General features: G+C 39.1%; 1 protein-coding gene, 1 long non-coding RNA gene and 1 other non-coding gene across 4 annotated transcripts in view; 2 read left to right on the forward strand and 1 right to left on the reverse strand.

Annotated features, from left to right (window-relative positions):
- Window positions 1-30,202: 30,202 nt before the first annotated feature.
- LOC103766514 lies at window positions 30,203-36,472 on the forward strand. The gene is made up of 3 exons (XR_001921020.1): window positions 30,203-30,282; window positions 30,799-30,905; window positions 36,443-36,472. It is a non-coding gene; the product is annotated as an uncharacterized LOC103766514 (transcript).
- A 16,515-nt stretch (window positions 36,473-52,987) lies between these two features.
- On the forward strand, window positions 52,988-58,713 carry LOC108640234. Its single transcript, XR_001921021.2, has 2 exons — window positions 52,988-53,607; window positions 53,885-58,713. It is a non-coding gene; the product is annotated as an uncharacterized LOC108640234 (long non-coding RNA).
- Window positions 58,714-66,418: 7,705 nt separating this feature from the next.
- Window positions 66,419-72,089, reverse strand: part of NOD1 (nucleotide binding oligomerization domain containing 1) — a 19,377-nt gene continuing 13,706 nt past the window's right edge. For both annotated transcript variants that reach the window (XM_008933520.3, XM_029961964.1), the window contains exons 9-12: window positions 71,068-71,151; window positions 70,364-70,447; window positions 68,225-68,308; window positions 66,419-66,778 (exon numbers count right to left, since the gene is read on the reverse strand). In XM_008933520.3, coding sequence (XP_008931768.1) covers window positions 66,706-66,778; window positions 68,225-68,308; window positions 70,364-70,447; window positions 71,068-71,151 — 325 coding nt within the window. In that variant the 3' untranslated portion in view covers window positions 66,419-66,705. The remainder of the gene's footprint in view (window positions 66,779-68,224; window positions 68,309-70,363; window positions 70,448-71,067; window positions 71,152-72,089) is intronic.

Raw genomic sequence — 72,089 nt, forward strand, 5'->3', positions numbered from 1 at the left:
GGGGGAGGAAGCGGAGCGTCTCCAGCCGGCGACTTTAGTCTGTAATAGCTGTAATCAGTGCCTGTGTAAATACTCTTGCCTACTACTTACATAATTAGAATTTAATTGGATCATGTGTCTCCGCCGTTTATTCTAAAATCGGACCAAACTCCTCTTTAGGTACTGATTAACGTGTGGCTGATGCTTGTTCCTCTTTACGAGTTCTCTGTTCAGAAAGTCAATGAAGAAAAACAGAAGTTAAAATAAGTTTCCTTGTTCCTTGTTCCTTCCCCCCGCAAGAGATGAGTAGAGCCGGATAGCTGCTCGTGCCACTGGAGTACAGGCTTGTAGCACCGCTACCCTGTAGCCTTGAGGATGGGCACACGTGCTCTCGAGGCATGAGAAACATTCGGCTAAACTGAAATAACCGAGAAGCTGAGGCCCTTTCAGAAGCATATTAAACGTGGAGCAAGTAGTAGGTTTTTGTCTCTCCTGCGATACCGAGATGAATTGGGCTGTATAGGACGAGCATTTTGCTGCCCGTGTTCTTTAACTTAAAAATCTTCTTGGTTAGTTGCCAGCTGCTTTCAAAGTTGCTGACTGCTTTCAGTACTGCTTATTCTAAAGGTCGTTGCTTATATAGGTCAAACGTTAATGTGCAAGTTGATTTTTTAATGGATGCATTGAATTGATAATTCACATATATACACATCTATTTTAACCTTTCTAAATACTAACTAACTTCCCCAAATGCTTTTTTTTTTTTTTGGGGGGGGAAGAAGAAGCTAATGTAAAACTCCAATGTTTCTGTGTTCTTGTTGATCCATTTGTAAATACTATTTGTTGCAGGTTGGTTTTCTTGTCTTCTGTAATTCAACCAGTGTTTAGCCAAAGCAGAGTTGTCTGGGGTCTGACCCTCGCAGGGTATGTGAGGTTTTAGCCGTATGACCTGCCGCCTCTTGTTGGTGTGTTGATTTCGAGACACATAGCTGTTATTTCCTACTTCTAAAACTGCCTCATCCCAGTGGTCAAACCTTAACAGAAACCTGTCAAACCCCATTATAGTAATATTTTCTCTTTAGAAATTAAACGTAACTATTACCATAGTACTAAGCTACTCAGTAGGAGTGCTTTGTTGGAAGGATGCTCATTACACCATCAAGGTAGCTTGAGGAGGAATAAGGTTCTCTTGGTGATGAAAGGATGTCCCTGTCATGGAACATTGTGCAGCTCGGGCTAAGCAAAAGGGAATTATTAGAATGTGTAGCCAATTGTTGCTCAAAGGTGAAATTTTTTTTGTCTCCTGGCTTAAACATTGTATTACAACCTGACTTGCTGCCAGGAGTGAGTTGTTTAAATGTAAATGTGATGAGGATCGATAACCTTGAAAGTTTTATTCAGATGCAGGAAGGTCTCTTCAGAGTAACTCTGAATTCGATCTTTTCTATGGCACATAGTATTTTTTTAATTGCTCTACTACAGTGTGTTTTGTCCTTTGCAAATATTTGACACTGTTATATTAAAGACTATAGAGGCTGAAATTATGCAAAGCTTGTTGCTTTTACCAGTGCAGGAAGAATGCCAGGAGGGGTGTCCACTCTCTTAATCTACTCACTAATAAATAAGGAGTGCTATATGTGAAGAGCGTGAGTAGCAATTTTCAAGATACACTGCCCTTACGCGGTCACAAGATGGTCATGAATCTACTTCTTTGTTAAAAATTTCAGTATATCTTATTGGGATGAACAACTCTTTAATCATATAACACTGCAACACCTATGAAAGGACTCACTTGAAACGTTATTCATTTTTTCAATTTAAATATTTTGTGATGTCAGTGATACATCACCCCATATCACACTCAGTGTTGCCATCCTTATTTAGTTGCGTACTTTGTGCTTTCTTGATTCCTTGTAAGAACTGGATGCTTGGAGCAAGTAGCCCCACTGGAGATCATACATTAGTAACATCAGCATGGTGAAAAATAACTTGAAGCATTGTTTTTGTCCTAATGGTAACTAGCTCAAGCTTGTCTAGGTGTGGTGTCTGGCATTTGTCTTGTGTATCGTAAGCATGCTTGAAGTCCCCTCCCTTGTTTTGTAACTTGCAAATTAGCTGAATTGTTTCTTCTTATTTCTTTTTATCTTGAAAACTGCCAAAATTAATTTTGAGGATTTGTATAGCAATTCTATGAGAATTAAAATAAAAAAGAACAAGAATAACTTCTGTAAGTTGAACTGAATCTCCAGCTATGTGTGTTTCTAGGCATACTGCTTGGCTTCATCAGTCAGTGACACGTGGGTGTTGCATTTGTTAAATTACAGTCATTAATTTGCCATTAGTAAATTACACTCTATTGTCACTTTTACTGAGTTGTTTTGCATGCTGAAGTAATGTATAAATACTAACCCTCTGATGTAACATACTTAAATTCATACTATGCTTGTTAATATGCCATTTGAATGAAAATATAAAAATTATGTCAGTGTATTGGAAAGTACGTTCAGTTATTGTCTATGTTCCTTTAATAGGAACTGTAGTAATAAAAGCCTTTCCTGACTGTGAAGGTCTCATGTTCCTGTCTGACCTCAGGCTGGTGCAGTTTTATGAACAACATACAGTGGAGTAAATACTGCTCTGTGATTTTATGCCTCATCTCTAGGAGAGTTCAATTCACTCAGGAATTAGGGGCCTTGGTCTCACAAAACAAATATATGTGTGTTTAGCTTTGTGCTGTGAGCATGCCTGAAGTAGGCTTAGAGCATTAAGTACAGTGAGACCCAAATTCCTTAAGATCTTATGGCACTCCCAGATGCAGGGGCCAAACCTGTGCGTGACATTCAAGAGCTTTCTTGCAGCACAGTAACAAGTTCCAGCTTCCTTTAAGGTGATAACACTTATCAGGAATTTTGACCAGTAGTTTCCCTTCTCTGTTCCTCAGTGAATGGGACTTCCCCAAAGTAAATATTCTTACCTTCTGTTATGAACAGTGTGTAGAAGAGTTGACCCTGAGATCCACAGTTAGTTTTTCCACTGTGTTTTTAGGCATTACATAGTGGTGTGTACACTGTCAGCACTGCAGCAAAGCTACTGCTGTACTTACAGTATGCCTTGTTTTTGTCAGTGATGCTTGCAGCAATTGGTTCAGCTAAAAATGGATGGTCTTTTAAATTTTTTTTTTGTTTTGGGTAACTGCTGATGTATTACTTCCATCACTTAAAATGTTGACAGCTCCTCAGAACCTGCTTTGTGTTTGTGTTCCTGTTTCTGGGTGGTCATAACTGGGAGAATTCTTGGTGGAAACGCCTAGGTGTTCAAATTTAAAGCTGCTCTTGGGAAGGTTGTTATAATACAACAAAGGCTTTAAACTTTTTTTGTCTGAAGAGTATCTTAGGGAATAACATATAAAAATTCAACTGAAGATAGCAGAAACTCACACTGAGTTTTTTAATTTCCACATCAGTTCTTTATTCAAGTTGATTGAGCAGAGACTGTACAAATATTATCAAAATCTCAGATCGTGTTGTATACAGTCATATACAATTTTTTATCATGTATTTATAGACAGGTTTTTAAATATATAGTGTTGTTAGATACAACTGTTAACAGCTTTCAGGCATATGCCAAGATTTGTAGTAATAATTTGGAGATTAAGTTGCATGTGCATAAGAGTTGCATCTCTTATTAGGAGAAGGAAGTTTGTTATGTACTTCTTAAGCCAAATAATGATCAGACGTTTTTTTATGAAGTACTTTACAGTGCAGGATTTATCACTAGCTACTGAATGTACGTTGCACAGTATGGGTAGAAACTTATAGATATGTTATAGTAGCATCTATTTGTAATAATAGCTGGTAGAACTAATGAATCGATTTTTCATTCTATAAAAAAAAGTTTATGAAAGCCTCAGGTTATAACCTGAATTCCTAACTGGATTGTAGGAAGCAGGTATCAGTAGAAGAATGATGTGAATTCTCAGAAAAGAAATTTTTTAGACATCTCTCAAACTGACTAGAAAGTCACATCTTGTTTGGTTTCCCATCAGATCTGTTTAGTTATATGATGCATTTGGATATGTTCTTGAGGTTCTCATCTTTCCCACACCTTTTTTTGGAGAGTATGACTATCTTTTGCTCACTTTCTTGCCCTTCTCTTCCAGTATGACACAAGTACTGTTGCTTTGAGAAATCACGAAACTTTTAAACAATTCAAACTTCAATACTGCTCCCATGTTACCAGCCAAAGGAGTTGGAATAGCTCTGAGGTTTTCACCCCCTGAACTGGGAGAAGTGCTGTGAAGCCAGCCTTGCAGTGAGACTGTTGGGATATCCTGTCCATGTGAATCACGTTAGAAGCAGTGAAACTTGCTATTGTAGTTTCAGCCTGTATGTCTTGGTACCACTAGATGTATCTTCCTGGCAGTTGGAGTTTTTTTTATGTTTGAGGAAGGCCAGTGAATCTTTGATGTATTTCTCTAAATTGGTTCCTAGTCATTCAGAATGAGGAAAGAGTGTAAAGATTTAGTCTAATGAAAGCTACAACAAATTCTGCCCTTTTTTAAAGGTATGATAACATTTCTATTTGCTGTTGTGAACACAAAAAATAATCCCATGTGCATTTTGAGATAGTTTTGCTGTTGTACTTCATAGGTCTTACAAGGTGTAAAACAGTAAAAGTGAAGGAGCTGTCTCTGCTTTGGTGTTTTGACTTGTTTCTATTCACTTGGCTGTGCCAGTGAAACACAATCATATCCATGTTTGTCCACTTTGGAAGAATTAGAGGCTGGCTGAAGTGTGCTGATTGCAGAAGGTTAAAATGGAGACCAGTCTGAAAGTTGAGAGAAATACAAACATGTCTGTATGCATACACATAACTTTCCAACCACATAGCTGGAGAGGGAAGAGATAGATGTGTGCCTCATTTTCTATTAGTTATACCAATGAGTTGACTCCAGAGGAGAGACAGGAGTCAGTTTTGCAGTCTCTGAAGATATGGGAGATTTTGGAAATGCATTAACATCCCCTTAACCAAAATACAGATTGAAAAATCCAATGTGCTAGGAAGGCAGTCCAAGGATAAGTCTATTGATAAGGGGCTTCAGAAGAGCTGTTGGGACAAAAGGGTTTGAGGAATCCAATTCCTTTTCAGGGTCTCACTGTTCCTGTGTTTAGTGGGCTCTTCTGTTCTGCATGCATTCAGTGTGTAGCATACAGTTCCTGGTTGGCAGCAAAGGTGTAAACCCTCCTAAAAAGAGGACAAGAAAAAGTAGCAAATGTTCCAAAACCACCAACTGCCTCCTTCAACTCAATCTAGAGAGTGCTTTTAGTCTCAAATGTTTAGAGTTTGGACAAAGTGAGCTGAAAGAACTGTTTGGAGCTTCTAGTAGTGCTCCTGAAGCCCCTGGGAGCCATCTTTCATTTCTTTCGCTTGGAGACAGGTCTCTGTGATAAGGAGCCTGGGGCAGTGAAGTAAAGACCGAGGTGTATGATAGAGGCTCTTTGAAGGGCTTCTTTTTTTTCTCTTCCTTCATGGTAAACGGAAGGGGTTAGAAGAAGCCAAATAATAAAAAATAGCAACACTGCATTTGCGGGAGAAATGTAAATAGTTAACCATCTGAAGAAAAGGAAACTACCTAATTGTAATGGCGTATATAAATATTTCTTTTGGCTATCAAGGCAGTGATAATACCTGATTGAGCCTTTGCAGTGCCAGTTCAAACAAAGGCCTTCCTCTTTAATGTCTTCTGAATACCTATCTTGCCCAGATATTCTGTCAGGGTGTCTCTCTTCATGTTTTGTCACATAATTGCAGACTAGTCTCCAACAACCTCCCAAGTAATTTCTTTGTCTTATAAAGAAAACCGTTTGTCACTGCTAGAAATTCAAAACTATTTTTAGAACACATTGCCTACACATCTGTTTGGGTAAGTTCTCCTCTCCTGTTCTTGCCAGCTGTTCATGGAAAACTTGATCATGTAAATGTTCTTGATTTGCTGTCTTATTCTTGCAGGAAACTTTTAAGTTTTGAATAACGTTATGGAGATTTTTGGGTAGGTTTTCCCTGCTACTTGCATACAACCTATCTTATATTTTTTTAAAATATTTTCTACTGTGTGTGTGCTGCCCGTTAATAGCTTAATTGGTTTCAGGAGAGACGTGTGGTAATTTCTACAGATTGTGTTCATTTACTTTGGTAGCAGAGCGTGCTTTTCTTGTAGATGTTTAACCCATGAAAAGAAAGTGAGAAGCCTTTGAAAGCTCTTAGTTTTTATTGTGAAATATCTTTAAAGACATGCATCTTACCAATCAAAAGAAAACAATATGTATAAAATCACAATTACCTGAGTAAAACCAGAACAGCACTTCTTAAGCATCTAGGAAAGTGTTTTTGCTGTCTGTTATCTGGGGTTATATAATCCCTAAACAAGTGCCTGTGTTCCCAAAGCCACCTTTCCTTTGTAAATGATCATTATGACTTTCATAAGGATGTCTCAGTGTGTATCCAGATCTCTTTGATGTCTGTTGTTTGGTAGGCTTCAAATTCCTGATGCTTGCAAAAATGGGAGTGTAAGCCATAGAAGGAATGAGGCTGGTTCTCACTTTCACTCAGGACGTGCTTCTATTTTCTGCGTGGAAATTGAATAGTATTGACCTAGAGAGATCAGGAAGCACGTAGGAAAATCTCATAGGGCTTAGGGTGTCTGACTGCCTGCCAAACAGAATACCAAGTGTTGTGTGGGATTTGACTCTTACTCTTAGTTGTCTTTAGGAACTGACCTACCTGGGTGTTTTCTTTTTGCTTGTCTGCTCTGTCTAAAAATCAGACCACCACAGCCTGTGAAGTGTCCCTAAAGGGTGGGTGTGCTGCATACCATTGGGGATATTTTTAGTAGACTGTGTTTGCTGACTGACTTAGTGTGCTATAAATACAGAGTTCTCATCTGGCATGCACTATGCATGTCTTCTAGTAACTTATAATAAATTCACCTAAGAATAATGGCAAGAAAAAACAAGCTGTTACAATTTATTTGGCTTTCCATATGAAGTGTCATTTGTATAAAGCAATTATTTGGTAACAATTTAACTGTAAATGGCTTTTAAAACTAGTGGTATTCCAAAACACTTCCTCGTTGGGCTCCCATAATTAATCCTTTTGTCAGATTGATTTATACTGCATTTTCATTATGGTTTTAAAAGTTGAAGGTGGAGTTTTTAGATAGGGAAGTTAGTTTAGCATCTGGAATGCTATCAATACTAGCAAATGACAACCTTTGTTATGTCAATACTAGCACATTGCTTGAACATGCATAAAGGCTATTCTCTGGGGAAAAAAATGAAGCCTAGTTATGATTCTCCTGGTTTTTTTTTTTCCTAAAGTATTGGTGTATATACAATTTTTTGAGTTGAAATGTAGTTAAGGCATTTACCACGTTTTTCAAATTGTCAGGACTCAGTGCAAAAAGGGGAAGACCCCATGTCTTATTAAAATACAGATGCATCTGTCTTTTAGTATTGAAGATGACACAGAATTGAAGGATGGGTTTTTGCTGAATTGTGCTGAGTGTAACCTAAATGCAGTTTTTCTGTACTGCTAAAATAAAAACTGCCAGAGCATACAGTAATAGATGTGAAGTTTTCCGTGTGCAGCAAAAGAAAAGTCTACTTAGAGGTGCTTTCTGCAGATTGCTTGAACACACAAGCAGTCTTTTGAGAATCTTAAATTTCTGTTATAATGAAATCCAGACCGATCCGGTGATAGTTTTTAGATAACTTACAAAATAGATTGTCTCCCTGTCAAGAATCAAAGATAGTTCCCTAAAAATCATGTTACTTTTTAATCCTGACTTCCTGCAGCTATTAGAAGCTTTACTTATTGTGGAATGAAGAACATCACTCCTCATATTCTTCCGTGTGGATTGAGTGTGAATATGGATTGAAGTTCCAGTTTGGGGAAAAAAATCTTGCTTATCTTGAGAAAACGCTATGATGCTATCAAATAGATCAGAGCATCATCAGTCAAGCAAATTTCAGAGAGATAATGATGGATGATCTCCAGAATATAAAGAACAGTGACAATAGTAAAATGCAGTTAATTGTCTGTGGTCATTTAACTGCTTGCACTGTGAGCAGTCCTCTTCTCATTGTTTTTGCTGTATCAGCAAGGATGACCAGACTACTCTAAAGCAAGGATGACTGAATTAGCCTAAGATGCCAGACTTGAGAATTTGCTGTCCATTTACTTGTGTGTAGTGTTGTCCTTTGGGAAGAAGGAGTTTAAAGTCACACACCTCCATTCTGAATTCTGGAAGGTGTACTATGCTTGTGCAGGGGGGGCTCAGGGCTTCTACAGTTTTTTAAAGCAGGTAATCATGATTCGTCTTCAGAGCTGTTTGTGATGAAGTTTCCTGAAAGGTAGTATGACTGAGTTCAGCTGTAAAATGCCTAAATACAGGGTCAGCTATGCAACTGTCTTCATTTTAATTTTTGAATGTTGTGATTTTTCAACCTTAATGGTAAATTAGGGCTGGCTTGAATGTTTTGGTTTGGGGATTTTTTTTCACTCCCTTATCCATGTGAGTATAGTTGTTAGAAGTAGTCAGATCAGTGTGGATAGATACTTGGTTTTGTTTTATTATAGGAGTAGTGCTACCTGAATGACAATTAGCTTGACTGGCCAAGTACAGGGCAGAGCAAAGAAGACCTGGCTTTTTGTTAAAGCTCTAGTAATCTGTTAATGAATTACAGTTCCAAAATAATAAAACATAATTGTAATACTCGTTCTTTATTTTTAAAGTACTGTGTAAAGAAAGAAAATACCTTTTCCACCCATGCAATACTACCATAAGGCTGTTGCTGGCTTAAGAGAAATGATCTACTAGAACAGCACATGAACGAAGCCAGCATGAAAATCACATATGTAAAAGGGCTGCATGCTATCAAAGAAACACCCTTTGAATATCTAATTTGGCAGTCCTAAGATTTGCATACTAGATGAGTGACGTTTAGATACTAGATGACAAGTGTACAGGCATTGCCTCGCTTCTTAAGGACTGAAATACATTACTCTTAAGTTAATTTTAATTGTATGTTTGCTCCAGCTCAGCCTTGGATTAGTTTATATCCGAGTGTCTCATATCTGTGAATTTGTGTGTTTTGTAAGTGATAACATTTTCAAAGACACATGATACCGAGCTTCTTTGTAACCATGGGTGTGAAAAACTAAGATTTTGAAAATGCTATTGAAAATAAAATACAGTACTGAAATAGCTTCTGGTTTGGAGAAAATACAGATTCCATTGCTAGCATAATAAACTGTGTACCAGAATAAACTAGTTTACACACACTTGATAAGATCAAGATCCAGTGACAGCATAAAACTGGGGAGTGGAGGAAATGTTCTGTGGAAACATGGGACTAGTTCTGCTGCAAACAAAGAAATAAGAAGGCTAATGCAAATAATGTGTTTTATGTTGTGCAAATGGGGGAAATGGATGACTGGTTCGGCCCAGGTTGTAAAGCACACAGTTGTGTTCAGCTGATCAGATCAAAAGGAGGTGGTGAACACATTTAGAGCTGGAGGGCAAAAGTTCCTTCTAGTGGGCTGGGCTGGTGTATATGACTTCACTCTACAGGTGTCCAGGCAACCAACCTTTTATATGTATTTAAAGATTTTGCTTTAAAGCTTTATTTCGAAGAAATGTATGGAAGAGTTTTAAGCTTGGATGATGTAATTTCTTGATGTTAAACTGTTTAATACATTGGGGAAATCTATTAATTTATGAAAAGAGAGCTAGAATTAAGTCTGCTGAAGACTGCTTGGACTGACAGCAGTGTTGAGATTGTTCCTATCCACACATACTTATGCTGTCATAGAATCTGAGGTCATGGAGCAGTTCTCAAAAGCATTCTAATTTTTAAATTCTGGCTAGTGTTGTTTCTCTTTTAGGGATTGGCTAGCTGTAGTTTTGACCAGTGGCTAAATCATTCTTTAAAAAACGTGTTCAATATTTGACCTTTTAAATTACTTACTGTCAGAGCAAAAGGTTTCTAGGACCGTAGCTGTACTCCTTGCTTTTAGAATAGTCAGTAGAAATTAATATCTGTAATTTCTTTCAACTCTTGGAAAAAATTCTACTCTGAAGAGTCTTTATCAATGCTAAGAATGACTTGCCTTATATTTGTTGTAACAGACATGTCAATCTTTCTCTGTAGAATACTTGCTTATGTATGGCTGTTGCCTGATTATTAATAATAGTTTAATGATATTGACCTCCATCTTAGGTGAATTGGTATTTTATTGATGAAAAACATGTACTTGGCAGCAGAGCTAGAAGTAGCCAAAAGCATCCAAAAATGGATCCCTGTTGAAGTGTATTGGAGAATTGATTCTCGTATTTTGCTATCCGAAAGTTGTTCCTTCCATCTCTGCCATACCACAAATTGCTCTTTAACTAATGAAAATGGCAGTATGGAGGGTATAGACTGGTATTGAAGGAGGATGCAGGGTGGTACTGAATGCTGTTGGTTTTCTGAGTCTGAAAAGCTATACAGCCATGTTGTTGGTTTGGTGATACACCTGGATTGCTAACTATGCTGAGAAACAGGGTGCTGGGCTAATGTAGGATCATGGATCCTACACTGATGATCTTAAAGATCATCTAGTTCCACCCCCCCTGCCATGGACAGGGACACCTTTCACTAGATCAGAGCTCCATCCAACCTGGCCTTGAACACTTACAGGGATGGGGCACCTACAATTTCTCTGAGCAACCTGTTCCAGTACCTCACCAATGCTGAAAACATACACTAGAGAATGTGGGCTACGTGGCTGTTTTAGTATTGGAAATTACTGTACCTACTAACTCTCCTATAATGAATGGGAGACCTGAAGGTATTCTGGTCCAGATGACATGACAACAATTTGGTGATTATTCTGGTTTTCCCCTTGTTTTGTTCAGTAAATACCGTAGCTTGCAGGTTAAGAAGGCAAGAGTGATGCATAATTTGTCCACATGAGGAAGCCTCTTCAATGCTTGGAAGTAGTCAAACGTTTCTATTTGTATTTAGCTGTAATGTTTGTAACATGGTCTGTGTTTTCCAAAGTGCTGCAAAATATTAGTTATAAGATGCACCTCTAGGGATTCTATTTCTCTTCATTTTCCCATCATGGATTTGCTCTATCTCTGGGCTGTTTAACAGTGTCCCATGGCAGCCCATTCTTAACTGTAAAACTTTGTAAGCTGTAGCATGCAAGTGTTCTTTGAAATATGTTTAAAAACAAATGCTTGTATTCAACAATGGCCTGATGCTATCAACAAAGATGCACAATTAAAATGAGTGAAAGACAAACACCCCAGCAAATGTTACCCTCACAGGAAATCCTTTGGAAAGGATCCCAAATTTGTAAGCAAGAAAGAGGAGGAGGAAAGGTCTCTATGGAATGGTGGTGTTTGTTACATTACTCTTACTTAGAGGGAATCAGGATACATGGATATGGGTGCTGATGCAGTTGTTTTCCAGGCTCTTAAACTACGGTACTGTGACACTAAAGCTCTGTTTGTGTCACTTATTGAGTCCCTCTCCTCTTTTCTTCCTTTTTCCTGCCCTTATGCTGTTTTCTGTGTGGATGAGTCATCTTAGTTGCAACACCTTTATTAGTAACTGAAGTACTGGTGTAAACAAAAATAAATGTGCAGAAATACTGATTTAGCTGCATCTTAAAAATACATTTAAAGTCAAAACAGTGCTTGAGTTTCAGAATTGTTTCTTTTTTTACTTGAAAGACACAATTTTGGGTGTTATATCCAATTTGGATTTTAACTGCATTATCCTAGTTTTATCTAGAAGTTGTTATATACCTGTAGTGCTAATGGAGGAGTGACACTAAAGAGAAACACACCGAAATAGATAATTCTAAAGTTCTATATCAAAGAGAAAAGAGGCCATTTTGATTAAATTCTTTATTTTAGGGATCTATTTTAGGTATTTTATTGTCTCCAATTTTTCTAACTTGCATTTCCCCAAGATTGAAAATTGTGATGTAAATTTTCATTAGCAGTATTTTGAAGCACAGATGAGTTAAAACTGATTACACTTGCTTCCCCAAAGATCTAACCATGTAAATATGCTGTACATATAGCACAAGGCATTAAAACCTGGAACTTAAATGTCAACGTATTAAATTCTAATCCTTTTGGTTTTCTGTTTATGCTTTAAGGATTTGTAAATTTGCAAAATTACACGCTTGCAATTTGATTTCAGATGTGAAATTTCATATAGAAATAGGAAAGGAAGAAAAGCCTCAAGACAGTACCTTATTTTTCTTACATTTTTCCTCCCGTAGTTTCTCTCTGACATATTTAGCCTTGTACTCCTTCAGGAGGTGATGATAAATGTACTAGGTATTATGTTTTTAAGCTACTGGTACAGCTAAAACACCCTGAAGACAGCTTTACTCAAGTCAGTGAATCTTACACATGCAGAACTTTTGATATACTCACAAATCTGCCTTGAAGAGCAGAATCCCACTTGTCTGGAATTGTCATCTATAACTTACTAGGATTCCTTCCTCTTCTGAAGGGAAGGAGCTCTTTCTGTAATCTCAGTATTCAGATCCTTAAATTGTTAGATTTGTAGCTCTCTGCAGAAGGCTACAAACTGCAAGCAAATTTTAATGGTGCTTTCCTATCTCTGAAAGTCAGTAAATGCTATGGCAATAACTGAGGAGTAGGAATATCACCACAAGTACTTGTCCATAGAGAGGTAAATACAGAGGAAAGATACAACTGTTATTGTTGTATGCAATACTTAAACATTGCATGTTCCTTTCTTACAGAGTGTGTCGGAAAGCCATTTGACATTTTAAATTATTTTCATGGTTATTTTTAGGTTAGTAGGCATAGAATGACTTTCTCCCCAAAATTTTACCCAAAAAGGGTTACAAGAACAGATTTAACTCTAATGAGTGATGTGTGGGCAAAAGCTTCCTTGTTGATGTTCTTAGCACTTGAAGAGAACTTGGGCTTAACAGTTCCTTCCTGGCACTGGAATGCAGGATCAGCTATGTTTAGCCCATTCCGAGTGATGATGTTTGTCTATTCTTTGTTATTTTCTTAATGGACAACCCTTTATTTCCTCAGGTATTTTATTTTGACAACTAATTTTGCCATTGGAAAAATTCCTAATGAACAAATTAGTCTTAGTGTTTCACAACTGATTCCCAATTTTGAATGCAGAAATTTGCATTTGATGCATTTTTATTAACAAGTAGCTCTTTCTTCATTACAAGCGTAAAGGGTTCTTTTTTCCTTTTTAATTGTATGTGACTCTTTCTAGCTATTATATACAATTTCATTGAGGTATATAACTTTGAAATGTAAGTGAAAGGGCATTTATTGCACTGTTAGAGTTCAGTATCTCTCATTTTTTTTGTCCACCTACTTTGAATTAGGTTTGTAGAAAACTCCAGTTTGCTATGTGTCTGACAGAAAAGGACCAGGATGGTAATGAAGAAAACATCATTGAACAATAAAGTAACTGTCTTTAAAAAGTTAAGTTGCTTGTTTCTCTCAGTGGCTGCCTGCCTAGCCAGATTCAGGAGGATAGATTGGTAAGAGAATTCATTAAAAACAGACTTGTGTAGAGAGTGATCTAGTGTTATTGTTTCTGTTAGCTAGTAAACTTGAAGCTGCTGCTTCTTGTATAAACAAGAAAGCCAGAAGCAATTATTCTTTAAAACTCAAAGCAGCTGTTTGGGCTGCGAAAAACCTTTCCGTAACACAGACAAAAGTACCATTGTGACTGTTTATACAAATTGGCACTGGTGCTGTATAAACAGAGGGGAATTTCAGGGATTTTTGCATTTGCATATACCTCATCATCCTGGTACACAAACTGAAATTTTTATCTTTGTGCTCTTGAGCCATGAATCTTGCCCAAAGGCCTAGAGTAAAAACCATTGAAAGGGCTTGATTCTGGCCTGGCTGGAGAAGACAGACCTCCTATATGTTTGTGTCACTGTTGTGGTATTTGGCTAACTGCACTTAATAGCAGGATTAACAAAAGACTAGTAATCAAGGATAAATTGTTCGGGGTTGAATACACCCTCCGTCGAAGGCAAGGAGAGGAGAAGCCGGCGCCCCAGGGGAGTCCCTCCCCCGGCAGAACCTGTTCAGCACCCGCGCCCTGGACAGCTCAGGCGGAGCCTCGTCCCGCTGCCACTCCCGGCCAGGTGCTCCCGCCGCCCCGGGTATCGATAGCCCGCAGGTAAACCGCGGCAACTACGGAATTGTACGTACCATGCTGGCCCAAAGCTTTCTGGTTAGGCTACTGAACTGTGTTTAAAAGACCAAGAGTTTGTTATAGACTCTCATTTGCCCCAGTACCTTGTGGTACAGAAAACAGCTTTCATAGCCTTGAGAGTAGACCAGATACACTTCCCTGGCTCTTTGTAATTCTTTCTGACTCATAGGCTTGCAGTTCCTCTGTGTTGCCTTTTTTTTTTTTTTTTGTTAGAAAATCTTATTTAGGTTTCAGAAGTTCAATCTTCGTCTGTTTGCTCATTTTTATCTTAGAAAATAGATTTCTTGTCACAGCTTTCCAAAATGGTGATAAGCTGGCTTCCTTATTCTTAGTTTCATATCTGTTGTTTATTTTTCATGTGGTTTAAGGACTTTCTGGAGCTAGTTCTCATTTTCTGCTAAAGTTTTGTTAGGCTTGTAGTTTCAACTTGACTTCCCTGCTTGGCTCTTTACAGTAAGTGGAAGTAGAAAAAGAAAAAGCAAGCTATGCAGATAATTTCTGTTCTCACACTGTCTGTTCACTTTTCTTTTACACTATGTGACACTGCTTTTTTAAATGAGGTGATTAAAGTGTTTGATCTTAAATGTTTAAAATCTGGAGAAACTTCTGATAAGTTTTGAGTTAGTATTAGAAAGATGCCTTGAGTAGTAGGAGGCTCACTGAAAGATAACAAAGATTAACCTTTTGAAATAACATTAGTTTTTCTTGATAAAAAGATAAAATCTACAAGGTGATATTCTTTTGAAAAGGGATAGTTTTGCATCCAGTAATGTTGAGCTAACAAGAGAAGATCCATCTTCTATGTGGAGGAAAAAGAACAAAACATGTAAATAATTAATTTCACTTAATGGCTTTCAAAACCAAGATGGAAAACACAGTAATACTGTGATTCATGTGTGAAAACAAGTTTTGTAAATACTTTAGTGACCTTATTCCTTTTTTTTTAATGACTCTGCTGCAAAGAGCTATGCACTTTGAATATTTTTTTCCTATCATTAACTTCTGTTTATTTAAGATAGTATGTGCTTTTTTTCCTACTTACTGCTACCTTTTCACAAATGTCTTGCAGGATTTTCCTTGGGGGTAGGAATCCTAAGTAAATATTAATTCCTTTTTATACTGAAGATCTTTCGGTATACTAACATACCATATACCAGCTTCTATAAGAACATTGGCAACTTTATTAATTTTTCTACTAAACACATGAAAAAGGAACCCATGTGCATTTCTTGCACTCCCTCCCTATTGGAAGAAATAAAGTGAAATTCATGAGGAAAAGAAAATAAACTGATTTTGCTATTTCAATTGTAGGAGTACATTTTCTAAATGAAAAATGGAAATCTATCATTTAACAAAAATTAGTGTTAAGAGTTTTCTCCGTGTCCTGGAAAAGATGTATTTCCAAACCACTTGTCCCTAACATGGGTAACTTTGCTTTGTTTAGGTTGGACCTCTGCCATATATCTGGGAAGTGTGGCAACTTGTTGGGTAATTTCCAGGGTTGCATTCCACCTTTCAATATTATTTTTTTTTCCTCTCCTTAAACCTGCTTCATTTGAAAGATGATATGTAACATGATTTTATTTATATGTCAAAGGTTTTTATTGAAATCACATTCTAGAAGTTATTTCCCTGGTGTTCTGATTTCTTAAATTTGGTATAAGGACAGCTTATTCCCTGAGTAGTTACAGAAACATGTGGAGATTGGACAGTGAATGAAATGCTGTTCGTGTTTGCTTGGTTGGGGATGGAACCCACCATGTGCATTTACAGTTAAATAAATTTAAAGCCTACTTTAACAGATTAGCCAGTGCAAGACAAAAGCTAGTAGTTTAAAGGTTTTTTTTTTCCTTGCCTCACTTTAGTTTTTTTTCCTGTAAAACTGTCCCTGTGGGAATAGGAATTGATAATACAAGTTGTCATAACTGGTACTTTAGAAGACATTCCTATATCTTTTATAACTTGCTTGTGTGCAAGCCATTTGTCTATGAAAGAAAGGCAGCTTTGTAGCTGTCCGTATTAATACATTTGAGATCAGAGTTTTTGTTTAAATTGGTTTTAAAGATTCAGTTTTGTGTAGCTTCTTGCTACAAAGAGTACTAATAGATTGGAATACTGTATTGTTCTTTTAGTACTTGGAATTGATTCCAGAAGGCTTGCTGTTTTATTTCTAGATGGTACTACCCTCGACTTCTTGACATACCAGCCTAGACCAAGACTAATAATAACATACTGCAGGATTTATGATCCTGCCTATGTTGTAGGTTAGAAACATGCTGCGTTGACACAGATGTGTCTGAAACATTTGATTTGGCTTTTCCCCTTGAAGCTGTCACTGTGTCATTCTAGAGGGTGAAAGTGTAACAAGAGCAGTCTGTCTCAAGTTTTAGTGCAACCCCTATGAATTTTGTTGCAGGTAGAAACCTGGGTAATGAGTTGAAGTTTTTATTTTTCTTCTGGAAGTCATTGTGTAGATGTTAAGTGCTGTGAACGCCCTTCCTTAATTAAGAGCTTAATTTTCAGTATTGTTTTGAATGTGTCAATAAAAATTGTCCTACTTACACAATAGTGAAGAAGGACAATTTTCATGTTTATGTTGACTTCTACCCAAAAATGTATTCTCAGTATAAAATAATTTTATTCCTATGTCTATGACATAACCCTTACAACTGCATCTATTTTTCCCTTTTAGGCCAGCTTCTGGACATTTTTAGTACAGTTTAACTAAGGACTAGTTTTACACCAGGAGCAGAATTTCAATCTGTCCCACCACATTTTTGCAAAGTACCTGACAGACAGTGTGTCAGGCTGAAGTCTTCTTGTTCACAAAAGAAGTTCAGCATTCACTCATTTTTCAACCTAGAGCTGGAAGAACTCCCTGAAGGATTAGGGAGCTGTTAGTTTTCTGTAGCCTGCCCGCTGCCCTGCAAAGATGTCTTCCAAACCAGAAACTGTTGTTGTAGATTACAGGATTAATAGAATGAATAGTACAATGTCTACACACTTCTGGAAAGCAGAGACATAAGTTAGTGATTTAAGTGGCATTCTCGTTGCCCAAAGTAAGGAACTGTATTGAGTATTGCTTCATCTCAAAGAAAAAAACCCATAAAAGTTGGTTTCTCTTATTGACACATCTCCCAGTTTAATAATATCTGATTTGATATAACAGCTGTAAAGGACAGGTATGGCAAGACCTCTGAGAGAGAGAGGAAAAGTGTGCTTTTGTGATGACCAACAGGAATGCCAGGCTTCCTTTAGAAGCTTTTATTAGGTGTTTTTGAAAATGATAGTTAAAGGCAAGTTTTAAAAAAGTTGCAAAGATAAAACATCAAAGCCTGGAGGCAGAGGCTGTCCTTTACTTGCCTATGGCTTACTTCTCAGAACTCTTTAATATGGATAGAGTTTGCTCTGGAAGAGCAGAAACAGGTCTGTCTTTTCACCAGAGCTGGCTTAATCTTGCTGTTTTATTGGTGGTCATGCTATGAAATTTATCACAGTTGCTGTTACTGCACTCATCTGTGTGCAGTGGACTTACCTGCCTTCTGAGGGCTTCTTCTGAGGGGATTTTAAGCTGGTGTCCATGAGGGAAAGAGCTCCTTTGACCTCTCCTAAACTCCAAAATAAGAAAGCCTTCTTAGAAAACTGGTAACGGGGTTTAAGTGTGAGAGATTTATCCTTCAAGAGCATCATGAGGACTTTTATAAGACATTTAAAGTAAATCTTCTGTCTACTGAAACAGGAGTCTTTTTGAGGGACTAATGTTCCTCTTAGATAAAGGAGGAGATCTAATTTGAAACAACAAAATGCCTATAAATTATGGTAATTGTTAATTCTTAAAACCTGGTTTGTGAAAAGTAACAATGTGACAATTCATTCCCCAAATACTTAGCAGTATAAAATCTTTCTTGTTTGGACAATGGTTAGCTTAACTGCAAGTGCCTTTTGAAAATGATAGTTTTCTTCACGGAAGATTTTGGAAATTTGTAATTTTTTTTCAACCTAGAATGAAAAGCTACGATGGGAAAATACATATAAATCTGTGTCTCTAATAATTGTGATATTTGGTTAGTAGAAGTAGTAATAGTCCTGAGTAGTGTCATCTCAGGACTTTAGATGTATGAAGTGATAAAAGATTTATAAATTATTTCTTAATGAGTGCTTTGCACTTCAAAAAAGCTGGAGTCTAAACAGAATTAAATCCTTATTGTTTGAGGAGGGCTGGGTGTTGGGTTATTTAACATGCATCATAGAAGTTTTATTTTCTCAAGTAAGGTTTTTACTGCTGAAGTAGGTATATAATACATATTTGGGGGTGCATCCTTCATTTGATTGTGTCTTTTTCTAGAAGTCCACAGTCTTTTGGTGTGGGTATTTTTTTGCTTGGTTTGTTTTGTTTATATCATGTAAGGGTTTACTTAAATGCAACTTATTGGTCTTTGCCCTCTGGCTGCTGCTTTGATCCTGTCAGTCTCTGAATTGTTGTATATACTCCTTGCAGGCGGGCTAAGAAGGTGAAGGGATGAACATATAAATAAGTTGGGGGGGAGTGCAGGCTCAAACTCTGGCATTCTTTATGCTGCAAAACCCAGAATGCTCTTTTCATTGAGCATTTTATTATAGATGTTTTAACTGCACAGTCACTGGATTTAGGGATCTGTGGTAGAGCCTTGCTAACTCATTAGATAAGGCTCTGGTTAAGAAGGCAGTGCCACATGGAAAAGCAGAGCAAATTTATGTCATGATTTACTTTTTCTGTGCCCCTTTCTCAATGTCATTGTAGGCAAATAAGCATTTTTATATAGAGTGACACCTAGAGACTTAGGAGAATTGTTTGACTTTCTGTGTAAGGCAGGGCGAGTCTTACTGCCTTTCTAAAGTATATAATGGTGACACTGTTCCCATTGTAACCATTGCTTTTCCGTGTCTGTTTTGGAGTGTAAGCTCTTTGGGGGAGGGACTAATACATATATGCGCACAAACATATTTGCAGCATGTGGCATGCTGTGATACTGATTTAATAAGGACATTCCTGAAATAGGAGCAATCATAGTCACTAAAAAAAAAACCAAAACAAAAATCACAAAACCCAAACAAACCCCAACACCTTTTCTTCTTAAAATATAATTCATTAGCGTGTTGCAGTTGCGGGCTATCTCAGTATTCAAACTCAAGACAGTGTCTCCTTTTTTTTTTTTGTGAGTATTTCTTATATATATGTATATCACAAAACAAATCGTGATTGTGTTTGAACAGGGAAGAACAAAACATACTTCTTAAATAGCTGCAGGTTCTCTTACCTTCAGTAGCCTTACGGATGAGTAAAGCAATGAAAGCATATAATATTTTACATAAAATCTGTAATTAGATAAGTAAAAGCATTTAAGATGTCACTTTTCAAACTGCTGAAAAGTCAAAATATCATTTAGTCTAATTTTTTACAACTGTACATCCCTGTTAAAGCTTATTTACAGTCTATTATGCTCTGTGTGTGCGTGTATGCAATGCACATGCTCATCTTATTAGCATGATCTAGTTAATGTAAACTAGATGTTTCTCTTCTAAGCATAGATGTTTAAAATAGGTAACTAATCAAATTTGTCAAGTTTGACAGATAGACCAATGCAACAGTGGTAAACAGCAAAAAATAGAAAATGCTTAGTAGCATTCTTTACAAAGGTTATTTAAAACGTGAGTGATACAGAAAATATTTCTTAACAGTTTGCTCAAACAGTGACATCTTACACATGAAAAGGTGAGAATTACATTGGTAATTACATTCTTACCACTTAATTGCTGTGGTAGGAATGATGCAGCATGTCATTTGAAAGTTGTGTTGGTTTGTGATTTATGGATGTTCTGGAAGATTTTGCAGAATATGGTATGGGTGCTATGTACTTGCTTAATAGAGGTAAAAGAGTAAAATAAAGACAAATATGTCATGATTTATATGTTTAAAGCATGTAAGTCAATAGCTTGATTTTCTTCAGCTTTTATTGACAATAGTTAAGAAAACTTGTTTGGGGGATTGTATCTCTGACTTCAGTTCTATCTTCTTCTGAACTAATTATGCATCTTCTTTACTGTTCCTCTTATTAGGCATTTTGTGTCTTTTCTTCATGATGGTACATCCACAAATGTTCTTAAAAGGTTCTGTCTTAGAGGAACTTTTGCAAAACTAGTAATTATATTACATAAATGTGTATCATTCAAACTCCAGAAACTGCTCTCACATTTTATCAAAATTTGTATATAATTCATGTTAAACACTTAAATTACATTAATACTGAGGGATTTAATGGTATAATTCCAGTGTACACTTTTGGAATTACGTGTTTTGTAACCAACCCTTAGACCTTTCCTTATTTTATAATATTCTCTTTAATTATGTTAAAAGGCTGGTTTATTCCAACACCATAGTTTCGGCAGTAGTCCATACACTAAGGTAAATATTTTCCACGTTTGAAGAATAGAGGGGTCAATGCAGAGTGAAATTCTCCTAGTTGAATTTTCCATTTAAAAACAAAAGGCTGCTTTATGATAAGCAGAGACGTCAGTACTTCTAAATAAAAAGTTAATCCTGAAACAAAATTCCTTTGTGCTAAGGATGAATGGTATTTTTCAACCTGGACTTTTCTAATAAGCTCAGTTCTAATAAGCCATACTTTTACCCTGGGAAAAACCCAACTCAAACAAAAAAACCCCTCCAACAAATCCAAATAAAAAAAGAAACAACCATACCTACTCTACTCTCACCAGTTTCAAGTGAATGAAAGTAAATGAGTCCACAGGTTAGAAGTTTCCCTGCTGAATTAAGAAATTGATGTCTCCTGTAGAGGACTGGTATTTTGGAGAGTTAGAGGGAAAATATAGAATATCATAATACAGGAAATTCTGCTGTTGTGCTTAGGTAATAAAAATTCTGATATGTGTGATTAAAAAATGAGATGAAAAGCACAAGAAAACAAATATACATTGAAACATTTGTCCTTGACTTTCTTGAAACTGTACTTTTAATAGATAAAATTTTTATGTTATACTGAGTAACAAATGTAATGATAAGTATTTTTGGTATATAATTTAATAATACTGTCAAAAAATGAATCATTATTATGTTTAGAATTAATAAATACACTCCTGGGAACATCCCACATACTAATTTAAGTTTTTACTTGCATATATTCTTCCCAGATGTAATCTTTTCTATTTTGTACTCTGACTTTTTTGTCATTGATTGGTTTTCCCCTTTTTTTTTTTTTTTTTGCCACTGCTACCTCTATTTCTGCAGGAACAAGTAGGTTATTGGTAAGTATTTCAACTAAATCAGACTTTACAAAGTTTTGCCTTAGTGAGGACTTATTTTTTTCACCCTCACTTACTTTGGTAAAAACTTTGTAGACAACAGACCAATTGTCTGTAAATGCTGTGCTTTCTCAGGTCTCCATTATCGTCTTGTTTGTGTAGTAGAGTAATAGTTCTCAGATTCTCCGAGAGACTTTGTCTTCTGCATGCTTTCAAGCAGCATCATTATCTGTGCTGTCTTCCAAGATGCTGCCTTCTCCTGGGGCTTGCTCCTTTGTTCCTGTCTGCTGCGTTTCAAGTGCAGTGTTTACTTTGTCTCTCCCATTTCTTTTTTTCATAAGACCTCGTATGCGTTTTTGCCGGTTTGCTCAGAAGACTTCTCTGCGTCCGACAAGATGCTCTGTTTCACGTGTTCAGTTTAGTCATCCTCGTTAACCATTATTCAGCCATTTTCACATCACACCTCTTCCCTTTTAGCTATCGTTAAACATATTCTCAGCATGGTATAGCCACTCTCTCCTCTCTTATCGTGCTTCGTGTAATTTTGATCAGATTTGTTGCCATGTACAGCACAAGTTTTCAAGATATTTACGTCTTTGCATTTTGAAAAACTAGGATTATTGCTTCTGATCTTGGAGCAGCTCTTCCTATATTCTCTTTTAAATTATATGATTTCTGATGGAAACTCTTTCTTTAACCCTAGTGTGTTTTTGAAAGTAGTGACTTTATTGACAGTGCAAAGTAGGGCAGGGGAGTGTAGAAAACTGGTACCCTGCACTTAAAAATTTGTAGTTGTCTTGCCAAATTACTCAGTTACTCAGGGAGTGCCTTCTTCTGGCAATAGAACACAGCTGTCCTTTGTGTCTTCCTCAACTTGCATTGTGAAATGATGAGTGGAAAGACCTTTTTCAGGTGTTTGAGGAAAATGTTGCTCTGGGCAATAAGAGAAAATTGAGGGAGTAGCAAAATTAAGGAAGAAAAAAAACACAAGTGTATAGGTTCAGGAGAGATGGGGAATGAGAGAGAATTCTTCCTCCTTGAACTGTGATGGGTGAGTTATGAGGAAAAAAGCAATGGGAGTATGGGATATCTCTGAAGTAAGAGTTTCCAGGCATTTCATTTGCATAAAGTTTTCAGACCTCCAAGCTGGCCTGCGGTGAGTTGTCATCATCTGGTAATGCAAGAACTGAGCTTGTTTGACAGGTTGATCTTGTCTGCCGTGTGTAAATAAAATACTTTTGTGCCGCAAACTGTTGACTATGCTTTCTGGCTACTTGTTTTCTTAATAAGATAGTCAGTTTGGCTCCAAAATGTATCACCCCTGGCTGAGCTGCATATTCAGACAACAGCTCAGGTCCATAAGATTTCACTGCAGTGGCAAGAGCCCCCACTTGTGTACAGAAGCCTCTAAATTGGTGACAGGATTAGTTTCTTCCCATACTACTGATATTACTCTGCCGGTGTGACTGGAAGGGGACTTTGCTCTTATCTCTGCTTGCAGAAGATCTGCAATGAACAGACATGAGAAAGAGGAAAAGCATCTTTCCTTTGTTGCCCCTGAGTCATTTTGGAAGAGACTCATCACACCCACATAAAAGAGAGAGGAAGTGTGTTCCCTTGGGTTCTCTCCCCTGCTCCCCTCCCTTGGGAAAGATGCAATGGAAATGAATGGTATTCTTCTGTGGAAAGTCTTGTTGAGTTTTTGGTTGCTAGTTGAAAATATACTTCTCGAGAATAGCAAGCAAAAAGCTAAAATCATCTGGTTTTAGGGTGTGGGTGGAGCCTTTTTGCATGAAAACTGATGCTTGCTCTTGCCTTTAAATCTGCCAAATGCAACACCCAACATAGGCTTATATTCACACTTGTCTGTCTTCAGCTGCTTCTGGTCCATTGAGAAACTTCTGGTGTGGATCTGTGATGGGAGGGGTGTGACTGTCTGAAATGCAGGTAATAAAGTAGAGTGAATTAGTAACTTACAAGTCACTTTAAAAACTGTTCTTGTTTATGTGCTTGTCAGTTTGAAAGTGCAGAGACTCTAGGACTGTGTGAAGGAGACTTGAGCAACCTCTCATATAGCTTGACTACAGATCCCCGTGGGTGATGGGATGGCCAGGTAGGGGGGTGGCAATCCCAAACACAGGTGGTGCTAAGAAGGTTTTTCCTCCTCCCACTGGGTGCTTGCATCAGTCTGAAATGTCACTCTTAAAAAGCTGTTCCTCTAATAACAGCTCTTCTTATTTCTGTATTGAGTTGAAATCAGTCTTTCCACGGGTCTTTCCCACCTGTAATTTCATCTCCTGTTTTGCAAGATATTTTAGAATGGGCCTTTTTTTCTCTCTTTTAATGGATGTATTTATTCAGTTTCTAAAAGTGTGCAGCTCTCAATTATAATCATCATCACATGTTACTTTTACATTGATATTAGACACTCAAAATTGTGCAGTTGAAAAAAGGCTTTATTTATGAATAAATAATGTGTCCTGTTCAAATTCTCTTCTTCATTCTATACTGTATTATTTTTCAGTGATTCCTTCTGAAGATCTCAATTTCCCAATTATGAAGATGAAGTGAGCTGAAGAAGTTATATAATATGATTGTGTCAATCATAACTTTTTGCTTAGGAGATGAATTATTATCCAAACATATTTTATCTAATTATTCTGTGGGCTCCTTAATTAAAATACTTCAGGTTTGTTTTTATTTCCCACTTTTTTTTTATTTTCCCCCCTTTCCCACTGAATGCTGTGGGAGTTTTAAGTTGGAACATACAAGAGAAAATACTTTTTTTCCCCTCAAGGAATTCACAAGTTTGTTTACTTTAGTTTTACGGTACACAAGTGGGGAAGAAAACCCCAGCAGATCATGAGCCCCAAATCAGTAAGAGCTGAGAAGAAGATATTATTTGTGCTTATCCTGATTCAGTTTTCTATAAAAGACAGAGCTTGGAACATTTGTATTTTGTTCCTCATCTCTATTTGATTTCCTATTCTTTCCCAAATTGAGGGGAGTATTTCTTTATTTCTTTTAATCTCCAGAAGTCTTTCCAGATGGTGCGTGTTCTCATGGCTTAGACAATTGACAACATAAGGAAGGATGGAAACTAGAGAACTTGATGTATCTTTTCACCAAGACATTTTCTTCCTTAGCAAAAAAACTTCTGTACATAAAATGGCAAATTTTTTTTGAGTGACCACTTGTATTGGCAACTACAGCAGCTAGAAATTCACCTGTAGAAGGTTCCCTGGGAGTTGATAATGTTCTTTTTTATTTTTCCTTCTAACTTAGACATTTTTTAAATGTTAGTTCTTTGTTCTTGAATTTACTGTGAAATAATTTTCATATTCTCTTTGATGGTTAGGGTAAACTTGCTGGGTAAGATGTGAGCTGTGTTAAAGTAATATGCTTTCATGTACAAGGCTTCATGGTTTTGAGCTTACAGAATTACTCATTCTATCTTTCCACTTCAGCTCTCTGATGAGAAGACAGAATTCTGTACATTATAACTTATAGACCATGTAGTCTTTACTGAACCTTCTTTTTTTTTTTTTTCCTTCTTTAATTTTTACAAATTATTTTCCAGAAGGGAGTAACAGAATTTTGGCTTGAACAGGACTGTTACTTTACCAAGAATCTGAAGTATTTCCATTTATTTTTCTGCTGTTCTACGATCTCACTTCATAATCTTCTACACAATTGAATAGAAAATGAAGAACCAGAAGAAGTAGAGGCATTATACTTTGCCTTTTAAAAAATGTTTATGCTATTTTGCTTTATATTCTTATTAGGCAACTTAGGGAACATGGTCTAGGTGAAAAAGTAGGTGGATGCTGAAATAGTTGGGAAAAAAGTCCTGCAGTTGCTCTAGGAGAGCAATTCGAATGAAGTGTCACAGTGGTCTGCTTTGGGTCTGTTTTCAGTCAACTTTTTATTGTGGAAGCATTGTTTTTAGCATGCTAGCATTCTGGCATTGTTTTTAACACACTAGAAGAGTGTTCATAGTTGATTAAAAAAGACAAATGAGAATTACTAAAGGTAAGCAGAAATATAACACTATATAACCCAGGACTTGGCTAGTACCAGTTCTGCTGAAGATTTAGGGGTTGTTGTGGGACATGAGAGGAATGAACCAATCACCTGTTGATTTGTTTAAAATGTACCTACCCTCATACACACACATAAAGGAGATATCTCTATGTATAGATGGATGTCTGTATAGCTATCTAACACCAGGTGTAATGGAATGATATGATAGGTAACTATTAATTTCTGCTTAGGACTTGTGAAGTCTTAGCCTGAGAGCTCTGCCCAGTTCTTGGCAATGCAATACAGTAAGGTTGGAGAGAGGCCAGAGGACAACAAGAGGAATAAAAGGTTTAGACATCAGGGCCTGTGAGGAAAGATTAGAGTAACTTGGTTTTTTTTTTCAGACTACGGGAAAAAGATGAAGGGCACACACTTTCTGGTGTGAACATGTGTTTTATACTGAGCACAGTTGCTGCCTGTTTTTCATGTCTATTGAACACATAAGAAATAGTGAACTTTTTAAAAATGTGTTGTGTTGTTTCCTTTTAGCATTACTATGCAGGCTTTATTTGTGTGACAGTAATTTTGCATACCACCCTCATACCATCGTATTTACTGGTTGCTGTGCTACCAGATTGTCTATACCTCTTTTTCTAAGTACCAAAGAAGAAGTGTGAATATGTAAGTAACATTTGTCAGGCATTTTATTGTGATATACATCTTAGAAAAAGTGTGTGGATGCAAGGATTTATCTTTTCTTATAACTTCTTTAAATGCAAAACAAAGTAGATTTATCCATCTTATTTGAAAACAAAAGGATACAAAGACTTAAAATACTAATATATTGCATAATTATTTTAAAGGAGCAGCTGCTCTCATTATACTTTTAGGTTGGCTTTGGCAGTGTTCCAGTTGATGTTTTCTGCTGAAATGTTACTCTGATCAGGCTGATTCTGTCTTTTGTGTTGTTACAGGTTTTATTTGTGCTTACTTCTTGCTACAACTCTTTAATATTGGCAGAAATAATCATCCATTCTTCTGTGCAAGTCTAATACTGCTTTAACATGTTTCCTTCATGTGCAATTCTGTGACACACTGCACTGTGTTGTCTGGAAGCTCTTAGCTCTTCCTTTTTTTTTCACCACAAACTAGATATTCCAGAATAAGTACCAGTATGATTTTGCAAAAATTTATAGGTCCAGGAGTTTGTTATTTGGATGCTTTATGTTTGCTCCACTATGCACTGAACAGGAAGTGAAGCGGCCTGATGTTTGCAAAGCATGGCAAACACAGTAAGGTATCACTAACAGGTTGAAACTGGTACGGATAGAGTGAGTGGCCACCCATTGACCTGTCCATGTGGATAGTTTCCAAGCCTGCCAGAGAAGGAAATCATAGGTTTGGTAGATGAATGTGAGAGAAAATGGGATTTCTGGGCTAACTAGAGGTTCACTTGCAAAAGATGGTGATGTTATCAAGAAAGTGATGCATGCAAGAGAGAATGAGAAGACAGAATTCACCTCTGATATAAGTCCTGATACTTAGGCAGGTTTAATTATTTCAAACTTTCTGTGCCACCTTGGGATTTTCTAGTAACTGTACTGCAGCTTTCTGTTCTGTCTCCATTTCTTGTAACTGTACTTTTTTCCAGGATTTTGGTTTTGTTTTAAGTAATGTGTTACTTTCAATATTGTAGTCAGGGTTGTGAAACTAGATGCTGGGAGCCTGTAAGAATTTGGTTCCCTGCCTGTTGAGGATACAGTTGGAAAAGTCAGCTAGAAGTGTGTGTTTGCTCAGTTTTGGTGCTCAGTTCTTTCCTGCTGTACTTCTGTATGTAGTGAATGGGGTGAGAGGCAGTTCTTCAACTGACTTAGGTTGTATCACTGGTGTGTTCTCTACTATGGTAGAAGGAAGGACAGCTTTGCAGTGATATGCTGACAGTGACAACGCTAATACAAAGGTGACAGTTTGTCATCTTGGGTTTCATAAGGAATACTGTGAAACCAACACCTTCATAAGAGATGGATATTTACCTGGAACTGTGCGTTCTCTCTTGTGCTCTCCTTGTAAATAGGGTGAGCAAGTAGTTAAGTGTCACAGTTTTTAGAAGACACTTCACGTGATAGTACCTCATCTGATAACTACTTCCTCTTTGTTTTCCAAATGTCTGTGCATGCATTGTTTATCTACAAAACTAGTAAAACAAGTCATGTAGAGTGCAAGTTATTTCTGACCTGTTGTTGATTGTTAAAGTCATGTGAAACTTTCTTTAAGTTATTGGAATTGTTCCGTGAGACTGATGGTAACAAACATAGGCTATAAATGTTGTTAGCCTGCTGGGCAGGATACAATAGAATCTTTGTTCTTACAAAGTACTTAATTGTAAACTGGGTCGTGAAACTATTGCCTTCTGATTTGAGAAAAGGTGGGAAAATACCAGCTTTTTTTTTTAAGAACCTTTAACTGGCTTGTGGACAGTGTTGATTTTTCACTTATTTATATTTTTCAAATACAGTTTAAAATAAAGTAAATATTGTCTGTGCAGTCAAAATAATCTGTTCTTTGGGGTTACTAAGCGAGTTGGAAATATTTATTTCCTTCACACTATACATCTTCTAGGAAAGATGGCTAAATCCAGGAGCTGGTTATTGCAGCAGAACATTGTGAAAGAATGAGAAATTGGATTTCACTTGTATTTGAAAAATGTTTCAGCAAGTGTTGTGACCCCAAGGCTCTTTTTCTGCTATTATGCTAGTCTTTGCTATGCAGCTGATTCTGGACACTGGAAAAACATGTTTTCCACAAATATACCTTTACCCCTGTCAACTAATTTGTCCTTAAGGCTTAGTTAAGTATGATGTCCTCTACTCTTTGGGTACTTCAGTTCCACATGCCGAGTAGAGCTACAGCAGTCAGGTATCCCAGACTTGCTGTGTCAGGAGGATATTTGTAGTTGTTTAACCATTACCTTCAGATCCCCCTTGACACAGGACAAGCCACAAGATAATGTATTGATAAAATATTTACCATATTGATAGAATGCAGGATGTATGTTCTTTATTAATAACACTGTTAACTTTAGCAGTGGTTCTAAGGACCTGTTGGTGGTTGTCGTTGCCCCCTGTCACTCCCAATTACATGTGTTGATGACCCTGGGAATAAACTAGAAGAGTTCTGTCCAGAGAGCAGAGGGAACCTGTTAATGACTGTCTCCATGCTTAACTAGCCATGAACATAAATGTTAACTTGCTCTAATGCAAATACTCCCTTCTGTCACAGCAGGACTCTGTCTGCAGCATAGAAGGAAGTTACCAGCTTTTTCACATCAAACTATGTTGTCAATTATAAATGAGAATAATGCATGGGACTTAGGTCTAGTCAAAGCCTGGTAATCAGCTGCATTAGGCTGATAAAGATGGAGAGAAAATTTACCCGTGGTCAGTTTTTGAGGAAACCCATAACAAAACAGTAATGGGAGGTTTGGGTGTTCAGAGGACTGAGATACTAATTTCAATTTTAGTCATGTTGAGATGCATCCTCAGGGAAGGAGGCTACACAGTAGCTGAAATGTCACAGATAAAGCTTTCTACAAGTAAATTAGTACTTTCAAATTTTTTGTTTGTTTTTTTTCCCAAAAGATGTGTTTGACTGTTGTGTGCTTACTAACCTGTTTGTAACTATTGTTTGTAAAGATGTGGGTTGGGGGAGGAGGATTAAAAATATGGAGAGAAGAGCAGTATTTAAACTGAAGTGTAAGATTGACACAAAGAAGAAATAGATATGAATGGCTTATGACTAAAATGGGAGGAATCAGAACTGTACTTTACCTCAGGAAGTGGCTTCCAGTACATGTTCAGCTGCTGCCCTGAGTTCCTTATGGTTATGACCAGCTGTCCTCTTTGACTTGCTTCCTATTAGCTGCACTAAAGGAATAAATCATTGTCTTGATAAAGGAAGTGCAGTACTTCTATCAAGTGCTAATGCTTCAGATTAGTTGCTGCATAATAATTAACAGTAAAGATGAAAATTCTCAGGCATCAGTGACTTGAAAGTGCAGCATCAAGTTTCTTGTCATCCTTGACTGACTCGGTTCACTGTGGACTCCCAAGGTTAAAAGTACAGAAGGGGCAACAAACTAAAACATGTGGGAGCAGGCCCAGATGGGCACGTTGCTGGAAGGTGCAGTGGCCTTCTATACAGGCTTGCATCGTTATTTTCAACAGCATGAGAGAAAAAGTTGTGCTTGTGCACCGAGTGTGGACAAAGATTAGATATTTTTACCGAATGTTGTCCTATTGGACAACCTACCTGTAAGGATGCTCCTTAACAGCTGTTGTGGATCAAGACCCCTGTTGGTGGCTTTTTGTCTCTCACTTGTGTGTTAATTATTCAGCAGATCAAAATCAATCAGGCTTTTCTCAGACTTTTCTGTGGACTGTAAATCTTGTCCAGCTGATCTTGTCCTTTAACTGGAAGACTGCTGTCTTTGGCAATGACATAAATTTAGGTATTAAACACTTTTGTCATAGACTGTTATGCAGTTGCATCACAATCCAGATTGTCTTGGTTATTCTTTACCCCATGTTGCCTGAGGCTGTGACCTCAAAAGCTCAACAAGTCATGCTTGGCTAGGATGAGAGAGTCAAACAAAATCAGTGCTACAGGAAATATTAGTGATTCAGTAAGTGAGGCAACACCCCTGAGTTAATGTTTTTCCAGTGCCCCAGCCTGGTAAAAGATGCTGCTGCTTGTATGATGAGATGTAAAACTGAGATCCTTGGTTAAAGTTTCAGTGCAATTCCTGGTAAAAACAGACATGTTAATTCAGAGGTCTTGCCCAAGTTCAGATTTTCATGGCTGTGTCCTCTACACATTTCTAATGTCTGTTTTACTAGTCATATTATCCTCTTGCTCCTACCCTAAACTGTTCTTAGGGTTGTTGGGAAAGTTTGCATTCCAGACGTGCTGACATGTTTGCAATTGGCAACAGAACAATTTCCGGAAAAAATGATCCATTTTGAGATCTTTTGAAATCAAGGGAATTATATTCCTGTAAGAAATATCAGGTCAAAGCTGAAAAGCTTCCAGGATTTTTTTTTCTTTCTTTTAATGTGTGCAGAATAACTTTTTGACTTGAATACATGTATTTGCTGCATGGTTGAGTGTACTCACACTTATATATTTTTATTTTCCATAGGATTCAAGTGCCCTGTATGTTCAAAATTTGTATCTTCTGACGAAATGGATTTACATCTTGTGATGTGTTTGACAAAACCAAGGATAACCTACAATGGTAAGAAAGAAGTAAGCTGATAATTATTTATTCATTTTAAACATTACTGTGATAATAATTCTTTGCATAATAAAGATACTCTGGTAACTAGTTAGTGAACTCAGAAATTAGGTATGTTTTTTTACTTGTAGTTTTTTCAAATTAATGCTTAAGAACTCGGTCTTTTTATACTGCGTGCCAATATAATTTGCACTGTGTTCTGAAAATATAAAATTATTCTCATTTGATTGTATGCATTCCATTTTCTGACCATTGGTCAGTGTGCATTTAGTGTCCACTTGAGATGTGTGTAGCTTACATGTCCTCTCGTGATTACCTCAAGTAGTGAGGTGGGTCAGTCAACTTTCCTGGGGACTTTATTAAGGACTGTTACTTGACACACTGTGCATTTGCACATTATTCAAGAAAATGACCCTTTCTTGAAGGAACTAAAGAATTTCCTCCTTCTTCAGCTGATTGCATATGTGATAGTTCATAAGGACTGGTAGATACATGTGTTTTTGTTATTTTGATCAAACTGGCCAATATCAAATGAACCACCTGTAGTAGCCGTTTTTCCTCTACTACTAAGCTCTCCTTCTAGGCAACTTTTGATGCAAGGCAAACAGGACTTCTGCCACTGAGATCAAACCTTTCTATCACTGTAGCTTAGGCTGACACTCAGATCTATGGTGAGCACACAAAAAGGCTTCAGGAAACTAGGACTTCAAAATTTTACTGAAATCCTAGCGCCTGCTTTGGCAGAGCTGCCCTACTACCAGAAAATCTTACGGTGTCTCTTCAATGAGATTATTGCTCACCAGTCATCAGATGTGAGAACAGAATGCAATTAGAAAGGAGTTGTAGAAGAGAGGGAGCTGGAGGTTTTTTTGGAGGTGCTGATGCTTGCAAGTTATATCAGGGAAAAATCCTATTCAATGTAAAATAGAAACGTCACATAATGAGGGTGGTCAAACATAGCAGCAGATGCTCGAAGAGGCTGTGCAACCTCCATCCTTGGAGATGATCAGAAATTAACTGAGCAAGACCCTAAGCAATTTAGTCTAACTTGGTCGTGCTTTGAGTGAGGGGCTGGACCAGAAGACCTCCAGAGGTCACTTCCAACATAAGTTATTTATTGCATAAGTAACCTGCAGTATTATGGCTCTTTGACCCTCCAGGCACCTTGCTGTTATGGTACTCTATACTGGACTTCTTTATTGAAACAAGTCTTGAAGAATGGTTGGGCCCACCTTATTCTTTATCCAGACAGCAATAATTGCAAAAATAATTTGAAATCCTATGCTTAGAGTTGTGAAATCCATTTCACAGCACAGCACTTGAGAAAAGTAAATATTTCTTTTTTCTTCCTGTTGTTACCACATGTATATTTGAGAAGGTTGACTTCATCTAACAGCGAGGGCTTTTTTTTCTCTTTGTTTTTCCTTTTTAAATTTTGGACTGAGTGTTATTCCAGATAAGTTGTGTACTGGGGGATGTTGGACGTTGGAGAGAAGAGAAGCAGGTTAGTCACCCCAGTCAAGGTGGATAATGCTCTTGGAATCAGTTAGGGTGGAGTAGGAGGAGGCAGACTGGCAGAGAACAAGCACTGGCAGTAATCCAGCTGATGGAATGTGCACAAATTATGAGTTGACTGACTGAAATCCTCTACCCCTGCTGCTTTCTACATGTACATATGAGTGCACTCAACTGACTGACTTTTGTTGAAAGATACAGCAGTTACGTAAGGTACTCTTTCAGTGTGGTTTATGGTGTGTGTTTGTATCACAGCAGTGCCGTGTGTTCAGGCTCTTTTTTTCGTTCCTGAACTGTTGCTCTCAACTGGCACGCTACTGGTTGGAGCTCCTTTGGGCCACCTTGTTAACTTTGTGCAGTTACTACCAGCAACATATCATTTCTCAATTTAGGAGTGTGTCTGCTGTACAGTGAGCCTCAGAAACTCATTCTAGGAAATGGTTATATAAACTTGGAAGAGGAAAACTGCTAAATTAGGTAGGCAGGTTTGAGAGAGACACTTACTTAGAAGTATGGTCTCATTCTTATAAACACTTAATAGAAGTGTGCATTGATCCTTGTGACTCCAGTTAGTTAGCTCCTGGACTCATGGACTAAATCTTAAATTATAGCCTATAGCTGGCTATTTGGATTACTGCAACACAAAGAAAACGAGAGTATGGCTTCAGAGTTGTGCAGTGCTCAGTTGCTACTTTGTGGTATGGTTGTGGTCCCTTTAATCAGGATAGTAAAAGCAAATTAACTAGCAGATTGGTAACGTAACGCTGCCGTGATTTCAGGACCAGAACTGCATACATGCTTTTTCTGCTTGTCTATTTTGCTGTTTGCCATGGTGAGATTAGTGATGAATCTGCCTTTTTGTCATAGGCCATAAGGAGGGCATCTCAAGTTTTGCTTGAGAGAAGAAAAGATGCTGCTCAACTTTTGATACCCTCTTCCAAAATGGAAGGCATTTCTTTAAACTTTACTTTCTCATTGTTTTCTTGGCCTTGTGCCATACATACTCAACTAGAGCCAACTAGGCACCATTTGATTGTGTTGGTCACTGATCATTCCCAGTCCTGTTACCACTAGCAGGAAAAATATCTTTTTTTTTTCTTTCCTTTTTTCCACCTCACCTTCTTTTGTCTCTGAGTTTTGTGTTGCACATTGAAGGAAGCCTTAGACTCTGCAGAGTCTATTTAGAAACTGAGCAGTTGGATCGAACTGTACTTATGTCTAGTTCTGTTCTAGATGTGTTTCCATATGATACTGTAAATGTAATAGTTGTTCTTTCTAAGAAACACCAGGGAGCAAATTCTATGCATTTTGTCATTCTGAGAAGACAAACTTCCTTCTTTTTAAATATGAGTCTGAGGCATACAGTCTCCCTCAGAAAAATGTTGTAAGACTGTTTAGTTGTGATTTGAAGTTTAAAAAAATTAATGAGTCCTCCCAGCCAATCTCTAATTGCTTTCTGAGCTACCTTTGTGCACTGCATTTGGCAGTTGAAAGGGTCAGTGAACTGCAAACTCGGGCAGCTGTCTGATTTACATGTGTTTTCTGAAAGAGAGTGGTCACAAAATTGTCCCAGTTCTATGCTGCAAGTTACACTGATTTTCATATAAATAAATCGGTACATTTTATTAGCTTTATTCTTTCAAAATCACATGACTTGCCTGCAACAGAGATCTCATTGCTGATTCAATTTGGCCTGTAAAAAGAGCTCTTTCTTTTTTCTGTAGAACTTTGTTCCACATCTCTTTAAACTACTTGTGGTGCTCACAGATGAACCAATATCTAGGAATTTTTATACAAAAGCTGGTTAAATCAACGGTATTGTGCAAAAAACATTGTTCTGTTTGGTGATACTGTCTTAAAGAGTCCTCCTTTTCTTAACAGTTAGAAAATACTGTTACTTACTGAGTTGCTGGGAAGCTAGAGTAGGTCCTATGCACTGGTTAACCACTTTTATGAAGAAAGTGGGTTACTTGCTAGTTGACAGGGGTTTTAAAAAACACTGCTAAAATATTCTGTAACCATACCTATTTCTTTGAGCTTCTCCGAAGCGTTAAACGAGGCCCCTTGCACCACCTTGTTCAAATTTGCCATGGTGAGTTACTCAGGGAGCCCACTTCAGGACTACTCTGCAGAAGGTGTTGCTTACATGTTTTGGTTGGGCTGGAGCATTTATGTGAATTTACTCAGTGCTTTGGAAGCAACATGCCTTTGATTCCTTGCTGATGATTAGAGCTATCTGGTGAAGTTTAGGTTTTGGATATAATTGTTGTGCATTTTGTGTTGTTACAGTATTGATTCTTTTTTCACTGGAAAGTGTTCTATAAAAAATTGAGAAGACGCCTGAGAGACTTGTGACTTTAGAGGCATCATTTTTAGATGCTTTGCAACAAATGAACCCAATTCCTTCTGAAGAAACCTTGCAGTTCGTTCTGAAATAATTCTGATTTTCATTTTAAAATTCCTTTGTTTGTTTCACAGAACACTTTGCAAGGCAATATTATTTTTGTTATTATTAAAGGGCCCCTCTGAGAGCAGGGACTAGCAGCCTGGCACCTGGCCAGATGGGGAAGCCAGTGACCCCAGAGAGCTGGGGAGAGCCAGTCAGCTCACTAGACTGGTTGGCTGGCTTGGCAAGCCGGCCTGTCCTCTTTCAAAAGTTTTGATTGAATTAGCACATTCCTGTGGAATATTTTGGGTTTCATCAAGTCAGCACTTTCTGTTGGAATGGTGTTCTACTGGAAACTTTCTAAGCCGATCTCCTCAAAGCCGCTTGCTCAGGGGTGGTGCTGCTTTGACATCAGTGTTGCTTTCACTCAGACTGTTCTGCATTTAATTCACATGTGGCAGTGGGTCTGACTGTTGGCCAACATATTTACTGAGGTTCATTTTGAGGGGAAAAGCTTTTACTAGTGTAATTCAAAGAGGAAGAATGTTGAGACACCCAGTGCATGAACTGCTGGAGATTTTTTCCTTACTTGAAGTAAGGACTTTGTAATTTTTCTTTTTAAATTCCAACAAGTGAATTCTTTTAGACCTATCATACTAAAAATGAGCAGGAGATCAGACATCACAGATAGCAGGGATTACAGATATAATTTTATATTAGGAGTTTATCCAATTTCTTTGAAATCAAGAATTAGTATGTGGAAAACTGTTACAGACAGAATATTGCCTGTATTCTGTCTGTAGGTGTACCTACAGACAGATAGGTGTACCAGAAGGAAAAACATGAGCAGAACTCTGGGTGCTCTTCCTATCTGGCCATGTACTTTGCTTTCTGGGGTGTTTGATCTAATACCATGCACAACTATCCAAGAATTCCCATGCCATCTAAGTGAATTCAAATTGACCTGGGCCACAGCACTGCAACTCATTCAGATTAGCAAGGATGCAAAGGGTTTTGTCATGATTTAAATACACTGTTTATTCTAAACCAGTTTGAGGTATTGGGTTGTATCTTGTGAGGAAAGCATTTCTTGCTGGGACTGCCACATGCCGAGGCCTGTCTGTGAGCAAGTGTCAGAATCTTGAGCTGGAATCTGTGTAAGCAGTAATCCTGGTAGAGAAGTTGTCAACATCGAAATGGCAGCCATAACATTTGCATTTTGATCAAAAGTAGAGACTTAAAGACTGGCATGAGTCACTTGAGGGACTAAATAAAAGTATTTTGGAAATGTTCTTTGTGAATGGGACTGACCTAATTTATTTCTAACACAAGTTATAAGCTTTATTGATTGCTGTCTGTTTCAGCATCTTTGGGGCAAGATATTTATGCCAGAACTTGATGAGTTTATATTGCTCAGTAGAACAAAATTAAAATATTGCACCTTAATCTGATGTTTGAACCACCAAAATACATTATTCTGGTAGTCCTGCCCAGTGACTGCAGTGACTTGATTTCCTAGGTCACTTCTGTGCACCCAAGAGTATTTTACTCTGCAGGGATGATGCTCTCAACTGTTTTGATTAATGCACTCAAAACTTCAGTCTGGAATGAAGGGAATTACTAACCTCAAATTCACTTCTCTTCCAGGGTTCCTGAGATCATACCCTGAAAGACCTTGCAAAAGGGCAAGGTCTGGAAAAGCTTAAGCCTTCCTCTTTGTCTTCATCCTTTAATAGGACTAGACTTTCAGCAGAGCAGTACAAAATAATACTAAGGCAGACCAGTTCTTTCCACTTTATCCAAGGTGTAAAATTCTCCATAGAATTTCTCAACTCTTCCATTTTTAAAGTTTAACAAGATTCTTCAGAAGTTTCTAGCTTCTTGCTCTGCCTTATGTAGTTCTGTGCTCTGTCCTCAGGGATGCAGGGGAAGAACCTTTAAAAGATAGTTTAACAGAACACGTAAAAAAAAAACCTTATCCTGTGCTTGCAATTAAAATAGTGATATTTACTCTTTGTTTTGATCTTATGTACTCCTGAACATCCTCCAGAGTATGTAGGAGGTTCATTCAGTGTCCCTAATGCTTTAAAACTGTTTTCTTCAGTAGTTCTTGAAATTATGTAGGGCTGTTTTAACTTTGAGATTTTGTTTAATGTGGTGACAGTAGAACATTACTATAACAAATAAAATTTTCATCTCAGACATTTGCACAGCTGTTCTTTTGTGAACGGATATAATATCAGCCCAAACTTTCATAGCTTGTCATGTACATCATTGTTATATTTAAGGAGGGAATTGTCATTTTAAGGAGGAAAATTGTGTTTGAAGACCTTGATTAAAATATATTGACTGGTTTATACTTTATCCCTTTGGGAATTGTTGGTAATGTTTGAACAAAGAGGAAACTTTCACTTGTGTTCACCAGTGTATGCCATGGATAGCTACTTGTCCAAACCAGACTGCCAAGAGGAGCAATGTCAAACTGTAGATCTTCCTCCCTTTGTTCAGTAAAGCTGTATTTTTGTCCCACCATCCCACACATCTCTCCTTCAACAGTTTGTGGTGCCTCTCAAAAGAGCATCACTGCAAAAGCAGCCTGTTATGGTTCAGCTTTTTGTGAAGGGAGGTTGTTCATTTGAAAGAGTAATGCTGACAGATGTCACTAAAAACCACACTCCATTTCAATTTGTGCCTGCCTCCTAAAAGGGGTAGGACCTGCTTCAGTGACCCCATTTCAGCCTCAGTCACTGGATGAATTGGGTCAGTCTGTGGTAGTGTGGAGCTGCAGCACTTTTAGAGGCCATAGTCTCGTCTCTTTCCTCCACACTCTTTTCTATGGAGTCAGGAAAGTAAGCTGTGTGTTTGTAATGGTGTGGCTGTGAAGAAAGCTCATGAAACGGGAACACAGTGTAACTGAGAGGGAAGTGCTTTGACTGTCTGGAGCAGCAGTTCCCAGAACTGCAAATTGCCCCATTTATCATGATAAAATAAAATCTCAGAGGTTTAGTGGGGGTGGTTGAGGTATCAATATTGTTTATTATTTTAATTTTCACACAAGAGAAAGGGAGGTATAGATTTGTAAAGAAGGTATGACAGCTCACTTTCATGGTTCAGGTTGGAGATGCTACATAGGTTATGCTGCATTTTCTCTCTGTAATGAAGTAAAGTTGACATGCTTGTATCCTGCTGAGAAGGACACACTGCAGAGATCACACCTATTAATATCTTAAAATTTTCTCTGATTTGCTGTGCGTGTGACTTACTCTTTAATGAACCTTTGAAGAGAAGGATATTTGGTTGGGTGATTCTCTGCATACTTTCCCTTGAGCCAGGCCTAAATCTGCTAGACTGAACTTCCTGTGACAAAACCATGGCCAAAATAGCGGCAATGTCACCTCATTCTGGAGAGTGGGACAATAATTTTTTTTCTCAGTACACTGGAATCGCCTTTATATAAATACATACCTGTGTCACGGGCATATTTTATATGCAGCACTGGATAAATACAGTAAAGCTTTTGACAGCTATAGAACAACCCTGCTTGTTTCTGAAATAAATAAAGTGGCATCATTCATGTGCTGAATAGCTCAAGTTGTTTCTTTTGCTTATAAGCTACTCCTTAACCTCAGATATTGCCGTTGTCTTTCCGCTGTGCTGACAGTGCTGCTCAAGTCAAATGACAATTCTTGTCCTAGAAAATTACAGCCACACCTGTGAACCAGTGCCACAAAGAACACCTGCGGGTGACACGGGGAGCGATTGAGATCGGGGGAGCCGATCCTCTGCGCTGTGTCACCGTGTTTCTCTTACATAATGCCTGCGCAGTGCTGCCTGCAGCAGAGAGCCGAGGGACGGTCCTGCTGTGCCGTGACTCCGCATCATGTGATGCGGGCAGACAGGAGCTACCTTCCATGCCTTACACTTAATCAGTCTTTAGCTCTGAGAGGTCATTCAGAGGATGTCATAAATCGTGTCTGCAACTGCTGCAGTCTTGTGACTGCTGGGAACTTAGCTCCAAGGGAAATAACGTTCCTAGTTTCGTATGGTAATTCTGCAGTCTTTAAAGCTGATACCTCTAAAACCTTAAGATTTTGCTCATTTGCTAGCAACAACCTGCCTTCTTTTTCTTTTTTCTTTTTCTTTTTTTTTTTTTTTTAAAGTTACTCTGTGGAGACAAAACCTTGAAAATACCCCTTTTCTAATCTTAGAGAATGGATTTCATTGGCTGGATTTTTAAATCAAAGTACTTGAATTCATTATGTTTTAAAACATTATTGCCAAACTATATCTCATTGAGACTGAGTGATCTGTGCAGGAATTTCACGGTGTTTTCTTCCCTAAATTCCTCACTGCTTTACAGGGACTAGTACAGATTGTTTGCAGACCAGGATTTTTTTTTTCCCTAAAGAAATACAAAAGAATAAGGGGCACTCTTCTTGCTCAGAAACTACCCCGAGGGCAGATCAATTTGCAAGTATTGCCTGAAATGTCATTTGTAGTTTATTTTTTTCTTCATATTAAAATCTGACTTTAAAACCAGCTACCTTTAGATTATTTAAATAGTCTGTGCTTCTGAGTTGCAGACTCAACCCTTGAATGTAGAAAAGAAGTCCATCCAGCTTTTGCAGGGAATTTCAGTGATAAAACAAGCCTAGCTTCAGAAACAACCTGGGTGAAAACATTGCTACTGTGGTGGAGTACTCTGACTTCTAAACTGGGGATTATTAGTACTGCTTACACAGGGGAAAAGATTACCCATTTCTAGTATTTTTAGCAAAATCCAGTGATTCTAGACCAGACTCTAAATTGCCTACTGACACAGGTACAAAATACTAGACTTGCCTGTTGTAGCCTCCCTGGAGGAACCTCCTTGCTCCTCGAAGTTTGCTTAACTTTGTCTCACGTGGCTACAGATTTGCTTGGCTACAGAAATAACCCCAAGTTTTAACATACAACTGAAACATAAGAACCTTTATTCTTATGTTTCAGCTGTACGTTCAGCACTAGATTTAGTGCTGAACTATGTTAACACTTAGGAAACCTTATTAAAGTTTCCTCATAAAAATATCAACTTCCATTTTAACACTGCACTAACAGCTATCTGTAATTTAAAACCATGTCAAATTTTCATCATTTTGACCATGTTCCTCGTGCCCTCCTTCCTTGTGTGGAGTTTCATTAGATAGTCTTCATGTAATGTTAGGTATTGGATAGCCTCTGTGTAGCTAAGCAATAGTGTAGTATTCTTTGATAATTTTTAGCCCATAAATAATGTTTATTTATTTGGAATCAAGAGATGGAGGGAATCAATTGTTAATCAAAGTGTTAATCAATTGTTTGATTAACACTTACCTTTTTTTTTTTTTCTCTCCCCAGTTCCAAGGAAGTCTATTTTAATCTATGGCTTTATTACCTGAAATAGTTTGTTGTTATAATGGCGTCCAATTGTTTTGCTAGCCTGTAAATTGAAAAAAAAATAGGAGAAAAATACAACTTCAATATGGTTGTGGAACTATACTGCCAGATTGTGAGCATATAACTTGGAACAAATACTGGACAATTGTCTTTGGGGACTTTTGTTTTCGTAAACACATCTCCCTTGTTAATCTTTTTGTGTTATTATTTGTGAATGATCATAGTTGCTGAATACTGTTGAAATTATATAGGTGTCTTGTATTTCAATTAATTGCTTTAAAATTTAAAGGAAAGCTTATGGGTAGTTTGTTTTTTTGGTGGGTTTTTTTCCTCCTCTTGCAATTAAAGACCCATATACTCAGCATCTTACTGGTATAGTAATAACCTGTAGGTATATGTTAGCACCAGAAATTCTGTATCTCAGTGCTTGCTGGAATAAATTATAATAGTGGATAATGGGTTAGTGTAGAGAAGAAAAATGGAGATAGCTTTGAAAACTCTGACTCATTATTTGATGTTATCAGAACCCTTTGCATTCAGACATGTTTTGCATTCCATCTATATCACAAGGATAATTGCATTTAAAATAGGAATAGCTTGGAAAAAGCAGTCTGTCTGCTGAGAACACTAAAGACAGACAAGTAAAAATTATGCAGTGATTTATATCCCTGTCCCGTGTATACATGTTAACACCAGACATTCAGTTTTAACTTGGAGAAGGCTGGTCTTGAGCCTGCTGGGAAAAGCACCCTGTAGGCCTAGCACCTGGCAGTGGGGTTAATAAGCCAGACTTTATGCACGCTGAGTTTTGGCAGCAGTGTTTTCGTTGTGTGTTACTCAGTAATACATCATATCTTCCCTAAGGATAGTGTCTTAGTCACACACAACTGTTTTTTCTCCCTTCCTCCTGTTTCGACCTTAGGCTCATAGTTTCATCTTTCATGCCATCTTCCTTAGTGGTGCTCCCTATGCGTTCATTTTGCATCAGATCAAACTAAACTCCTCTGCAAGCTTGCAAAGAAATGAGTCAGTTACTTGGCCAGTGTTAAAAGACTGGAAAAAAGATTTGGCAAAACTCATTGTGCTCAGGGCACCTGTAGGAAGCCTGGAATAGGAACCTGAAAAAGGACAAAGTGAACAAAACATGGAATCAAATCCTTCATCCAACTTCAAAACAAGTCACTGTTAAAGTAACCAATGTTGCCCAGAGTAATAGAATAGCTAACTTGATCTGAGCTGCTTCTCTTCATTCCCTCTCTACCCTATCCTTTCCTTCTGTGAAGTTTTCTAATGGGCTTCCTTCATCTGCCTTCTGTCAGATGAGAGTTCTCACAGATTTCATTAGGCCAGCATGTCCCCATCACACTCCTGGTTCATTGCAGACCACGAAGAATGAAACTTCTTAATTGAAAATCATTGCAAAGCAATTTCTCTGGCTTCTGACTGTAGTTTCAGTGATGGTGAATGGTTGAAGACTTACCATTTGGAAAAACTGTGTTCTGCAATCTTTTTGGTTTCCTTTCGTGTTAGGGATAAAATAAATTTAACCACTTAAAAAAGCTGACAAAGCAAAAGGTATTTCCTAACCTCAGTGGGGATCTTTTTGAACAGCCACATCCACATCTTGCAATTGCAAGATCTTATCCAATTTAGATCTTTCCTTCAGCTTGATCAGAGACACTCATTTTCGGTTGTACTTTGCCACAGCCATGCTCTGCCTTGCTTGCCCAGTTTTTATGAATGCTGTTGGCGGTAGCATCTAGTTGTGATTTGGAAAAGTTGCTCCTTTTAACAGACTTACACGTCTTAGTTAAGTCTTCCTTCCAATTGTAAAGCTATTGGAAGAGATCTGTCTCTGCACAGTATGAAAGGAATTCTTCACTCTCCTCGTGACCACAGAGGGATCTTTTCCTGATGAAATCATTAACACAGATTCCCATACTACCGTAAGAAGTTACTATAGGTAAATATTCTTGGGGTTATATGCTTGACTGGTTGTGGTGTGGCTGATGGTTTTGTGTTTGTTTGTGGTTTTTTGTTTGGTTTGTTTGTTTAGTTTTGGTGTGGTATGGGGTTTTGGTTTATTTTTTGTTGTTTTGGTTTTTTTTAACTTTTGATAAAGAAATTATCTGCTATGCAAACCAAGCTGGACTTCAGGCCTCTCATTTCTCTTGAATGTACCCTGCTTGGTGACAGGACCTAATCTCTGGCCATTGCTCAAGGGGAAGCTGTATTGTTCAGCCACCTCTGAAATGGATCTCTGGATTACAATCGCAAATTTTCAGCAGGTCTAAATTGATTGTTCACCTATCATAGTTTCTTAGTACTGGTACGGATTGGCAAGCACATATAAGTAGTGCTTAAATGTTTTGCTTTGTTTTACACCACGAAGAACAAAAATGATATAATTTATTCTAGCAAACAGAGAGATATAGTATTTCTTGTACTAACAAGTACCTACCTACACGTTATTACTATCCCAGTAATATAATGAGTATTTGGGTCTTTAATTTCAAGAGTGGGAAAAACACCCAAATGAAAAAAGATCTGTGTGTTTGGATCAAACACTGGTATTCCTTCTTGCCTGCTTCTGTGAGTTTCCTTCATCCAAGCTCTCTCCAGCTCCCTGTAAGAAGCAAACTCTTTGTCAGCAATACATGCTGGTTGCCTCTGGCCATTTAATCAACCACTCCTCCTTTTGTAGCATATTTGTGGTGTAAGATCCTCTTTGATGGTAAACTCAGCCTTGAGAAGTGTAAATCATTCTTACCTGATGGAGCCAAGGAGTACGCATTCCCCAAGTGATACTTTCTTACACTGTTTCCTAAGGTATCTTATTTTGCTGCTGTTTTGTTTCTTGTGGGTTTGCCCCTTTACATGCTGCTTTTAACTCCTGACATTCAAGATTAATTCCTGATAACCTGAGAGGTCATGTAATAATGATGAAAAATCAAGAAAACAACCTGAAGACAGCTTCTTTATTCCATGTGTTGCAATAAGCAGCTTTCTTTCAGAAAGCATGTGTTGGGGTACACCATTCGTGATGGAGTTTCACGGTGGAGCACTAGTTTGGTGCTGCTGCATTCAAGACTTTTTCTCCCAGTTGCCTCCTGATGAGACAGTATTTAGAGGTGTTATCATTTCCTAGGAGTAATGTTTCTGAAGGGAGAGGGGGAAGCCTTGGGAACAAAACACAGCATGCCAAGGAAGACTATTCAAGAACAGGGTATCCCTTGGGTCATTCAAAACACAAATATACATCAGTTCAGTTGGAATGGGGACTTAGTACGGAATGGGTAAGGCTGACACACAGTGTCTTTGCATCATGTTCTGGAGGACAAGACTATTTATTTGTGGTTAATTTATGAACAGGTGCAGCTCTTTGGCCTGTATCTAGACTAAAACTTGACAATTTAAGGACATGGTACTTACAAATGTGATGGATGAAACTTATCTTTAGAAGTCAGTGCAACAGGAGAAAGTTGTTTAGCTATCTTGAAAAGATTTAATGTCTAAGGGCATCTCAAACTGCAAGCAAACCTAGTAACAGAAGTTGGAAAGACTGTAGCTTAAGCAGAAGTTTCAGAGTCAATCAGATAACTGTACTGAGAGCAAATCTTGAATCACTGTGGAAATGTATAGACACCCTGGCAATAAATCTCAAGACAGGAGCACAAAGATGTTTCATGTCTAATTGGGCTGATAAAATTTATCTTGTATGAATACCTAATTCACCCCAACACTTTCAGCCAGCAGTACAAATATGGACTGAGAAAGCTGTTACACTGATCCAAACAGCATAGGAGTGGCTGTGGATGTTGTTGCTTGGAAGCAAGGAGTTTTATTTCACTGACTACCTGGCCTTTTTTCAAAGCCTAGCTTTTCACTGCGAGTCCTGGGATGCAAACATGGCTTTGTCTAAGACCAAGGTATCTTAATTGGACATTGTATTAAAGCTGTGTTATTTAAACTTGGGGTTTAATTTTCTATTCCCCTCCCCCCTGAACTGTAGCTTGTATTGACTCTATGTATCATACAGTTGCAGATAGATTTCCATTGTGGCCACTGAAGCAAAACTTCTTTGTGAAAGAACTGTTTTCCTCAGTGCACAAATCCTTCTCCCCTCTATATTAATTAGCTACCTGGATGCATTTGTAAACTAGACTGTTTTATACTAATCCTGCTCCCTGAAATGTATTTCTGTCACTACTATGTCAGTTTCTGTCTTTATTCGACAAGAAATGAGTGCTTTTTTCCACCATACACCTGATCATTATCTGTGAACAGGAAGTCTCTAGCTGTTTCTCAGAATTTGCTGCTGAAAGCTGAGAATGTCCCATGAAAATCTGAATCCAGTTCTTCAAATGTGGGTTATCTGAGAAACAGTTACACTTCTGCAGCCACTTCCTTCTAGCTCAGCCTGGTGTTGTGATACAAGTGTTGCCTCTTAGGTCTTATTCTGTAAATATTTTTCTTGTGCGACTTTCACTTTGCTGTGTACTTCCTCCCCTTTGCTTTTGTGTTTTAAGAAGAGGGAGAACCAAAGACTGTAGGCAACCTTTGCACAGGAAGTCTTTCATGATGGGTGTCTGTTTGTATATAGCTTTCTCAGTCTTGAACCAACTCTGAGCAAGGGAGAGGGAAGGGGAGAACAAGGGTAACGCTTGGACTCTTGAGTAGGAAATTGTAACAGGCTGCCATGTGACAAGGGGTGAAGAGTGAGATGCCAAACAACATCATCACCAACAATTCATCAAATGCTTTGTCAGTATTTGATGAAGTGTCACATTTGTTGTAGCTGACTAGTTTGTTTTACAGATGTTAAGTTTTTGTGTATTGTGGTGGGAAAGATGTTTTTGGCTTGCTTAAATTCTATGTATTACCACATGAGTCATGAAATGGTGTTATTGTGCCTCTCAGGAGCGCACAAAAAGTTGCAACCTGTGCTTGTTTGATTAGCACAATGGTGTTAGTTTTTTTTCAGCAGCATAAAAGAGAATTTGGATTGAAGTTATTCAGGACAGCTGAATACTCAACTTTGTGGTGTTGTGAATCCTGAAAACTGCTTAACTGTGGTACAAGTGAAAACACTAGATGTTGAAAATCTTCCCTTTTACATCTAATTTAGAGGAGCTGGCTTGTATTAGAACAACAAGAAATGTTTTTAGTCAGAAATCCACTGCTTCTTCAGAAGGTGTGTTCCTTGCTGAGGGCAGTGCAAGTTTAACTTCTGCCTGTGAAGGTACAATCTTCCTTGGTGAACCAAGCCGATGGCTTTAGCTCTACCTTGCTTGGTCTACTGACTGACACTGTAGCTGGGAAAGCTGAGTGGCAAAATAAGCATCTGCAGTGACAACTGCATGATCTTTTTCCTGCTATTGAGAGCTCTGAGCACTAAAGAATCAGCTCTCCTTCAGAGTGTTTATCTGCCTCAACTTTTGAGCAGCAGCGGATGGCTGACCTGGTCATCCAAGAATGACCCCTAGCGAATCAAGAGTGTTCCTCTTGTGGCAGTCAGAATTCTGAAAGACAGTTGGAATGTCAAAGAAGTTGCTTGCTCTCCTAGTGCTTAGGATGGACTGGAAAAGCAGCATTTGCTTGCAGCCAATACTGGTTTGCAAAGACAGCTACTGAGCTACATGAAAGAAACATCCTGCATAACAGTTTTCCTTCCATTCCATTGTCTACTTCTCCAAGGATATTAACCCTGTACAAGAAGGCTGTCCATCAGATAATAGCTAATAATATTATTCTTTCTCCTTTCTCCAGTGGTTGCATTACAACAGTAAGTTAAATAAGATGTTGGAGAATAGGAGGAGTGGTAGAAAATATGGGTCTCGAGACAGTGATATTTTGGGGGAAATGAGTGTGAAGAGGAGGAAAGTGTAGTAGGAGATGGCTGGAAAGAAATGGAGAGGGGAAAAAAACAGATGCAGCAGAAGCCAGGAAGATTTAGTAAATCAAGTCAGTGACATCTAACAAGAATGTGTTAATCACATACACACATGCTTGCTGGCTACTGAATAGTAGGATACGTGTGGAACATGCAGATTCTCCTTGACTACTTGTGATATCAGTAAAAATGTAGAATAAATTCTGCAATATGGGTGAATTTATGCTATACTTGTGAACATGTTGGCTATTAGTCTTGAGCTCTACATACTCCATTTAAAAACAAGCAAAGACAGTCTCTAGTACTTTACTAAGACAGTTTTTAGTAATCAGCTTCAAAAATTAATGAATGTGTAACAGATACATGGTAATATGTACCATTTAATGAAGCTTCATCAATATTTTTTAACCTCTTATGGCTTTTGTTTTACCAGTTTTAGTTCTGATAAGATACTGTTCCAAAGGTGTTTCAGTTCGGTTTCTGTTGAATTCCCGAAAGGGTGGACTCCTGTGGTGCCCTTCACTGTTAAGCTAGTTATGGTGGCAGCTTCCATGGGCATTTAATGTTTTAAATTTTAATAAAAATGCATGTATTTTGAAAAAAATTTTATTTGATTAGGTCGGAGATGTTTCTAACTTGGTCTTCTGTTTCCAATGAATGCCTAGAGAAAAATAAAATACTGCAGCTATAAAGTGATATCTCCCCAAATACTGTCAACATCTCCATGATTTGTGACTTGGTGTTTCTTGAGCCTAGGGCTATATCTGTGTTTTAAAAGGAAAAACAGAAAGCAGGAGCACAGATTTTAATGACTCATTCCATAAGGTATGTATTGCATGTGCTTTTGCAGTCCTCAGTTTAAAGACAATTTAATCACAGACATTGCCTATAATCCTAACCATGACTGAGTTAATGGCTTTTTTAATTGTTGGACATATTTTCAAAAGTTATAGAAAAAGTTTTTAATTGTTAAAGTATGTGTAAATTTGCCAAGATGATTGTATTTTAATTCAGTACTACCTATTTTGCTATAAATGCAGGAGTGGAGTAGAATTTATTTTCCACTGAAGGTAAAAGCAGAATTTCAGGAGGAAAAAACACTGACAACCAGAAGTTAAAACAGTAGTAGTAGTAACTAGAGATAGAGGAGGGGAGGGAGAAGTACTTGAGCAGACTCAGGAGGGAAATACTATGCTCTTTTGCCAGATTTCGTCTTTGACACCAGTTTTTGGCTAGTGTGTACTTGTTCAAGTAGCTGGGAAGGCGGAGGAGTGTTTATCTCCTATTTGGTACAAGGCAGATGGATGTGGAGGTGTGGTATTTGTGTATGTACCCACATGTGGGTGAAATGGAAAAATGCTTGTTTCCTCTTCCCACTTCCATTTAGGTAGTACACTGATATAAATGTTTTAATCATAACATTGATGAAATTTTGAACTGTTTCACTGGTTTTTCTTTTGGTTTTTGTTTGGTTGGTTTGTTTTTTTAAGAGAAAAAGGAAGAAATAATGTGTAGCTGCTGAATCACTCCGCTGAAGGAAAAGATGAAAACAAAAAAACTGTTCAGACTGCAGTGGTTCTGTGCAAAATGATTTACAGATTTTTCTGTAACAGATATGTTTAAGAGTCATTGTTAAATGGCCCTTAAACTGACTTCCATCTGACACAAACCAGTGTTGATACAGGAGTGTGAAATAAATACAGAACAAATTCTGACCAGATCCAGGTCTAACAGGATTATTCACTCCTCTTTCTTTATCTGAACTGATGATCTGAATCACCTAAAATGGTCAAAAGCTAGCAGACCCAAAGTGTCATAGGTCCATGAAAGATTTGATTTTGCTGTCGTTGCTCTACATATGTAATTAATTATGAGCTTAATTACATGGATTTGGAGTCTGCTAATAGGTAGTGCCAAGTTACATGTGGACATTTATAGCAGTTGGGTGTTTGGTAGTCATTCCTTCAGTATTTATGCACAAGAGCCTAGCAGGATTAATAAGGTTAACATAAGAACTAGGGAATGCTGACTCCTCATTATTCCAGAGGAAGAGGAGCATTGAAACCTGTTAACAAAATCTCTTCTGCAGGGGTGGCAGAACTCCACCGTGTTTCTGAGGCCCAGTCCATGCCAGCCGTCATCAGCGTTCATACCAACTCCCCCTGGCGTGACTAGGCAAAGCCCAGTGTGTGCCTGGTGGCTCATCCCAGTCGGAAAGCCTGGGGTGAAGCCAGGGAGGGCAGCAAGCTGTTTGCCAGGGACTTGGGCAGTAGGGCCAGTATTGGCAAGAGGGAGAGTACAGGAATACTGGAGGGAAAATAAAAGGAGTGTCAGACACTTGCGCCAGGGCTGGTGGGAGATACAAATGTTTAAGTTGGCATGGTGCCCTAACGTTAGCCAAAGGTGCAGAACATTGTTAAATTGCTCAGCGGGAGTTCAGACCCGAGTGTTGTGCAATCTGGGGAGCGCAGGATAAGCCAGACGTGTACAATAGAGAATGATGGGAAAGCAGTTCACACGAGTGCTTCATTTTATGAACTGTATTTTTATCAGACAGCTTTTTAATTTCTGCTATCAAAGCTTGACTAAATGCTTCCCTCTCAAGAGTGCTGAGGGAGCAAGGCTGGGGTTTAATACACTGGATGTATCTTAGGGCCGTTTTGTTTTAGGTAGGAGTTGCTGATCTGATAAAGGGACTCCACGGAAAAAACCTGCTTTTATTAAGTATGCTTTGTGTACATGATACATGCTTGCATTATTAATGGTGCTGCTTCTTGCAGCCTAACTGTGGGAAGAAAGCAGATCTACCCATAGGACTTTTGGCAAAGTTCTTATGCAAAGAGGCGGTCTAGGAGGGTAGTGTCTGAGAGCCTCAGGCAAAGATTAATATCTCTGTAGCAGGACAATGCTGTCTGGAGAGTATGTGCCTCCTGGTGTCAGAGATTGGAATATCTTTTTATTACAAAACAAAACAAAACCAACCAAAAAAACCCAACAGCCACCAAAAAACAACCTTAAGAAAGTATTTATCCCAAGCACCCTCTTCTGGGCAAGTTGACAGAGTTCTTAAAATCTTTTGTATTGTTTTAAATTACTTTGTCTCTGAAGTTTCTCTAATGTTCTCAGAAGCTTACAGCTTCTGATAGAACAACAGAAGCAATTTTTAATACAATGCCTTCTAATAATGTTACCACATTGAAATACGTTTTTTAAATTTTCTTTGTTATTTTGTTTTGAATATTCTTCTTTATAACGGTTCACTTCATGTTATATATTTTTCACACCTCCTCAGGAAGGTGGCATTATATGGTGTTTTTAGCATAACTAATTAATATAGCAGAGACTGAAATAAGCACTGTTTTAGAAACCCAAGCGCCTGCAAGACAACTTGCTGTCATTTAATGGAAACCATGTAGACCTAATTTCCTCTCATTTTTTTTGCTACCATGATAGCTTTGTACTTGTCTGTCATTTTCTGTGTTTGGAAAGCCAGTGGTGAGTATTGGAGCCACTGGAGAGAACAGCATAGAGTGCTGGTTTCTCAGTCATGCCTGGAAACGGGTATTCTCCATAAACAGTCGCTTTAGGTGCTTTTGGTAAAGAAGGGGAACCTTTTCCCATGAAACTGTGGAAACTTGAACACGTGGGCTTTATTTTACCAAGTGTGCACCTTTCTAATTGTGCCAGGGACTGCATTGCCAGCTTGGTTGCTATGTGGTCCCGTGTTGGGAGTGCTCTGTGGGCTGTGTGAGGATGTGTGTAACTGGGACTTTTAATCTGCTTCTGGCAAACAGGGCCTTACGTGATCTCCTGTTTTGTGTCATACTAAGACTGAATTCTGCATCCCACATTCTGGCTAAGAGAAGTGTCCAAGAGAGAAGGTTTTTATTAAAAATGATATGTTTTCCCAGAAATTTCTTTTCGAAAGCCAACTCTTTTGCATTCCTAGTAGCTTACTTTTTCCTCCTTTGTTAAGGGACTTGATAATGCTGCAAAAAATTCAGTGTCTTCAGGAGTTTAGGGTCATTGGAACCATACAGCACTGATCTTTCCCTGATGAAAATCTCCCATTCTTACAGCTAACAGTTGGATACTTTACACTGAGAAAAAGGTGGATGGGATGTAGAACTTGCTACATGGTGAGAAGAGGTGAAGGGTGTGAAATTATGAACAAGGCTGGTAAAAGAATGCCAGATGGGTTAGGAGAGTTAAAAAAAAAAAAAAAGATAGACTAAGTGTTTAGAAGTTAGGAACAATTTTATCTAGTTACTTACCTACAGTACCTTGTCCAGAGAAATGTTACATTCAGGCTTGAGCTTAGCCTCCATGTTGAAAACTGAGCATAAGGAAGAAAGTACAGCTAAGAAAAACCCACTTAGCATGAATCCTCAAAGCAGTCCTGGAGGCATTACATACCACCTGTATCCAGAACCCAATTTCTCCGATGTTCACCTCTTGGGGTTGGCAAACACAGTGTTTGTCTACTGTGGCTGTGTGGTTCAGAGCCTGTGAGATGGGTTATAGATCTGCCATCACAGCATAAACTCCAAAGGAATGCTGACTGTTGGTTATGGGTACCCTTTTTCTCCATATGGGTGTCTTCCTACAGGACTTCATTTTGAGCTATGGCAGTATTGTTCAGGCAAGAAATAGCATCATAGCCATATTGTAAATTGAGCTGCTAAGAGGTCTCTAATCATGAATCAGCTGGTGTGTCACTTAACTTTACCTTGACAGGACTTTCTGCAGAACAAGAAATACCTTTTTCTGTAGCTGTCCTTGATGTTCTGAATAAGGAACATTTTGCCTGTAGTAGCCTGCTTTTTAACCATTTCACTTTGTGCTCTCTCATCAGAGGATGTGCTGAGTAAAGATGCTGGGGAGTGTGCAATATGCCTGGAAGAGCTGCAGCAAGGAGATACTATAGCACGGCTGCCTTGCCTCTGCATATATCATAAAGGGCAAGTATTCCATGGGATGGATATAAAATATGAGAAGGTTGCATTTACTGGGTAACTCCTTAAGGGGTGCTTAAAGGAGCTTTAAAACTTAGTTGCTTTTTACATTTAAAAACAAACAACAACGAAACGACAGCAGCAACCCTAAAGAGGTTTTTTAAATTACATCTCTGTGCATCTTCACCATGTATTTGAAGTTATTTTTCCCTGCTATAATTTTGTCATTCTTGCAAAATCACCTGTATGGGGAAGGAGTGCACATCATGGCTGAGGAGCTTAGTGTGCTTGTTTTGTCAAATGCTAATAGATGTGGGCAGGGAGGAGGGGGAATGCTTTTTAAACCTGTTTCATATTTTGTTTTCACAAGTGTCTGTAACTACGGGAAGTAAAATGTCAATAAATTATATCAGCAAAATGATAATGTTAATAGTGAAGTAGCCTGTGTAAAAAAGCTGGACAGCAACTCGTAAAATGCTTCCTGAGAAAATTTTAACACTTAAGAAATTTAGTTTTTCAACAGTGTTTAATATCTAAATATTATTGTGGTTTGGGGTTATTAATTTTTCCAATTATGGGTGTGTATGATACACTTTGTATAATATAAAATCCTACTAGTCATTGAAATTACGCAAAACCAATTTATATTCATATGTTACTGCTAAATGTTTCTGATATTCATGTCAATTGTTTTCATTTTTGTTTTGTATCCAACAGCTGCATAGATGAATGGTTTGAAGTAAATCGATCTTGCCCTGAGCATCCATCTGATTAAGACAAGATTCATGTTTTTAGGTAATGTTTATTTTTAGACATGTACATTTCAACAATAAATATCTTGATTATCTGGAGTAACTCTATGCTAATTTTTTTTTCATTTGTGAATTTGCTACTGTGTCTCAGAACTGTAATATTAATCAGTAAGCATTGACATGTATTGCAATATAGGTAAAAGGTTTCTGCATCCTACCATGGCATGGTCTGAAATATTGTGTTCCAGTTTTAGTACTGGAAAGCGGCAAGTAATGGCAATTTAAAGCTTTAACCATTAACTTCTAAAGAATATTTTTCCATGGAAATGAAACAAAATCAAAATAATATAATTGTGTAATTTTGGATTGTTTCATGAGTACTGGCATTTATTTCTGACACGAAGCTTTTGGAATCATATGGAAAAGTTAAAACTAGATATTTTCAGAACTGCTTTCATGTTAATGCATTCCAGAATGTTTAAAATATGTAAATAAATAAAAAATGTTGACCTGTTTCTATCCATCCCATCTCACAGAGGTTCACGTATTTCCAGCTTATGTTTTGTTTTAATGATTGCAGATCTGCAATCAGTGTCAAAACTTTAAAGGATAGGTTTATTCTTTTTGCTGACTAGCTCAAAAACTTTATCTTACATTAAACCCCTAAGCGTTGCAAAACACACTAACAATCATCATAATTCTTAGAGACATAGAGATATCTGAAATTCTAGCTGGTGTCTGAGGGTTTGGTTTTGTTGTTCTGAGGGAAACTGGCATTTATTTGTGCATTTATTTCATGTTGCTTCATGAGTCTTTGTTGCAGGGGTAGCAGAGAAAACCTGAAGGAAGGTATCCTGCTACAGGGATAATTGTTTTAATCTCAGGGCAATGTTAGCCAAAATTAATAAACAAATGCATTTCCTATATTGCCCCCAACTGCTGACTGTGGCAGAAACCTACATGCTGTTCATGAATGCCTTTGTCTCTGTACATGCTCATGGGTGTCTAACCTCATATTAAATTCTATTTGCTTTGTTTACAGCAGAGATGATGATAACTAGGGGCTTAGGAAAAAAGGGAAGGAAAACACGGTGGTTGTGCTCATGCTGTTTGAGTGTGTTCTGTACTGAAATAGCTGAAATGATGGTACTTTGTCTTCTGCTTTTCCAACAGCTGCTTCCACTGATCAGAAAACATAGGAGATGTGAGGTTCCCTTGCTGAACACAGCATGCCTGGCTTGAGACTTAGAGTTCTTTGTGGCTGAAAAAGGCAAAGATGGACAATGACATGGAAAAAAACATTGCAGACACCAGTTACTTGCCAGTAGTGCTCAGTATACCAAACACTCATGCAAAGGACATACAGGGATTTTGAAAATGCTGCACATCCTGTAACAATCGACTCCCCACAGACATTACTGACGCTATTTTGTATCGAAGGCCAAAGTTCCTAATTTCAGCCTAACTTCTGGTTCTGTGAAGAAGCGAGTTATTGGACGTTTCCTACTGCCTCGAGTGGAAGCGGAGATGTTCGATACGTGCTGTCTGAGACCCTTGCAGGAGGATGGCCCCAGATTTGAGTGGGAACGTTTTCACCTTCTCGTTGGCTGAAGAATAGTAAATGGCAAACTAAATAAATTCTAATAGTGTGACCTTAATTTACTGAATTCACACCCGGTTTTATGTTCTTCACTTTTTTCAAGAACAGAAAACATAAACTGCTCTGCGTAGGAATATTTCAAAATTTTGTAACTAAACCTTTGTCACAATGCAGTCCAAAGAGTAAAACCAAGACAGGTAACTAATTTATATTGATCAAGCTATAGAGATTGTTGAGATCTGCACATTGTATTGCTATTTAAGTAACTAAAACATCTCTTTTACTGCTTGTGAGTAAAAACTACAAAAAAAAAATGCAGCAAAGCAAAATCTTACAGCTATGCAACTTTTTTTAAAATAGGAAAAAGAAAAGAATTACCAATTTTAAGTGCTGCCAGTTAAGGTAATTTGTTTAACGGGTATTTTTTTAAAGATGTTTCAGGTAATTATTTTATTGTACTACTCTCATCTCCAGGCTGCCTCCTGAGGTGTAAATGAATAACTGCAAATGTGGGCACAGCGAGAGGTTTTTATAGGCACAGGCGAGAGAACATCGAGGTGGGATTTGTGTTTAATTTTTAAAACATGCGCAAGTTCATGTTTCCTTGTTTGAATGTTTTTTTGGTGGCAGGATCTGTAGTACTTTGCATCTAAACCCTCGGTCTCTTCATGTGGAGACCAGCATTTGACAGTGTGGTTTGTTTTGGTTATTTTTTTTTTTTTAATGCATCTGCATTTGTTTAATTTATTATTATTTTACTGTATTATATTGTTATAACCAAGGCTCCACGAAACACAGGATGTCTCTGGGTGCGTACATCAAGTAAAACTGTGTATAAATATTAGTTCCCGTAAAGTATCACAGTTAAAATAAAAGAAGACAGAGAAAAAAAGACAATAAACTGGAACAGATATCAGGGCTTAGAAGCATACTTTTTATATTGAGAATTAATTGTAGTGGTTTCTGAATTTCACAGCACAGGGAAGAGTTTATGAATATTTATTAGCAACAGCATTCATAGTGAGTTTCAATAGTTAAAATAAGTTGCACAACACTTCAAACATTTTTCTTGTACATAAATAATTCTGGTTTTCTTTTTTTTGTTTAAGTACACATTTCTCTCTGTTGCTACTGTGATTCATATCAAAAAGGGCAAAGAACAGGAGCAACTGCTGCTATCTGGAGAACAAGTGCAGTGCGTGTTCTTAAACTCTCCCGTCTTGCTTGAAGAGCAGTTCTTCCCTGGATAACATTTTCTCCTGAATGTTGCTCTGTAAAATGCCTTTGTTATGCTGCAAATCTAAAGGAGTCCAAACTAGGTAATTGTCATAGTTGCCAGTGCAGTTTCTACATTTTTGGGCTTGCATCACTGGTTTCAGCGGAACCTGTAACTATGGGGCCCTGTTGTATTCTCTTTTTCAGTGGGAGCAGAATCATTTTGTCACACGTTCAATTCCGTAGTCACATCAAATGTACAGTTGTTCCCTGTAAAGAGCCCTTTCTCAACAAGAATATTTGTGTTGCCTTGTATTATCTTGGGGAAGGGAGGGAGGGGATGAGGAATTACAGCACCTGTTATACTCAAATAGTGGTGTTGCCTGCAGGCCCACTTTTTCAATGTTTTAAATTCCTGATACCTTCTGAAAGTAAAGCTTTTGCATTTGCATTGATTTAATGTTTACTGTTGGCTTTATGCCTACAGAAACCTGTAGCAATGTAAAGGGGTAGGTAAGTGTTTTGATGTCCTGGGCTCTGAGGTCATAGATAGCCTTTGGCTTGGGGATTAAGTAGGTAAATATTATAAACATGAATCTGTTTACAACTTGAACTCAGTTTTGGTAGTTCGTGGTAGTAGCTGATTTAAAGACCCAGCCATTATCACTGTTGTCCCATGTTTAGGAACAGTGTTAGAAAAGCATGCCACAAGCCAATGCACTGCGCGTGGTTTTGCAGGCAAGAGTCCATCGCTACTTCCATCAGCACAGTAGAGCAGCAATACCTTGGATTATTTGAGGAACTGACATGAGGTCAGCCTTAGTTTGACATTCTTGGTATCCATGAATCTCTTCTGAAAGACTATGGGGGGTTTTCTTGTATCAAAACCTGTAATAGAGACCAAGCCTAGAATGACCCTGGAAGCATGGCAGTGATGCTTGGGTTTGAAAACACCTGTGGAAACTCACCTAGGTAAGCTTTCTGTCACCATCAGTGGCTGATGACTATGCTGTAGGCATAGCTCTAGTCTTAGGCAACACCTTCAGTTTGAAAACATCCTCACAGGGGTGCTGAGTCACTGCTTCAGAAGGGGAAAATAAACCACCAAACAATTCCTGTGTCTTGATCAAGGAAAACCACACTTGTCCACAAGAAGCAATAACTTATATTATGGTGCGATATGCTTCTTTGCCTGTAAATATCTTGAGATTGCCAATTCTGTGCTGTTTCAGAGTATTTTTCTGTCATCTGGCCTATATCTTCCCTAAGTATGTAAAGGTGTGAAATAATTCCCATACTCAGGTCTGCCATAAACATGCTGCTTGCCAGCAGGGGAAGAGTAGACTCGACACTGTCTTGAAATGTGAGATTTTTCTGAACTTGTAACATACCCATGTCTCTTCAGTAGCAACTTGTGTTTTGAAGTTCATAGTGGAGGTGGCTGTGAGTTGAATTGTATATAACCATATCCCTACAATACCAAGAGAGTCACACTACTGTTGGCACAGGGCACCCTTTGTCCTATCTCTTATGAGTCAGTATATCTATAATAACACTTCCCTTTTAAAGGAGGTAGCTAATTTTCTTTCAGCGTGTGGATTCAATGATGAGTTCAGTGGGATGTAAAAGCAAAAATACAAAGCACACCACAAATTTTTGATATTTTATTTTTGGGAGGAATAAGGCCAAAACCAGATGGTCTTATTTGTAGTCAAGGTAGCTGTCATATTCAAGGTTAAGTGTACTGCGGTATTTTGAAAGGGACAACATATAGGTGATGTACAAAAACTTGAGTATGTACTTTTGACCTTGGTTTTTTTCCTTGCTCCCCCTCTTTTATGATGTAAAGGGGGCTTATGACTGAATGTCAAGATTCAGACATTCATCCTACTTCCTAATGTTAGGAGCATTGGCTTTTTAAGTCTTTCCTGAAAGGCTGGAGAGCTGGTAAAATGGACTCCCAGAAGACTAAAATCTCAACAAATATGAGAAAGATAATTTTTATTCAGAAATGTGGATATTTGGTGCTTCTGGATGGTTAATGTCTAATACATAAGATGTGCTTATGGATGCTTTTGGCATGCTGCCTTTTCCATGTGTGGGCTTCAGAAACTTGCTCCATTTCTTCTGTGTTCCACCAAAAGCAAGGAACTTGGTGGTTGAATATTACTATTCTCTCTACAGAAACAGCAGCAAAACATATTGGTACAAGCCATGATCTCTCTGAATTTCTGTGGATTTTAGCTGCTTTCCCACACTGAAAGAGAACATTCTTATGCAAATTTGGTATTGCTTTGTATCTTCTAATTTTGCTGGGAGTTTCCTGCTGAGAGACTCCCATATACCTGGGAATGCAGAAATGCTGCTATGGGATCTTCCAGCTCACCTTTGCCAGTGGAGGATTATCTCATTTTTTGATGAGTGCTATATTTTATGATTTACTTTCCACCCTTCCAGGCTTAAAAATCATTTTAGTATCAATTTCTTCTCTTCTTAGCTGAAGACACGTTATATTTTAGGCCATATTCCCTCAGTCTTTGGACAGGCTTTCCACTGGCATCAGCAAACATAATGTAAGAGGTTGTAACTGGAAGGGGAGGCTTGTTATGGGTTTCCTACAATCCAGCCAAATATGATTTTTTCATGCAACTCGTGCTGCTTAACTTTTTGTCATTCAAAACATTCTGTGTGAGCAGGTCACGACAGAACTGTGTCCAGGATTTGTTTCCTGAATGTAAAATTCTTGATGTTTCTGTTTCTATATAAATTAACCTGCTTGTAAAATCAAGTTGAAGATGTTGTAGCCTGTTGGGGGTTGAAAAATCCAACCCAGTCCTTACTCTCAGATTGCATTTGGTTATCGTACTACACATTGTAGGCTAGCTTCCCAAGCTGCTGTAAAGTCATGTCTCAATTACTACATCAGAGCTGATGATGGGATAAGCTGTAAAATGACCTCACGGTGGGGCATTATTAGTTGTTGAAGACTTGCTCAGGTAAACTACTGTAGGAATATCCTGCACCTGAAAAAGGTTGGACTTCATTCTGGTTTTGATCTAATAAGTTGCCAGTGTACAAGAAGTAGAAGGCAGCCAGCCCACTAACTGATCTTTCTGGCAGCTTTTAATCTATGTGTGTTTGTCTGAGAGACTTTTGCCCTTGGGTGTGCTTTGGCAAAGATTTTGCAACAATAAATAGGATTTGCTCGATTCTGGCAGAATTTCAAATGTAAGTAACCCGACATTGCAGGAACATAATCTGTTGCTGAATCCAGTTCCTCTTGTTTTCCCTCAAATCTGTCCCTTTTATTGCTAATTTCTTCTATTTAGTAGTAAACACTTCTCAACATGACTGGTCACAAGCTCTCAAGGTGTGAAATGCTAAGAGGAAGAGACATCAAAGCTTGATTCTGTGCTCTACTTGTATATATTAAGATGAAGCCTGGAGTATTTGTTACCATACAGTCAAGAATTCTCCCCAGTGATATTGCCAAAACACTGTTACTTTCAAGGAAGAAGGGAGCTAACTTAGCTGTAGAGGGGATGCTTTAATGAACTACTTAAAATCTACTTGTAACAAAGTTTAAGAGCTCCAGTGTCACACTGACACAGTGGTGATCCAGGGTTAACCTTGTCACTTGATTGTGAATCTCATTCTGGCTCTTCCTAGCCTTTGGCAGGTGCCTGCTGGTAGGGAGCAGAGTGTGCATTCCCTTTCTTATATGCCTCTTCCTACAGAGCTAACCCTGCCCACAGCAAGTTAGAGGGAACTCCATGCTAGCTTCTGAAATGCCACCCGTATGTGCAGTGGTAATGGACAAGATATCTTCCTTCATTACCCAGAGCAGAAATTGGAATGTAATTTGCAATGTTTAATGTAAAACATGTTTGTTTGTTTTGTTCGGGTTTTTTTTAATTGAGCAGTATGATTGCAAGTTGACTTAAGTTCTTCTAAGGTACTCTTTTCAGTGGTTTGCCAGTACATAATCATGAATGAAAATATTTTTTTATTGATTTTTAGGTTGTATGTTTAACATTCCATTCATGTAAAATATGTACAAATATATGTAATAAATCTTTTGAAGCACAGTTTTCCTCACACTTTCAGGTGGTGGTTTTTGGGATTTTTTTTTTAGTATTAGTAAAAGAGGCACTGCTGTGGGACAGAGCTTCTGTATGTCTGTGCTGGAGACTGAGCTGAAGCAGAGGAAGGAAAAGCAATGCATGGTGTAGAGTCACAGCTAGAAAAGCTTGGTATGTCACCTGTCTGCAGTCCTGCAGGTAGGAGTGCAGACCCTCTGGGCCAGCCTCTGGCTCCTCCAAGTCCCTCTCACTCTTCGCCTATCCTGCAAGCAGTGATGTGACAGGCATGTATCCATCTGGCCAAGGACGATCTCAACAGAACAGAGCTGATGTAGCTCCTATTTTCCTGGAGTGGCTGGAGGCAAGATGTCTCTGGTTGATGTGTCTTCTGTTGATCTTCAGCAGATGTGATGGCCTTAAAGGTTAGCATACATTAGAGATGCCAGGTCAGAAGGTGGGGAATCTCATGGGTGGTTTCAAAAGAGAAAAAAAAATAGTGAGGAGAAGAGGCTAGCAAACAGCCCTTTCTCATCACCTGAGATCTGGGAAGATCCATCAGAGCATCAAGGTACCTTAATACACTCCTCTTTCCTTCAGTTTCCTCTACCCAAATACCACTCTCACTTCCTCCCAAAACACTTCATAGTTTCCTCTTTAAAACTGACTCCCTGCCAGCTTACCCATGGCTGGGCAGTGCATGGATTTCTTCATCCCCAATGGTCACCCAGACTGTCCTGTCTGTCCCTAAACAGTTGGGAGGAGGCTACTATAACAGGCTCCCACAGAGATGTGGTGCTGGAAGAGGGAATTTCTGCCCAGAGCCACTGCGGACTTTAAATCGTTCTCTCTGGCAAGGGTGGGGCACTGCTATGGCAACTGCCTGGAAGCTTTCTGCCGGGGCAGTGACTGCAGCTACCCAACGAGTCGGGTTGCCTCCAGCGCTGCCTGCAGCAGGGAGCTGGGGGTGTGAGAGACCTGGCCAGCTGCGTTATCACTTCAGATCTTCCTGCTTGCCCTGGCACCAGCTAAGGACCTGCAGTCCTTTTGCTAAAAGTACATGAGATGAGGACAGGAGTACAGATGAGCCATGTGGTTTTAGATAGTATACAGTGTAAGTCTCCTGCGGGGAGAGTGAGATTTTAACACCTCTCCACCTACGTTAGTTGTGAATGGATCTGCGGGTGCTTTTAACAAAACAAAAGCACATTTCACCAAGGTTATGTAGAGAACATGGGAGAAAATGAAAGGAGTTCACTCTCCGGGAGAGAAATGCCACCTCTTACGTTGGTGTGTTGCATCCCGACCCAACAGGGTGCTGGTCCAAGCCAGGGGGACTGTCAGTGATGCATGGATTTATGGCTCAGGTTTCTCTGGGTGTCCATCCTTGCTTGCTCCACTTTTGAGATAAGCCTTTTGGTGTGGCTGGGGGTAGCTGAATCCATTGCTAGAGCACAGTGACAATTGGACCATCACAATTCTCCCTGTGGGAGATGATAGTTTTAATGCATGAATTATTCAAATCTGCACTGAGAGACAGTTGGATGTAATTATTGAGGAACATGTTTGTATCTCTTGTTAGTGTAATTTTTTTTCCACTACCCCAACCCCCCCACCCTGATTGCCTTTTGGAAAGCCTGAATCCCTTCACTGCCAGTAATTTCTGTGTTTTTCTCCTCAGTCTTGAGCTGTATTATGGAAGAAATTGATAACCAGTTAGAGCCGAGTTTGGCTTTGCATCAGGAAAATCTGCTGGAAATCCTTCTAGTTCAGTAGGTACAGGATTTCATGTGTGAAATTTAAATTAGTGGCATCTGTTGGTATCATATCCTACCTTCCTGCCTACGGCTGGGACATGGGACATGCCACCTCTGCCCCAAATTGCTTGCCCCGCAGGGTGAACTGGGATGCTGTGCTGGCCCCAGGCTGTTCCTGGGAACTCTCAGCAATAGGTAGTGATGTTGCATGTGTGTGTGTGTGTGTGTGTGTGTGTGTGTCTAACTCCAGCTACCACACGCTGTTGTTTGTCCATGTCCACTTCTGGATGCTGCACTGCTTTCAGCAGGAAGGGGAACACAATACACAGCCTGCGGCAAAGAGAGCAGGGAGGGGGTAAGAGTCCCCTGCAGCAGCTAGAGCTGAACGGGGAAGTTTTCTCCCCTTGGCTTTTGACTGCGCTGTGCTGGAAGGTCTTGTTCTCCTGAGGCTATGACACCTGAGCACTGTCTGTGCCTGGGGAGGTGCAGGCTGGAGCTTGCTGGTGTCTGCAAACATCCCCTCTGCGTATTTATTGAGTAGAGGAGGTTCCCAGCTCCTTCCACCCTGCAGGGAGAGGGATGTCTGTGTCCAAAAAAGCCAGGCAAGGCTGTCAGTACACTGCTCGTGAGGTGCTGTGCAGCTTGTGCCTGCTGTCTCCTCACCAGCCAGCCACTGGACAACAAGGAGCCTTAGCAAAAGCCAAGTGAGATGGAGTTTTCCAGTCCTCATTTAATAAAGCATCTGTTTTCTGAGGGGAATGAGATCAGGGATGCATGGAGGCAGGGAGGAGGGTTTGACATAAATAAATAATTGCATAAAACCCATCCTCAGTTGACGCAAGATGACTCACTCCTCGTAAAGGCAGGAGCGTAGAGAAGGCAGATCGCAAGCACAGGAACGTGTCCTCAGCTAGCTCGGTCGAAACTGCAGGTGCTTGGTACCTCTGCATTTGGCCCGTTATCTTTTGAGTCATGTTTTGTGCTGAGCTTCTGCCCTACTTTCGTTTTCACCCTGTTTACAGATTTCTTTGTTTGAACCTGTGTTTAAATTTTAACAAAACCTCCCTCCCCGCCCTTCCCGTCCTAGTTGCTTCTTTAAGCCAGCTTCAAACAGCAGGAAAAGCAAACAAACTCTGCTGAGCCCCATCAGGCTTTGTCACTGAGGAGAACAACCACCGTGGGGCTGTTTCCCCATCTGGTGGTGGGGTTTCCTCACTTGATTCCTGCCTCAGCGGACCCAGGTGTCTTCTAAAGGGAGCAGTTTTCCTCTTCACAAGTCACCCGGGCCAGGATTAACATCTGCTAAACTCAGGATTAAAGAATCTGGCAGGTAATGGGAGCATGAAAGCTTGACAGCTTCATTTGCTCCAGTCCGTGAGGTTCAACTCTCCCAGCTTGCGAGGCTTTAGCAGATAATTAAGTTGCTGCCTTCAGTGTATCAGATGAATACCTGGATACAAGAGGTTGGGCATAATTTATTTGTTTGCAAAGGGTTTTCTGGAGCTGGAACTCTAGCTCTCTGCCCCATGGGAGCAAAGGGGATGCTTCCACACCAGGGCTGGTTTGTTCTTGGGCACAGCCACTTGCTCCAGTGGTGGAAGTGGCCCATCAGCTGTGCCACCAGCAGCCACCTCATGAGCCAGCCTACCTATGGTGGGGGCTGGGATAGGGAAGCATGGCACCTGTCTCAAGATGCTCAGATCCAGGCTCGCCTGCACTGCACAAAGCACAGCCTCCTGGGACTGTTGGGAGCCCCTCTGTCAGCAGCCCTGGTGCCAGCCGTGGCTGCAGGCCCTGTGCGTGGCAAGAATTTATGTATTGCCACCATAATGGGTTGCTTGACCCCTGCAGACCTCAGGTGGGTGATGTGGCATCAGCCCTGCCCGAAATGTGCTGCTTGCCAGTGCAGTCACCCCAGGGACTCCCAGTTTGCACAGGAGTACAAGGGCACAGGACATCTTCTGCTTTCCCAGTATAAAGCAATGGCTGTAGTTTTTGCCCCTGGCTGAATAAAACCAGTTTTTATTCTTCAACCTGCCTGCAGTGATCTCTCATGACTTAATGCTTCTGAAGCTGCTATTTGCTCTGAAACATCATCCCTGCTTTCACGTCCCCCTGCGTACCTGAAGGCAGTTATTTCAAACCTTTGCAGTTCATGCCCTCAGCTCTCCTTTACCTCTGGGAGTGGAGAATGAACACTGGCTAACCTGGCACTGCCAAGCTTCGCAGGGTATTCAAACAGCAATTTCCCAGGGTGAAAGGGCAGATTCCCCAGTACCTGTAGTGCTCCCTGCATCCTCTCAGTTTGCCCCCACTCGGAGAAATGAGGAAGGACTTGCCACTATTACTATTTTGTGTTTTTAGAAGCCTTACCTATCCCACAGAGCAACTGAGATCCCTCAGCAAGCAAGCAGAAACCATCTTCTGTGAGTAAACTTGGAGTCCTCGAGTGCAGCAAATAGTTCCAGCCTGGCCTCCATTTTCACCTAGCACAATTTTGTTTCTACCTACTAAAGCAGCAGTCAAGACCTTTGAGTACAGCTGTAGCTTTTTCCTGCAGAGATTATTTGTTGCATCAGTTGAAAACTGAGCAGCCTCTGTAGTGCCCTCTCATTCCTCACAGCAAACCCATCCCTTGCTGCTGTTGCCTGGCTCTGATGCCTTTGCTCTCGACCACAGCCATTTGTACAGCTTTGCAGCAGTCTCCTGTTTTCCTTTGCTGAACTGAGGTAAGGGAGCAGAATGAAGCTACAGGGAAAAGGCGTGGGTGTCTCACTCTCTTCAGCATCAGTGCTGCTCCCATGGCATGGGATTGGGATCCTGCACTGGCTGTGGTGGAAGAGCAAAGGCTGCACCACCCTGCAAGTCCAGCTGGGGTCCAACACCTGGAAATGCATGTCTGACACAAGTAAGCAGCACCAGGCTCAGAAAAACATCCTTTCCTGAAGACCTGGTAGTGTGTGCCGGGAGCAGGACTGCACTGTGTTGCAGCAGGGCTCTCTTGAGGGCCACTTTGTTATTCTGGCACCAGTAAATACACACAGCTTGCACCAACCACATACAAGTGGTAATACCTCAAGCCAGCAAGTCTTTGCCCACAGCAGTGAATGGAAACACAAAGAACTTCTGCTGTCAGTGTGGCCAGAGGACTGTGGAAGCAGAGCATGGCAGCAGCATGTCCTGGAGCCACCATCATAGTTTCCCTCAGTGCCCCTAACTGGATTGGCACCAGCTGCTGGAAGGGTCCCTTAGGGGCAGTACCAGCTGTGAGTGGCCTTCTCTAGCTGCATCAACTCCTCTTTCTCGTCTGCAGCCAGAATTAGTTAGGGTGTCACTGTCCTGTCTTGATCTAGCCAAGTGTCTACTTGACAGGGCTTAGCAAAGCCAAAGCACTTGCAGGCAGCTTTTTCTTTACAAAGCTGTTTATTATCACAGTGGATGAGTGGAAAAACATGACGCAGTGTACAGAGATGGCTTCAGCAAATTACAAACAAGTCTAAAATTAAAGTTACAGTTGTCTTTGAATTTGAATGAACGAGGCTCTCACTGCAAGCTGCAAATGTGTTGCTCCAAGGTGCTCTACAAACAGGCCAGTAAGGCTACAAAGCGCTTCAGCCAAAAATGCTGTGCTGATAAACAAGGAGTGTCTGGCTGCTTCCAGAGCAGCAACCAGTTTCCCCAGCATGACTCCCAAAGTTGTGATGTGCTGTGTGAAGCTCTAGGTGAGCTGGGAGCTGAATGCTAGGAAACCCCTTGATTTTGTCAAACCCAGACTGAGCTGTGCTCAGACCTTCAGCCCAGTCCAAACGAGCACTTGCAGCTGCCCAAAATCGCCTCTGAAATGAGTGGCTATGACTGGCACTGTAATCAGTGCCAAACTCTGTCTTACATGGAGCTGGGCTTGATCCTGCCACTGCTTACGCTGAGGCTGCACTTAGCTGCTGCAGCACCGTAAATGCTGCTGCCCCTGAAAACAGCACCCTGGATACCTGGCTTGTAACAACCAGGTATAGAATGGGATTTGCAACAGGGCCGAGAATGTTGTGCAACAAATAGCGCCAAAGACTGCTCTAAATCAAAAGAGGGGCAGATGTGTCTGCATTGGAAAGCTTGGGGGAGGCTGTTTTAGTCAATCAGTGAAATAAGGACAGGAGCTGGAGTTTTAAACTATTTTCTACCTGGTAAAAGAGCAAATAATTCTGTGATTAGATCAAACTGGGAGCACACTTCCCTCCAACACAGGCAATTGATGCCTCCTGTGAACGCCCTTCCTTACACCAGTGTCTTCTCCTTTCCATCAGAGCGGGCTGGCAAAACACAACATTTTGACAAGGTGCATGAGTGTCTGATTTGTTAAAGTCACTGAGAAGTCTTTAAAGGCTTTGCTTTGGCAGATGTTTTGGCAATTGAAATCCAGCTCATCTGTAACTGTGTGCCCTTTTGCTTCAGTAAACAAATGGCTCAGGTGCAGAAATCATTCAAGTTAGCTGTCTTTCCTCTAGCATGGTTGAAAAACTTCATCTGTCTCCCTGTGAAAAATCAGAGTTGATACCACAGGCACAGAAGAAAAGACACTGACAAATAATAAACACTAAGCTGGTTTTCTTCTTTTTTTTTTTTTTTCTTTCCTTTTTTTTTTTTTTACTGCAGGTTTTGTGAAAAACTTTACGAGTATTTTAAAATGTGTTAGGGAGCTGAAGGGAGTAGACAGAATGGGGAGGCTGGGAAAGGTCAGCTACCATGTAGGAAATGGAGAAGCTCTGATCTATAAAGCAAACCTTTTCTCATCCTTTCTTTCAGGAGGCAGATTTGGGACATGGGAAGGTGAGGGTTCATTGGTTTGGCATTTTAACTGGAGATTCTTCTTCCAGCCTACCAAGATTTTGTGGGCTAGTCAGCTACTGGAGAATTGTTTCTCAAAGTTTTGGCAGGTGGTAACACAGGAGAAGGAAGGAAAATGGCTCATGCTTTTCCATTTTAGGTTCCTACACCATGGGGTAGTTTGAATTTACAAAGCATGCCTAATCCCATCCCCCCAAAAAAAGAGAAAAAATCCAATACCTCACTCCTTTGCAAACTGGTTTCTTTTAAGAGCATCTAAAGTTACACTCCCTAAAAAATAATTATTTTGGGGGGGATAATGTTTTCTTGCCAGTCCTTATTATTACTACCTGCCTCTTGCCTTGCTCTTTCCCCTAATTCAAGCTTAGACTAAAAGCTTTCCAAGCAAATCTCAATCCTTCTTTGTGCTTACATGTTGCTGGGAGAAGGGATTTTTACTTGACGCTAGTGATTGTCAATTGTCCTTCCTCCCCACTGAACCTGGGCAACGTAATATTGGTGTATTGCCACCAGCATAGTGTCTAGGCCAAGAGCCAAGGCAATGAACAGCCTGCTAATTAATTTTTCACATTTATCTCCAGACCCCCTCCCCAGAACAAACACTGTGAAAACAGGAGGTAGCCGTTTCCATGCAGCCCTCTGGAAATTTTAAGCAAAAGTGGTTTACTGACAGTTTTATGGTTTTGCAGTGAAGGCAGTAAGGACTTCTGGTTGTATAAAAGAAAATGGATTGCCTTCAATATGGAAAAAAAGATTACTGAAAGTAATCTGAGCCTGATGTATCCGTTTCTACTCCCCCCCAAAAAACCCAAACAAAAAAAAAAAAGCAATGTCTACAATGCTGCCTGTAGTCAGTGGAGAAATAGAGGCCTAATTTCTAGGCAGGAGGAAGGTATTCATGTTGAAAACATTCATACCAACAGTATAGATACTGTTTCCAGTAAAGCTGCAGATATTAATTTTCAGTTCTGAGGCAGGTAATACTGTGAGCTGGTGGAATTTGTGCATCTTGCACCCTTTCTTGCATATATATATGTGTGTGTGTGTATATTTATGGATATAAATAAGTTAGAAATTATTTACATCACTGTACAGAATAAAACTAAACTCAGTTATCAAAATGCATATAACAGTGGATTTACTCTGTTAACACTTTGCATTTCATCTTCAAAGCACTGTACAAACATTAATTATTTACCCAGGCAACTTCCCACTCACCAAAGGATTAGGAATAACAAGCAGGATAAGGGATGGAGCTGAGGGAGAGCAGCATGTTCATAAAAAGGCAGCTAATCATGTATGTCTCTCCTGCCATGAGCCCTGTAGATTTCTGCCTTTATAAACTCTGTGGTCCAAGTGTAGGAGTAACCTTTGTTAAATGAACTTGGCAAAATGTCCTCATTCAAAAGCAAATGATCCGTTCTTCATTTTCAAAAGCTTTGGACTCTTCTTGGCTTATCAGGTTCCCATTCAAACTGGAGGGGAAAAATAAAAGGGATGTGAAAGTAAGGTAGTGACTTGCCCATCTTCTATTTTTCCAAGGTTTTGGAGCAGAGATCACAGGTTTGCAATGCTGTGTGAGCTGCACGCTTCTCAAAGGCATGCAACCGGGAACAGGCATCAGACAGGCCGGCTACAGCACTGCTGTTCCCACTGCACATACAGGGAACAAGGCTTCTCCTTCAGAAATAAAACCAGAACACACACATAAACTCCAGTAACTAAACTTGGTGTTGGAAACCCATCTGTTTGCATTTCAGCAAGCACCATATAGCTGACAAAGGTTCTTATCATGCAGTGGGCTAGTTTAAAGACATTTAAATAGTCCTCAGAGCATTCTGTGTCTTCCCTGACAACAGGGGAAGAAAACTCTGTGAAGTGCTCAGGCATTATTAATGTGAAATGACCAATAGAAAAATCTTCAATTCCGGCTATGTAAAGTGAATCTACACTGATATTTACACTCCTGAAAATAAGCAGCCTGGTTAAGTGCTGCTTACAGAAATGTTGAAATCTATTAAACCATTAGACTTATGAAATTGTTTGGGTTAATGAATGCCTCTGAACAGTCAGGCCAGAATCAAAAGACAGATTTCATTTTGAAGATTTAAAATTATCTGAGTGGGAGTTGATGCCTCTTCTACAGACAAATACTGACAGTGGCTTTTGAAAAAAGCACCTCTTCCACATCTCCAGGGAATACACCAGTCAGACAGTGAGTCATTGTCTTTTTAAGCAAGAATTCAGTGTCCTTTCAGTAAACCAAATATATATATTTAGAAATAAATTTCATATTCAATAATAAAGTAACAGTGCTAAAACCAGCTCAGTTCTATTGACTTCTGAGCTCCCTGAGGTGAAGAAAGGAATGTGGTATTTGGCTTTCTGCCTTAAATGCACACGTGTAACTATGTGATGCCCACCTAATCTAAAACAAACAAATCCTACAAAAAGTTAATCTTCTTGTAGCTTAGCACTTTCAGTGTGTTTGGAGCACCGCCCAAAGAAAATCCAAGCACAAATTCTACAAACCAAATTAGTAATGCTGATTAAATATAACCATCTCCTGCTTGTTGGGATTTAGGTCCTGAAAAGCATGAGCACGTTCAGAAGTTTAAAAGTGAAAAAACAGGACAAACAAAACTTGGTCTATAAATTTAGGCCCTGGTTCTGCAAACCCACATGTTCTGCAAATCAGTGGTATGTGAACTAAGAAAACTGCTTGACATTCGTAAAAAAAAAAAAAAAGGAAATGTTTAAATGGCAGCAGCTTTTTACCTATTTGAAATCCACAGCTGGAACTACAACCCCTGCCTCACATAAACTTGCTCTGAATTTTTTAGGATGGAAAATAGTAAGGCCAGTAGTGTTTTAAAGGGAAAGAAAGTTTACAAGTGAGCCTTTGAGGAAGGGACCTTTACCAGATTTCTTTAATGGTCGTGTTCTCCTTGAGAGCTTCGCTGAGGCACTTCACCCCTTTGGCTGTAATTTGATTCTGTATAAGCCTAAAAAGAAAGCATTTCATGTCAAACTAACATGCAAACTAATTTGCAGCGCATGCATAACCTACACTCAGCTTGACATCAAGGAGCAAAGCTGTCTGCCACAAGAAGGTGGTTATGATTTTATCCACGAGAATGGTACACAGTATTGGCCAAATGCCCCACATTTGAGTATTAGTCTTTTCCTTTTAATCTTGCATTCTGGAGATACTGAGCTTAATTACACAGCTGACAAATTTCTGCTATGAACTGTTCAGTAGTGGTATGAGATTGTGGTATTTGGACTCTCTGAAAGAGATAAACCTCTTAGCTCTTTTTTCTTACTAAAACCACTGTGAGACATTTTTAAGTGATGTACAGAAAATTCTGACTATAGACTCTGTATAGGCCTAGTGTTTTAGCAGTTATGATCCAGAGGCTGCCAAATCCTCCTGTCTTGTTTATCAAATCAACAAGATCTTTGAAAAATAAAGCACTGATTTTGACTCCAGCATGAGCAGGTGCCAGTCCCAGTGAAGCCAACTTAGCAGCTAAAAATTATGTCTCATCTGAGCTTAGGGAAAAACAAAAGACACATAAAATCCTCAGGTAGCCCAAGTGATGAAGCAGTAGGTAGCTCTTATTAACCACTGTAGACCATCTCCGAGTTAAAAATGAAGAAAGTCTTGTCATCTGCATGAGTATAAAAAGTCTCATCAGTCTATCCTAACTCAATACTCATCTTTCAGTCTACCATGGTGAGCCCCATAGCTGTACCATTCCATGTGACTGGTTGCATGAATCCCTCAGGATTCAGGACGAGGCTGAAAATTGCAGTGTATTGAACAATCTTTCAGGGAGGGAGGGAGGGAGGGAGATAGGTTTTCCCATTAAAGGACTTTCTGCACTTGGTAAATGAATCAAAATGCAAAGGGTTCCAGCAGATTCTTTCAGCTACTGGAAAAAGATTTTTATTCTGCCTCAAGTTCAACTATCTATTTAGGTCACTGCTTTTTGAAGGTATCCAGTGGTGTAACCAACAAAGGAGGATATAAATTTATCTACTGTCAGAAACCCATGGACAATACTGAGAGTCATGGTAAAGACATGTATCTGCTTTGGTTGGGGAAAATTTCGTTATGAATTCAAACCAAACTACTCAGTGAATTATATCTGCAGCTGTGCACAAAGAAATCAAGCACTTCCCCCCCCTCCTTTTTATTTTCAGGGTGATGGGCACCACAGCTTTTGCTGCTTTCAAAAGAGGCTGCAAGTACTTGGCACCCATGACAACCAGCATGCTTCCTAACGGGTGGAAACTAGGATTAATACAGGCAGCGTGCTAGAGTGTGGTTAGCAAAGTCTTCGTAAAGCCTGTAAAGGGACTCCATTTCTTATGGTCTCTTGATTGCTTGAAATGAATGGATGGCTATTTGTTTCAGAGCCCACATCTGCCCAACCCCATTCATCAACAAATTCTTGTGAACCTCTGGATTAGAAAAGCTAACGCTATGTTTTCTTAGAAGTGTAACAAGTCTCATTGTGATTGCTAGAAATAATCCCTGGTTTCCTGGGGATTTGTGCCTTAGAGATGAGTGTCTTGCGTGAGTGTATTTCTAGCCCTAGAAGAAAGCATCAGACAAATGCAACATATATGTAAGTGTCTGTCATGTAAGTTCTTGGTTGACGGGTAAGAGCTGAGCTAGCTACTTTCATAGTATGATGATAAATAGAAATAATCACAATAACCTTACTCTATTCTAGCTGTCTGGTTATGTCTTTTTTTTTTTTTTAAACCTTTGAGTTTGAGGCCAGTACTGTTCCCTTAATGAGAGATGAAGTCAATCAGTAGTTTGAAAGTTACCAGGACACACAAACAGCTTAAACTTTACCCTCTATAAAAGCAGGTTGAAAATGCTAGACAGTAGCTTTACTAACTTCCTGTTAGAACTGTCTACAACCAGTCAGCTGCATCCAGACCATGGACAGAAAGCTTACTGTGACCTACATAGCCTTGGAAGGTGAAGCTTTAATGTAGTGACTGCCAAAGAGCCTGTGCCACTGTGGAATGTAGCTCACCATAAATGCACCAGTTTCTTGTTGACCTTTAGCATCTCTGCAAAGCTCATTGCTGCCTCATCATCCAGCTCGTTTTTAGTCAACCTAAGTGGGAGAAAAAATGTTCACTTAGGATGTAATTACTTTTCAGCCCCCTGTTTTTCTAGCTTGACTGTGACTTAGATTTAGACAGCCAAAGGGCTGTTCCTGCTCTGAGCAATTTGTAAAGGCTGGACACAAAGAGATACTGAAGAGAAGCCCTGGAGGTAAAAAAGACAAGTATCAGATCTTAGTTTCTCTGAGCAATGTTCTAATGATACTTTCTCAAGATGCTTTAGTGTCTAAAAGGTGGAGGAGGTGTAATGGGAAAAGGTAAAGAGGTAGAGACAACTCTTAAGAGGTGCAAAAACTGGGGACAAAGAACTTAACTTCAGATGATGGAAATGAGAGAAAAAGGGGAAAGCAAGATGAAGGGAGCAGAGTGAGGCATAACATTAGGTCATTAGAATATGTCCCAAAAGACAGGTGCTGCTGATCCATTACTCATGCCCTGATTTTTCCAAAGGGATAACTTATAGCTTGCTGGTAGTGAAAGCATAGCGGATGAGGGAAGGGAGAGAAGAAAGGGAGAATAGCAGGGGGGACGCGATTGGAGGAAATAAAATTAGGCTGCAGTTTTCTCTGGAGAAAGAAGAAGAGGAGAAGGAGACCACACTGTCAAATACCAGAATATTCTCACGGAGTTGTTGTGTTGCATAGCTTCAGCAATACTTTTGCCTCCCTCTGTTGTGATGCCATTGAATGCGAGACTGTGAAGTAAAGATACAAATGTGTAAGAAACAGCATGACTTGGCCCTTCCACTGCCAAATACTCCTGAATATCCCGGATGATCTGCTTCCCAGTTGTACAGTTCAGCATTTATGTGTTTCAAAGGCTCACATACTTTGCAAACCAGTAAGTCCTTATGATTTACAAGTGAGAACAGTTCACGGGCTGCAGCCTGAGTGCAGGTCTATCATAGAGGCCATCAGGTTTGCTGTCAGCGAGTGGTGCTCTTGAGACTGACAGAAGAGTTGCACCCAGTGATTTTGAGAGTCAAGGCTTTTAACAAGGACAAAAAGTTACACTTAGCAGTACATAGGTTTTTACATGCTTTTTTCATCCCAAGTCCCTGTACGAACTGGGCACTTTATCCTTTCAGTCCTTCAGATGCCCCAATACCTCATTCATCTTCCAAATACAACACCTTCTGCTGTGTATGGAGAGATGAGCTTGTAAATACTTTCCATTACAAACCACAAACATTTCTTAGTCTGCCCTTCATTCTTTGAATAGACATTGGCAAAATCATCCAGTTAAAGTTATGTTCCAGGCTTTCAAAATTCAAAAAGCATCTCCCCTCTCAAAATAATTCAAAGCCTCAAAAAAGGTATAAAATGGAATCAAGTAGAGCAATTACACAAGTATGTATTAGCATGAGTCCCTCCTAGCTTCAGCTGAAACTAGATATTCTCAGTCCATAATGACTGGGCCTAAAAAAGGCAAATAAAATAAACTGATGTAGTAGGGATTATCTTCCCTTAATCTTCACATAAAGCTACCACTGGTGCTAACTATGAATTCTAATCATGGAGCAAGATTAACCAGTGGAAGATAAGAAATAAACCCAAGTGCAAGTACAATACAGAGCAGAGGATTCACACTGCACAAGTGCCAGCAAAACCAAGTTGGAGATAGCACACTTAC

The sequence above is a fragment of the Manacus vitellinus genome, unplaced genomic scaffold (assembly GCF_001715985.3).
Source record: "Manacus vitellinus isolate BGI_N305 unplaced genomic scaffold, ASM171598v3 scaffold_3_pilon, whole genome shotgun sequence".
NCBI lineage: Eukaryota > Metazoa > Chordata > Aves > Passeriformes > Pipridae > Manacus > Manacus vitellinus.